Here is a 72089-nt window from a genome sequence, read left to right on the forward strand (position 1 = left end):
AAACGAGAATCGAAGATCTCGTTGTTGGTATCGAAGCGATGAAAAGTTAGGCGAGAACGGACGTCAAACTAAGAAGTTATGAATTTATAACGAAGTTTTTCTATCCTGGCCTACTAAAAATAATTAATAAAAAATAAAGTCAAAATTAGCCGACGGAGGCTTATACAATGACCTTACTCTTTAAGTTTGGAATGGTGGGAGATTCGAAGGTGAAGGTTCCAAAGGCATTCAGAACGAAACTAACACCGTCTCTGGACAAGCCCACTGTTGATATGACACTCTATCGTCAAATGATAGGCTCATTCATGTATCTGGCTGCTATTCGTTCAGATATCATGTTTTCTGTTTGCTATTGTGCTAGATTTCAGGCGAATCCTCGCGAACCCCACATGACTGCTGTATAGAATATCTCCAGGTATCTCTAATGAACATCCTCACCAGGAATATGGTACCCTTGAAGTTCAGGTTTCTCTGTGCAAGTGTTTTTAGATGCTGATCTAGGAGGTTGCGGATTGGATTGAAAGAGTACAACGGGAGGATGTCAATTTCTTGATGGCAAACTTGTAAGTTGGCAATCTAAAAAGCAAGCTTGTGTCTCCCTATAAACTGCTGAAGCAGAGTACATAGCTGCTGCCTCTTGTACATCACAATTAATAAGGATTCAAAGTTAGCTTCGTGACTATGGCATAAATAAGAAGAGAATCCCTTTATATTGCGATTCTGAGAGCGCCATTCACATTTGTCACAACCCAGTGCAACATTCAAAGACCAAACACATCGTATTGAGGTATCACTTCATCAAAGATCATGTGGAAGATGGAAATGTCGAGATACACTTTGTTAGATCCGCTGATCAGCTAGCCGACATCTTAAAGAAAGCCTTTCCTGAGCAAACCTTTAATCACATTCTTCAGGGGTTAGGAATGATAGAGGTTGAATCTGTTCTGAAACCACCTTCACAGTCATAAGGTTTTGATAGCCTGTGAATTGTGCGAACGCTTGCAGTGACTCACAGTCCACTGTTCACACTGCGAATTGGTGCGAACGCTTGCAATAACTTGTAGTCAATTGTTCACGCTGCGAACAAATGCAAATGTTTGTGGTGACTCATAGTCTACTGTTCATTCATGGTTAGGAACTTCATGTATCCTTTTGTACGTTTTCTTTATTTCTTTTTGTTTATTTCTGTTTTAATTTCTTTTTCAGAAAATCGAAAATCCAAAAATATTTTATTTTGTTTCTGTTTCTTTTTCAAAATATTGAATATCCAAAAATATTTCATTTCTTTCTGTATTTTATTTCTTTTTCAGAAAAACAAAAATACAAAAATATTTTCTTTATTTTCATCATTTATTTCCTTTTGTAAAGTAATCAAAAATACCAAAAATATTAGATAATTGAGCAGGTTTGAAAGAAAATATCTTGGTGATCTCAATTATGAATGATGGGGCATGTATAAATTTTCTAATCTATGCACTAGTTAAGTGTCCCTAGAAGCATGTTGTTGCATGTAGTCCGAAGCCTCAAAGACTCTATGTTGAAGCCTTAATGAATCGATAACACCAATTGTTTCTTCCCAATTAGGCTGTTTATTCACATAAGTCATGAGCTACCCTACTCTTCTCACATTGAGTTAAGAGTTAAATGCTTAGTTACTTTTACGTAGAAGAGGTACACTATTTCTTTGGAACCACCTCCTACTACTTCTCCATCACTTTCGCATTTATAAATGTAACTCTTGAGACTCTCAGATATCACCACTGAGGTTTATGGTTACAACAAATTATGTGTTTATGATCTTAAATTCGTTATTACCACGAATTGAGTGAAACCCAAATTCCAACACATTTACGAATTGACGGTGAACAATTTAACCGTTCTATATTTTTCACCATGGAATTAACGAATATCCACCTTCGTGGTCAGTACCATGAAATATTTTTTTTTCTTTTTGTGATCTTAATGAAATGTTCTAGTCCTAAGTCGTTTCTTCCCAACAGATCCAATTTTTATTTTTTTTCTTGAGATTTATATACTTATCCTAGTCACTTAAAATAATTCCAAATCATATTTGTTCTTCTGACTACACTGGTCAAACAAGTACTTCATCCGAACGTTCAAACTTATGTCAAGTTTCGTAGTTTGGTTGAAGATTCAACCACCCTTTAAGCTTAATGAAGAAGAAGCCTTTCACTGTTTTTTCAACAAACAGATGATCGTAATTCAATGGGAAACCACACAGACACTTCAAAATCTCTCTTGACTACGAAGGAATAGATCATTGCCCGGGATCCATCTGCTTTATGTCTTAATAGACGTCACTAGAATCCCTTAGAATAATGTTGATTTATTTCTTTATCTTTGGCACACTCTGGCACGAAGATCCTTGTGATTTTCCAAAGTCTGGTTCGTGGTACTCATGATTACTTTCAGTTTCACAGAACAAGTGATGGTGATTAATTGCAAAAGTTTATATCTGGATTAATTGCAAAAGGGTGTAACTGAAATGTCACTTTAAAAGTATAGGATTTGGGCGGGTGAATTTAAACGGACGTTGATTTGACGTCGCCTGGCACCCGCCATAGCTGTCTATCATGCCTTTTTAGGTGACTTTTCAGTAATCGATGCAACCAACCGCCGGTTTTCTATCGCATACTATACGGTATAAAAGGATTTTGTTGATTCGATAATTACTTACCACTTTCAAAAGAATTCAAAAATCCTCCCGAAGATTATTCCTCTGTTGTTCATCATCATCTTCATCATGATTCCATGGAAACTTCATCAGAGACCCCCTTGGTTGCAGAACATATGACTAAATCTTCGATTCTTAACATTAAGGAAAACCAGAACATCATTATGGACCTTGATCCGACCAAATATGACGGATTTCTTCAGCCAATCGCGGAGTGCCTGAGGTACTCTCCATTGCTCATCGCTTTGACGAAGTCGGAGATAGTTCCCTTGGTTCATCTGTCCAAGGCGTACTCTACAGCTAGTTACCAAAAGGGGTAGGAGATGATTATGTTCTAGATCTTCAAAAAGAAAACCAACATCACAAAATTTCGTTTTTGTAGCCTTCTAGGGCTTCCTCAAGGTTGTGACCTGATTGACCCTAAGACCATCTCCAACTCAGCCATCTTGGAGATGTTTTACCAGATGGGGTACAAGGAATCTCTTACTGTCGTATCGAAGTTCAAGAAACCTAACCTATCGCCGATGTGGAACAGACTATTCACCCTCATCTTCAAGAGTTTTTCTGAGAGGGTAACTGGCCCCGATTGTGCCATCAAACTATTTATAACAATCATCTAAGGGGTCTTCTCCAGCATCAATTTGTACTATGGCTCAGTGCTTTGGGCTCAATTGGTCCAATGTACCCTCTCCACTACATGACACAGTGAGATTTTTGTGCTTGTTTTTGGATGATTGTGGTTCAACGGGTGATTAATAAGCTTAACGTTCCCGTCCTCGATGATTCAGGTATGGCTGCCATTTAGATCTTCCACACCACCAACATTATCATGACGGACACTTCAAAGTTTTCGTTCATCAGATCCATCCCTGAAGCGATGCTTCGCAATATTCCAGCTGCAAGTGAAGTGCTGCGAGCCTATTGTAGTCTTCCGGTTTCTGGTTTTCGCCCAATAACTGATGAAATGAGAAGGGTTCTTGACGAGGAAGACAGACAAAGAAAGGAGGAAATAAAAGAGGTGCGAAATCTGGTCCATCTAAACCTCCTCAAGCACTGAAAAAGAAGAAGGTAAAGGAAGTTGCTCGCAGACCACAGGCTCCAACACCAAGTGACCACGAAGACTCGCATTCAAACACGGTTTTGGAGGTACCTATTCAATAAGAAGTTCAAAACTAACAAGATGATACCGCTACTAATTTGCAGCCCCAGGTCTTGCATGTAGTCTCTTCTACTACTGAGGTAACTTTTGAAATTCCTATCTCTGTTCCAATCACAAATGATTTTTCCCATGATTTTTCTGTTCCTTCACCCACCTCTACTGCCACTACCTCAATTACTATTGCTTCTTGCCCACCTGTATCTACCGGAGTTTCGTAAACCCAAACCTCTCTACAGCCACAACCACAGGTGAACCTCCAATTTCTGTCAACGCATCTGATGCGGAGGCAAGTGCTTTAGGTTTCACTTTTGGTCATTCTACACCAACTATTTCACCTCTTCGCCAGGACGATCCCAATACCATTTTTGGTTAAGATACCGAAGAATTTGGAGGATTCACTTACAGTCCATTCAACATCAGGACAGAAAGTGATGACGACGCTCCTATAACCAAAGGGAAACTCAAGGATATTAATGAGAAGTTGGATTCACTTATTCAATCCTCCAAAACCTCAACCAACTATGATTATTCTTAGGTTACCATCAAATCTTTTCTTGAGACCCTCACAAAAGAACACAATGCAAATCTCGAGAAGACTAATAATGCAGTTGATGCTTCTACTTTGGTATGCAAAGAAACGACCGAAAAATTAGATAAAATAATTACTGATGTTAAATCCTTCATGAGCACTTTTCAGAGCTCATTTGAATCAAATGCTACGAGGAAAATGAAGTTATTTCCAGTCTTGGATCTACCCTTCGCATAGAGAAGGAAAAGCTTGAAGAAGTTCGCATGGGTATTCAAGCTGAAAACTCAGAGCTCAATACCTCCATAAAATTAAAAATAGAAAAGCTTCAAGATGACTTGGCCACAGAGGGAAAATAATGGATGCTCTTGCTGCGAAGACAGAAAAAAGTGAAAGTTTTAACTATCAAGCTGGAGCATACTGAGAAACAGATCAACGAACTCTTGTCTGAAAAGGCTGTAATAAAGAGTTGTACAGACGTGAACGCCTTACTTTCTGACATAATCGAGACTCATGACTCTATGATCGCGATTACTGTCAAGAAGCATTTAGCTGAAAAGCTTAGACCAGTTGCTATGCTGAACCGGCTAAATGGTGTTTCGGATTCAAACTCACTTTCGAAACAAGAGGGAGAAAATGTGAAGCAATCCAAGAAAGAAACCCCTAAATCAACTGTGAAGCCTAATTTAGAAAACAAACTGAAGGGTAATGTAGCTTTGGATTTTAAAGGAAAAGAAAAGCTCAATGATAAAAGAATCATTGATGATAGTGAAGAAGAAGAAACCGATGAACACAAGTTAAAAAGAAGGTAATGCTGATGAAGTTGAAATGGATGAACACAATCGGATTGTGGGAGAAGCTAAACAGAAAGAAAGAACTGAACGTGAAGCTCAAGTAACATTGGAAAGCCAAAAGATTTTATTTCTATTGTGGACTTTGGAGCGAATAATGAGCAAGTCTGTTGATCTTCCAAGCCAGGATTGGTTAGAGCCAGTTGTGTCTTTCGATTTGCAAAACAAACAAGATTCACAAATGGATCTTCGAATCACTTTGAAAGCCTTCAAGGTTTGTAGATTTTCGAAAGTTGCGAACGTCCCTCCAACAGACAGTGGTGCAGACCATTTGCTCTTCTCGTTCTACTTGAAGCACATGAAGCAACAACACGAAACCTGGAGTGTGAAGAAGATAGTTGCTGTGAAGTTTTCAGGTACAATCAAAACCGATAGCTTCTCAAATGCTAACTTTCAGGTTGCTAGAGGTTCTACGAGTCAGGTATGCGAATTTACACTTACTGATCTACCATGACTGAACCCGTACGACTAGATTATGCTATTCAACATGTTGCTCAATGATGAACAGAAATACGAACCCGTTTTTACTCATCTCAAACGAATGTTAATTTCATACATTCAAGAGATTGTTGTAATGGACATTGTGACAACCCAAGTTGTCCCACTACATTTCCCTGTTACCGTTAACGGAATATTCCACTGTATAAAAGTTCCGTTAATTAGAGGGCGTCAGTTTAATAAACATTCCATTTGGTTACATATAACATGCCGTTAAGTCGTGATAAAAGGAAATAAAACACAGGACACACATTTCCATTTAATTTGAAAATGTTAAGTTTTATTATTACGACCACTAAATCGGGTGCGACCAAAAGCCCCGTTTAACGGTAGTATCGGGTAAAATTCCACTGAGCCCCGACTCGGAACCCTATATAAGGGTGAGTGGAGTCCATTTGGAGACTTTTTACACACTCTCTCTATACTCTCTCTCTAGACCCGTTTTCACCCCGAATCCGCAACCAAACGCTTCCAAATTGTAAGTCCGCTTACCCTAGCTTGTTCTAAACATTACTAGCTATAGTTATAGCCCAAAAACCATCCAAGAAGGCATGGGATAAGGAGTTTACGGCCCAGGAACACTCTAGGGCCGTAAACCCCTAAAATGGTGCCAAACATGCCTTTAAACTTGCCCTTAAGCTTGGAAACTAATTGGGGATCTAGCCTAGGAGTGTTTAAACATCAAAACACAATGAATTGGGGCATAAAAGAGAGTTTACGTCCCAAGCACATGCTTAGGCCGTAAACCCCTCTAAACCATGTCAAAATGCCCCAAAAACACTCCCAAACCACCCTTAGGCTTCATACATAATTTAGGGACTTAGTATTTGGGGTTTGGATCAATTAAACACATCAAAATGAAGGATAAAAAGGAGTTTACGGCCCAGGTCTATACCAAGGTCGTAAACACCCCAAATCATGCCCAAAATGTGGTTTAGCTTCCCCAAATGGCCTTAGACATTTACCATAAAATACTATGAAGGATTTAAGGGCTTAAACACATGAAATGGAGGGGTAAAAAGGAGTTTACGACCCAAGTAAGTGTCTAGGCCGTAAACTCCCCAAAACACATCCAAATGTTAGATTTAATCCCCCGAAATAGCATCACACTTCATTAGAAATTGCTAGAAAGGTAATAGGGGCTTGAAACTTCACAAAACTCTAAGGGTGAGAGTTTACGGCCGTAAACTCCCTTAGGAGTGTCCCTAGGCCGTAAACTCCAAGTTAATGCCCTTAGAAGCCCCAAAACCACTCATGCCTTTTGGGAAAAGTACTTAGAATAATTCAATGAGCAAGTAGGAGCCTTAAAACACCCTAGAACCCATCACCATGAGTTTACGGCCGTAAACTCATGGTGAGTAGTCTCTGGGCCGTAAACTAGGTGATAAGGGTTTACTCTCGGATAGCAAGCTCCATTTCTTAGCCACACACACCCTTAAACGCTACCCGGGACACCCAAACACTTAACCAAAGTGTTTTTCCGCTCCTGTGAGCGCGTATATTTGTTTAATTAGTATTAAATGTGCTAATTGTATGTAAACATATGTTATCATATGTTAAATAGGTCATTGTGTGTGTTCAAGTCCTTGCGTGACACCGAACGCCCAAACGACACCTTCGTCGGACCTACTTACACCAGGTGAGTTTATACCCCTGAATGAACCTTTTAAATGTTTAACATGTTTTATAGGGGGGGGGGAATACAAGTTAAATATGCCAGTTATCATATCAATCACATGTGATTGATAACCCGCATGTACAAGATTTTACGATACTGTTCACTGTTTTACTGAGTAGGACACTATAATGGTTTTCTAAAAGATTTTCATTTAGTTCAAAACCCTTACTTGTACTGTTTTATCTAAATTCATTCTAAACTAGTTTATGAAGGATTTCCAAAGGCTTTCAAACATGTTTTTACAAAAGAATACAAATTGTAATTTCTCGAGTATAAAGGTTTTTCATCAAAGATTCCCTTTTCGACGTATAGTTTACTTGTTAAATACTGCTGCATCGCTTATACTTATTTTATACTCCTACTCTATAACACTTTCACTTATACTTGAAGTCACTTATACCTGATGACGCTTATACTTATTCACACTCTTACTTAGTGATACGATTCTACTTCACTTATACTCGATGTCGCCTTTACTTCACTTATACTTGATACGCTCTTACTTCACTTATTGTCGTCTCTACTTCGTGATACGCTTATACTTATTCGACACTCCTACTTCACTTGCGACCTCTCCTACTTCACTTATTAGACACTCCTACTTCACAAGAATCACTTCTACTTGATACTCACTCAGTCGTAGTTAGATGTATGTCTGTGCTTGTATAGATGCATGTAGATAATGATTGAAGGACTTAGGAAGGCTTGTCCGCCCTATTTCCTTTTCTTCGTTGAGATGTGGTCTGGTGGGATCGGATGTCCATCCGAAGGTCGTTTGATTCATTACTTATATATTATGTACACAAGCGTAGACATACGGGTTTACTTCACTCAATTCAGTTAAGAGTCTCTACCTCTAGTTCAGCACTTACATTAGAAACCCACTAGTTGGAAGTCTCTACCCACTATTTGGGATGCATCTTCAGGACACGGCCTTCTCCGTCGTCTAGTTGGTAACCAGAGTCTCCTGTTGGGAGAGCGGACACATATGTGTATAGATCTATACGGGATTGACACCCCCGCACCCTGACTGCTAGCTACAGTCCACGGCTCACCAAGCCAAGGGGTGACAAATGTCACATTATATAGACGCTTGTAGGGCGTCTGGTACTCTAGTGTCGGTTAGTATGGTTACGAGTATCCCAGGTTACCTTATAATTCATGGCCTTAAGGTAACGGTATTTCGCCAGCAATTCACAATGTATGCTGGTAGCTCATTTTCAGAGTCACACTGTTTTGACCTTACAAGATGTATCTTTCATTTGATATTGTCTGGGGTCTGTCTCCTCTGTTTTGACCTTACAAGACGTATCTTTCATTCGATCCACTGTATTCACTGTGTTCACTGTTTTAGACCTCACTAGACGTATCTTTCATTTGATATTGTCTGCGGTCCGTATCCACTGTTTTAGACCTTACTAGCTGTACCTTTCATTTGGTACCTTCTGGGGTATGTGTCTCCACTTGTTAGAATGAACCAGGCGTGTCGTTTGTTTGATACTTTCCTGGAGTCTATGGTTCCTTGCCTTAGTCAGCAGTCCTCACTGCTGAGGCATATGATATTCCCTGATGTCGTTTACTTTCCTTAATAATCAAATTCGGTATTTTGATAATGATAGCAACTTAGGGAAAACTACTTTTTACCACACATCACTGACTAGTCTTGGTAGAAGGCTGCTTTTATTGAAGAAAATATAGGATTTTCTGGAAAGGACTCTAATACACTGAAATCTCTTAAACTATTACTTTATTAAGTTATTTGAATGAAATGTCACTAAATGCTTATGAACTCACCAGCATTTGTAAAAATGCTGATACTCGCTTTTCAAATAACTTGTATTCTCAGGTTAGCATTAGACAGGTACATCTCGGAGCTGTACATGAAGATGGCTTAGTGCCTCACTACACTTATATATATATATATATATATATATATATATATATATATATATATATATATATATATATATATATATCTGTCTGTATTACTTTGATGTAATGTAATGTAAACATGAAAAATTATTACTATTAATGCAATGTATTGTTGTACTTGATTTACTATAATGCATGTGTTGTGATACTTGACATGACATCATCCACCCCAGAACGTTTCCGTCGTTCCGGTTTTGGGGTGTGACAGACGTTGAGATATCATCTGTCTTGCGAAAGAAGCTGTTTGTGCTCCGCAAAGAAGCTCCTGAAGATTTTGATAAAATGAAGCTGGGGAAGATACGAAAGGATGGCTGGTGCTTGGCATTTCAAATGAAAGATCGAAATGATACTGATTTTCACAGAGTTTGCTTTCATCTCACTGATATGCATCTTTTCGCCACTTCATGTCTGCAGTACATCCTGGAGTTTGTGAACAATGCAAAGGGAATAACAAAGCTGATAAGAAGTGCTTCTCTGACATGATTTTGCGGTACATCCAAGTTCGCGAAGCTCTGCTCAGCGTAATTCCGAAACTTTTAAAGTATAAAAGTGAACTCCACAGTGAAGGTCTCATGCCTAAATTGACACAAAGGGGGTGATTGTTGTGTTTTAAAGTGTTGCGTCATTGTGGGCTTTTTGGTTTAATCATTTTGTATCCTGGTTGGGCCTGTCCACCTGTTATTTACTATTAGGGTTTAGCTATTTAAGGTGCATGCATGCACTGTTTTATGTAATCATCAAATCGTCTTTTGTAAACCCTACACACATTTATAGTAGCTGTTCTTAATCGACCTCTTCTAAGGCTGTGATATTTAATCATACGAAAAATTTGATATTCATTGTGTGTTCTTGATTATTTTACCTGTTGAATCCATTTGATCACTCTAGATTAATTCTCAAAACATACTCCGATTCAAACTATGGAGGTCTTCGACTAGATAGAAAAAGCACCTCAGGAGGTTGTCAATTTTTGGGTGGAAGATTGGTTAGCTGGTCATCTAAGAAATAGAACTGTATTGCTCTCTCAACAGCCGAAGCAAAATACATTGTTGTTGCAAGTTGCACTTCACAAGTTCTTTGGATGAAATCTCAACTTTTGAACTATGGTTATCGATTTCAACAAATTCCAACCCATTATGACTCTCAAAGTGCCATTGTGGTTTCTTACAATCCAATTCAACAATCCATGACAAAGCACATCGATATTCGATAGCATTTCATTAAAAATCATGTTGTAAAAGAAAACATCGAACTTATTTTTGTTCCATATTACGATAAATTGTTGATGTATTTACTAAGGCATTAGACGAAGCCAAATTTAATTGGTTTCTAAAAAAAATGGGTATGAGGATGCTTGATTCACAAATCTTCCAAGAGGCTTGTACTCTCTAATGGAAATGTTAGAAAGTGAAACAATTCCAAAGTCAAAATCATTTAACCCCATAATTATTTCCTCAAGGAAAGTATAAGATCATTTTACGTGTCTTTTTGTCCTTACAAAATGTTCCTAAAACCTCCAAACCAGCAACTAAGAATAAATCATCCAAGGGTTCCGCTTCTTCTTCATCAATTGAACCAATTTTCAGCGAAACAACTCAACTCTTCTCACTCGACCCCATGGATTATAACAAATCCATTCACGTCATGATTGAGTTTATTTCTCACCATCCCATTGCTGTTCTACTTACCAAAGCTCGAAACCCTAAACTTACACTAAGCATTCTTCACAAAGCATTTGAGAGGATCGAGATTGAGAACGACATTCTTGAAAGAAAACTAGCCGATGACAGGATCGTCCCCATGCATAAGAAGACTTTTCTGAAGGTGATAGGTATCCCTAAAAACCCCAACGGTTTTCAAGTTCAAGAACCTACTTTTGAAGAATTTCATTCTTTTTTGAATGAAATTGGGTATAGCGGTGAATTCTAAGCCATGAAGTTCAAGAAATTGGTTGTTCCTGGTCTATGGACTGTGGTGATGCATCTAATCATTCGAGGATTATCAGGGAATCGAGGTGGTACTGATAGCATGAGTAAGGATTGGTTGTACGTCATGTGTAACATCTACTCCAGACAATGCAACGCCGTCGATTTGACTGAGGTACTATGGCAAGACTTTCGGAAGTTTGCCATCAAAAGGAAGCCAAATGAGATATCAAGTCCGAGATTTTGGGCTCTAAAACTTCAACAATTGTATGAAGAAATAAGGGAAGCCATCCCCATCAATTCCGATCCTAAAGAGGTATATCTTTATTTTAAGGACATTAGACGATAGCTACAACACATGTTGGCAATTGTTCCATCTGAATCTATCTATCTTAAACACCATCTAGAGACTTCGATTGTGTATAACCCAAAAAAAGTTTCCCCAATCTCGGATGAGCAGCCCTCGGATGTGAACAAACCAATTTCCACTAGTGGTTGAAAGAAAAAGACAGCGAATCGAAAAACACCACCCTCTAAATCTCCAATGAAAAAGAGAAACAAAGTTAGTGGTTCCTCTCAAAAGGAATCACATGTTAACATTCGTTCTGACTCTGGACCTTAGTTAATCCCTCTCGTCCTCTCTTCCGAATTACCCTTCATAGTTTCAAAATCACAATGCACACACACACACACAGGGAGGCTGCACACACCCCATCTTCCCAAAAAGATGGTGCATGTGTTGAAGAGAGTTCCTTGAAGCCCCCTGGAACACACCCATGAGTCTCTTGGAATATCCCACTTTCTACTACACATGCACAATATGGGCCCCCTGTCTCGGATTCCAAGCTTTCGGAAGCTCGAGTGGTCCCTCCTATTTCCAGAGCCCCCACTAGTATGATACCTGGTTCAGGTAAAGGGCGACCAGGTACTACTGATGAACAATGGTATGATTTTGTGGATAGTGCTCGCACAAGATATCTGGAACTAACAAGAGCTCAAGTGGAGTACACTTATATCTCCATGCATTATAGGGCCATCCAAAGCAATCTGACATTCACCGCTACTACAGATGAAGAAACATATCAAGAGTTTATCTCTTCTGAAAAAGCCAGACTGCAGCTATAGAAGACATTCCCGATCCAACAATTGTTTTGGATGATCCTCCTCCAAAATACACAAGTGAAGAAACTCCACTGCCTCTCTCCAATGAAGAACATTCTACTTCATTCATGTTCGATGATGATATCACTTCTGTTGGTGCTCTTCCAATTCTTACATCATTCAAGTCATTGCAGAAACCATCCTCTTCTAAGCTAGTTTACGATTTCGTCCATTCCTTATCCTCCTTGGAACGACAAGAAGAAGAAATACAAACTGATGCCAATGCTCAAGCCACTCATGAAAGTGAAGCTGAAACCAATCTAAACAATAAAGGCAACAAAATTGAGACACATCCCTCTCCTTCTGAACCACTTGATGTAAATGATGGTGATAATAATGACAAGTCTGAGAATTCTACCTCAGACACTGGCTCCTTGGATGAAAACATCACCGATCTGTTTGCCCTGCTGGAACTTCGAGACAATGTGGCTAGTGTTGTCTCCAAAGTCGATTCTCTTGACAAGATTATAGCTCAACTTGACTCAAAGCTTGATCAGAAGGTCACCAGCCTCGACTCCAAAGTTGAACTTATTCTTAAATCTCTTTCTGAGATCAAAGAATTTATCCCATCGGAACCCGAAAGAGCAAATCAACTTGATCAACTTAACTCTCTCTGATTCAAGCATACCTTGGAGGAATTTGAACAAAAGTACAATGATCGCCTTGATTACCACATCTCCGCCACCACTAAATTACTCAAGATTCATGACAATATGATCAATGCCACCAATGAACTAATCAAACAAACCCATATTCGTTATGAAAAACAAATCCATAGTTTGGAGAAGGAGATTCGGAAGAAAGATGAAATGAATCTGATAATGAAATAGGTACTCATAAAGATACTCCGAGCATGTTGGAACATTATCGATGTTCTGAACAATAAATTTGATGAAATTCTCTCGATTTTGGGCTCCCTGTTTGATCACCTCAAAACCCAATCCCCCATTGCTAAAGCCTGCAATGCTCTCTCTAAACAAATAAACATGAGTTTTCAAAGAATGTTTGAACGATTAACCGAGTTTCAAGCCACTGTGAGATTTGCATCGGATGTTGGGCCTTCTGGCACAAGAGGGGGAGAAGGACCTAGTCATAGAGGTAAAACAATCTAATGGAAGGATGCCTCGAAATTCACTCTCCAAGATGAATCCAATGAAGATGACTTAATCCAGGTTTAGTCCATGGAACCTCCTATAAAAGATGATGAAGAAGATGAAAAAGAAGAAGAACAAATTAAAAAATGTTGTTGTTGGACTTCAAGCCTCTAGGGAATATCCAGTGAAGGTTCTCTCGGAAAAAGAAAAGAGGATATGGTCTGTTGTTTCTTGGCCATCATCCATGGAAGATGTGCTCCAAAGAAGTTGCGAAATGGAGAAGATTAACACAAAACTAATTGTTTACGCCTTTCGAGCTGCACAATCCATGCTGCCACTAATCCTAACTTTGAGAATTGTTCTGATCGATGAAGGTTCTCCTACTTGAAAACCAGATGATCTCCCTAAAGACTCCCTGATCACTCTTCCTATAGAATTCATCATCTTCGAAATGGTACAACAAGTCATTATTGACTTAAACGAGCCATCACAATAGAAATTGAATAAAATTGCTTCTAACATAACAACCCAAAAAGGATGTTCAGAAAGTCCGACGGTTGGTCCCAAGAACACATTGATCAAGCATCAGGATTCAAGCCTTGAAAGACAATCTGAATCCGTTGTTGGGCATATCTCCCCTCTTCAGAGAAGGGAACATTCATGACATTGATATTGTTCCTTTCATGTACTTCAATCTTCTCACTCAAGATTCCGACCAAATTGATCTTCCAATCTTTCCACATGGAAAATTCTACATCAAATGCTCTTTTTCATCCGAATGATGATCCACAAACTATCATAAGGACAGAGCGAGAGAGATTAAGACCGTTCTTCTCCATTAACACATGTCCTCAAAAAGAAGTGTGGTCTCGGAAGCGGGTCACCAAGATCGTTGGTTTTAGAAACAAGGTTCAAAGTAAATTTGATCTCAAATGCATGTTGTACAGATACTACATTTCTTAAAACAAGGAAGCAACTATCACTATTACGAATGCTGAATTTCCATATATCAACCCCAATGACATTCTCACAATCGTTGCTCACCTCTGAGATTGCCAATCCAATCATTCGAGCATCGAAGCTTATAGTGCTACCATGAACTTCGTGAAGGGCTATGTTGCTTAATTTTGCAGGTCCGACAGTGAGTTTACATAGTTGATCAAAACAGAAAATGTGTTGGCGAAGATAACTTATGAACTGCCTGAAGCTCAAATCTTGGAAAAAGTTCCCATTGAAGAACCTGAGCCCGGATATGTCTATCTTAAGAAGAAGACCAACCGAAAAGAATTTTTCCAAGTTCTTGATAAACATGTCGTTCCTTTAAACATCTTGCAAAAGTTCATTGCCAATGCTACTAAAAGTGAAGCTCCTGAGCATGTGAAGAAGAAGTTCATTGATCACCTTAAATAGTATTTGGAAGTTCGAAGCTGGCTGCAAAGTGCTTACCTTTTTGTATCTGAAGATACCAACTGAGTTGATTGATTGCTAAGTTCACTTAGGGGGAGATTGGTAATGCATAAGAATTGAATCTCTAGTAATCCGAACCAAAGTAAATCCAAAGTCATTTTGAATATGAGATGAAGATGTTTCTGAAGTTTGAGTCTGTACAGGCATTTAATAGTTTATGTCTTTACTTGGTGTAACAGTTTTTAGGACATATTTAGTAAATCTTTTAAGTGCCATTATTGTCAAACAGTTAGTATTATATATTCCTTAGAATGTTTCCTCGGTTTGTACCATGTCTCTCATTTACCATTTAAGGAGTAGATGTTTCATGTAATTGACACCAAGAATAGAAGTAATCAGTATTCTCTTCACATCAATTTTAAACTCTTTTGCAAGTCAAATTTCTTTCACTTATGTTCTACTTGTTTTAAATTGTCTTCACTTTGATTATACTCGATCTTAATTCATTTTACTTCTTGAATACTTTGTTAAATACTATCTTCAAGTCTCGACTAGTTTACCAGACTTGACTAGACCAATTAATTAGAAGCACACATTGATCTTAAAGGTTAATTCAAGGTTTGAGTTTTCAAACATTGTCCGCGCACTGAATCTTGTTCTCACATTACCATATCAAGTATAGTTAGTACCAACTTGTGTGGCTACCAATAAATTTGGTTGATACATGTTGGTAATGGTATATAAAAACATTAGGATTCAAAGTTCGATACAAAATAATTCTATTAAGTTTTACCATGAGTTTAAAAGTTAAAATAGTGAAAGAAAATGATTTTATTGGTAACTAATATCTTTAGTATCATACTACCATACCATGATTACTCAATTAATATGATACTATGAATCAGACATGTTGGGTAAGAAAGATATTGGTTACCAATATTTTTGATTTGATTGTTAATATGTTGGCTAGTTTCTTTAGTATATATTTGCTAGCCCTAACAAAATATAAATAAAACAATGATGATTCAGTGATCACTTATTACCATTGGAGTAATGAACTTAGTTGTTCTTTTAATAACCACTCAATATATATTGAGTGACCAATATTGCTTTCATGTTTAATACCTTTAGTTCCTCATTCTTTAATCATATTGCAATTTACATGTTATTTATATTTTAGGTTTTAAATATTTATTATATATTTACTAATTAATTATTTCTATTAAATATTTAATGAAAATTCATTTAAAAAATATAAGTTTTATATCAACTAGATGGGGAACCCCCCCATGCGACAATTTTTTGTCGTTGCTTGTTCTTTGAAAATGTTTATAGTTTGAGTTACTCATTTTTTCCCTCTTTAACTGATCTATTAACAAATAAATAAATAAGAAATAAAAAAACATCAATGAATCTATAAGCAAAACTAATAAATTGACAATTAAACGAAAACATAGGAACCTATAATGCCACAAATAACCAACAAAAGTAGAGGGACCAAAAAAAACAAAAAAGAAACAACTTTAAAATGACCCTAATATAGTTGAGGGACCATACCTGCCAAAAAAAATATTAATATGACTAAATACTAATAATATGTAATAAAATGCGAGGGTTATGAAAAATTCAAACGAAAGTGAAAGGGTTGTTTGTGAACAAAAGCATAAAGCCGAAGGATAAATGTTATAACATTAATTGAAAAATAAATGTCAACCTGTTAAAATTTTTTATAACTTTAATATATATATATATATATATATATATATATATATATATATATATATATATATATATATATATATATATATATATATATATATCTTTTTGAATCATTTTTTTATAACTATAACATATTAATTTTTTTTCTTTGTATTTTATGTTTATAAAGTAAAACCTAACATAGATATATTTATATTTTTGTTTGTTTGTGACATTTAATATATAATATATGTTTAAAAACGAGCTAATTAATTGAGAGATTTTATAGAACATTTTAGATAGATAAGGATAAATAAGTTAAATTCTTTTAAAAAATAATTTGAAGAGGTTTACAATTAGAGATGTTATTTATTTAGAGGCTAAAACTAGTTAGATGATGAGTTGAAAATTTTTGAAGTCATAGGATATGTTTACCATTTTAGATGCTCTAAGGGTATCTAACTATATAGTTCGACATTTTCTTAGGCTAAATGGTGCGGTAATGTTTTGCCAATGGTAAAAGTGTGCCACATAGGCGTCGCCTAAGCTTTTACCATTTTTACTACAATTTACCTATGAGTGGGGTGTGGTGATATTTTTACCTACCAATTTTTTTTTTTTTAAATTCAAAAATATAAAAACCACATAAAACAAAAAATAAATATTAATTAAAATAACATAACATTTCATTAAAATTTAAAAACATTACATTTGATTTAATAAACATAAAACATAATTAAAAATTAAATAACTTAATCACGTAGAACCACTAATCCAAAACACATAAAATCTTTCAGTCCGAATATTTTCCGATATCATTTTCAATTGGCTGATTTAAATCAATTTCATTAACTCGATATATATGCTCCGGCAAATCACTGCGAAGCTTATGATGTTTTTGATTGTCACATATCGTCAATCTTTTTCTGCAACATACGTAGGAACCAAGCAGTATTGGCCCACTTGAGGGATCATTTTCAATTTCTTGATGTTGTCAAATTATTTTTCACTCCTCTTCTAAAATCATATTATGTAAAATGATACACACATACATAATATAAGTGAGCTTTTCCATTGTTCGAATACATGCCAAATGTTGTAGTATGCGTCAAAACTTCTTGAGGACTCCAAATACTCGTTCGACATCCTTCTTAGCCTTTTCTTGGAATTTTTTTATAATTTTTACGTTTTGGATAACCTCGTCATGTCCGCGTTTTCACAAACACAACAAATTCAGGGTATATACCATGGGCAAGATAATACTCATAATCATATGTTGTTCCATTTACTTGAAATGAACAGTTAGGTGCAGACCAATCACAACCCATTAAATAAGGGTGACATGTCTAAAACATTAATATCGTTATTTGAACCAGGAGCACCAAAAAATATATGTTAAATCCAAAGATCATGTGACGCAACAACTTCAAGTATGATTATGGGGTGACCTTTATCACCCCGTGTAAACTTCCCATGTCATGCATTAGGACAACTACCCTATGCTCAATGAAGACAATCCAAACTTCCAATCATCCCATGATAGCCATGGACACTAGTATGATGAGCATATAATGGTTAAATTTCAGCAAAAGTGAATTTACGTAAATACTTTGGACCGTAAATAGTGACAATACATCTATAAAACTCATCCAAACTGTCCCTAGCCCCGACTCAGACATTTGAAAATATCCGTCCTATGAATCAGAAATGAAACTGCAAGCTAATTGGTGAACCGCAACAATGCATTTTTGTATTTCCAATAACCCATATGCACCTATTGCATCCCTATGTTGTCTAATATATTCAGAAATGTTAGTAACGTCATCTACTATACGAAGAAATAAATGTTTCGCCATTCGAAATCAACGTCGGATCAAGTGTACCCTGTAAAGTAAATTTCCGTTGAAGTAGTGTGACATCATACAGTGAATGCACATCGTCTCCTTAACAAATATTCGTAACTAGTCCAACATATGTTAAGTGTAAAAAGTCACTATGCTTGTTGTAGTTATAATCACACATTTTTATGTTATATTATAATTATATCTTAAATAACTCCAACTTCATCAAAACTTAAAAGAAAATCTTTCCAATTTGATTTCCACCCCCAATTATACTGTGTTTTCAAAAATTTTATAATTTTGACCACCGGACCGGTCAACCCGATTACTAGCTGATGTGGCATGATGATGTGTTAATTTTGATGATGTGGCATGCAAACATGATATGCTGACGTGTCAAAATTCAATTTTTTTTCCACAAAACACATTAAGCTTTTAGTTTTCTTTCTTTTTGGATTTTGACACTAAGTTTAATTTTTTTTCATCTTTGACAATATTTTTTATTTAACATCGAACATCAATTGTTTCAATTTTGTTCAATGTTGACCATTTTCCATTTGAAACAGTATAAATATATTTTAAACTCTAAATATATTTTTCGTTTAAAACCCACATTTTTATATAAATACAAGGTTTTTATTTATTTAATTTTACATTCAAAGCACAATCTTATGCATAAATATGCATTATATCATGAGAACCAAACTAACCATAAGCTAATAAGATTTAAAATTTAACTGGTTGCAAACCTCACCTCTGTGCCATGATCACTACATGCCTCCAAACCTCCAAACTCATTTTAAAATTATGTATTTAATATAAAATATGGTTTTTATATAACTAACACATATTTATACATAAAATTATGGTTTGAATGTAAGAAAAACCTTGTATTTATATAAAAATATGGTTTTTTAAATAAATTAATGTATCTATACGGTTATACGATTTCAAATGGAAAATGGTCAACTTTGAACAAAATTAAAAAAAAAAAATTATGTTCGATTTGGAACATAAAAAGTGTCAAAATTGAATTTTATGGGAAAAAATTAACAATTTTGACATGTAAAAATCGAAAAAACGTGAAAACTTAATGTTTTTTATTGGAAAATTTCTATTTTAACATGTCAACATATCATTTTAAAGTGTTACGTCATCAAAACTAACACGTCATCATATCATGTCAGCATGTAACCAGATTAGCTGGTCAAGTGGTCAAAATTATAGAAAATTTGGAAAACAATTGTAAAACACAATGTCAAATTAAATTTTTTATATAAACTTAATGTCTTTTATATTATTTACCCAAAAAATAATTTTCTTTTGTAAAATAATATTAAAATATTAAAATAAATAAATTACTCTTGTAAAATAAAAAAATTTCGAAATTATATTTCCAACCACTACTAGTGCTGCAACCTAACCATGGTTAGAAAGTTAGAAACAAACATAAGTATGATGTCCCTATATCCAATTTTGAAAGAGACAAAAAGCTAAATGCACTTTCTCTTTAACAGCTTTAGACAAAAAGGTAATAAAAACTATGGACCATTTTTCATATGATTTTGTCTCCTTACTATTCCGCTTTCTAAACCCACAATAAATTTATTGGGGAAATAGTATGTCATAGCAGATTACTATTATTATTAACAGCAATTTTTTTTCTTATTTTAAGGTATGAATTTTATTTTCATGTCATTTTAAGGGTACGTAACTTCAATGTTGAAGTATCTAAGATTTAAATTTGAATTTAGAGTGTGTCATAAACAGTGATCACCACTAAAGAATACCAAAATATTAAACTTTTAACAAACTTCTTTTCTAAATCAAACTTCATGCTAAATTATTAACATTATATATATATATATATATATATATATATATATATATATATATATATATATATATATATATATATATATATATATATATATATATATATATATATACTAGCCGTCTACCCGCGCAAAGCGGCGGGCAACGAATAGTTTGATCTCTTTAAAGTTAAAACCATTTTGCGTTCACTTCGAGAAATGAATATTAAATGACATCTATTTTCAAGAGCATTACCATACCATATTAAGGGGTGTTTGGCTAAGTTTTTATTAAAACAACTTATTAGGTTCCACACCACTGTAAGTTAAAAAAGTGTTTTGATGAAAATAACTTATTACGGTGGGGAACCTCTAATAAGTCATTTTTTTATAAGTTACCCTACACTTACTTATTAACTTATAAACTAATAAGCTAATAAGCAATAAGTTTTTTTGCCAAACACCCCCTAAATGGTTATTACTTCCATTTATACATACCCAAACCACTTGTACTGTGCCAAAATATACAAACTAATAAGTTTTGGCAATAAGTTTTTTTGCCAGAACCATCACATCCATAAGAAGATCCAAAAAAATCAAGTTTTTTGAAATCAAAGCATGTCTAAGTCAAAAATGTTACCTGAAAGTGGAGCAATGAAAACACTTTGTTGGCATATTTGCAACAACAAAAATCCGAGCTTTCTGTTACCAAAAAATCACATACAAATTGATCATATGTCTAAATAAGGGGAAATGTAAACAAAATCTTGAAGCTCTATCATTTGATGTGTAGCAAATAACAACTCCAAATAATATATGGGTGTTTTGATTTGCGATTCCAACTCAAGATACATACAAATAAGAAGTAATAGGAATGAGTCGCCTGATGCGGTGGTGTCTAATGGTTTTGACAGCTATGATGGTTGATCTTGTGAATACAATGGTGGATGATGTTATTGGTGAAGATAGGTGAGAATATAGGGTTGCAAGATAACCTGAACGATTCAAGATCATCATTGTGTTTAGAGAGAAAAAAACAAGATTCAAGAAGAGGATTCTTACCTACCTATGATAGAAGTTCAGATCTTCAACATCAAAAATATAACATGCTATACTTTGCAAAACCTCCATTAACAATAGATTCACGGTAGGCTTTATAGCAGAGGATGTAACAAAGAGCCATCTGCAGGAGGGATATTTGAATCAACATGTATTTTCTGATGGTTTCAAAATTTGAATTATCCAAAATTCAGGAAAGGAGATAGAATTTGTTGAGAAATATAAGGATTCAAAATGCGGGTTAAAATTTAATATTATTTTATTGATGACTATTTGTACTATTAGCTTAATGATTTGAACGTCTTAAAAAAATAATATTATTATATTCAATCTATTTTAGAAATAGTGAGATTTCTTTTATAAGATAGTAAAGATATAGGGAAAAGTTCAATAGAAAACCGTAACTATTGGTTCTTCAAGGAATCAATTTTTTTTTTTCAATTTCTAGAGCTTATTTTTTATCGAAAAAAAAATCTAAAAATATCTAAATTCATATATTAACATTGTGAATGTGAAAAATATTTTTCGGATTCACCGTGTGAATCTGGATTCACGATGTGAATTTTCAAAGATTCACATTGTGAATTTGACGTTAAAAAAAATCGAATTTTATATCATTGGAAAAAGGATAAAAAATTATGAATTTCTGTATTTTTAGTTTCTTTTTTGTGATAAAAAATAAGTTCTAAAAGTTTAAAAAAAGATTGGTTCCTTGGTTAATTATATTTCTCTATTGAACCTCACCTATATATATATATATATATATATATATATATATATATATATATATATATATATATATATATATATATATATATATATATTCAATTGATAAAATAATTTTTTTTTGAGAATGAAGGAATCATTTTCAACAAATCATTTATTTTTTCCGTAAAGCGCTCTGGCTTATCGAGGTGATGGAGGATGAGTAATATTCATAGATTAATATCAATGTAAGTATATTTATATATAAATCCACCACCGCCCCTCGGCCACCAATCACCAACACCACCTCTGCCACCAACCCCATAGTCACATATGAATAATCGCTTCCTTGTAGTTATTCATATATGAATACACTTATTCATATGTATTCATATATGAATATACATATCCATATACATGTGTGTGTGTATATATATATATATATATATATATATATATATATATATATATATATATATATATATATATATATATATATATATATATATATATATATATATGATCTTTTCCATCGGCTCAGTACGCTGGAACATTTAAGTGGCAGATTTGAAATGAGTGACTCAGATTCATTCCCTCATTCTTAACTTTTTTTTTTCTCAATTGAACCCTCATTTTTCTTTCTTTCTTTCTTTCTTTCTTTCTCTCTCTCTCTCTCTCTCTCTCTATATATATATATATATATATATATATATATATATATATATATATATATTATTGATGCTTGGAAGTGACCCTCGGCAGCTATGAGGTAGGTGTATTGAAGGACCGAAGTCTTGTTTGTTGGTTGCGGTAGTGCTCTAGATATTTTAATCAGTTGCAAAGAGTTGTGATATTTGATACTGAAGACTTGCAATACCAGAGTGAAGGATGTTTAACCGAAGGAGATTACGTTTTTTCTATTGTACTTCGAAGTGTCTGATAAGTAATGTTCACCTTTTCTGACATTGTGTGTTCGATGAATTTTTTTAGTCCAGGCGTGGCAAGCATGGTCGCCTGACTTAGGAGTATTCTATTATTTATCATGTACTCGGTTTTACTATAAATATATGATAATCTTGATTGATCTATTAACCACTTCTCATATTTTCATTGTTTTAGTTCTTATCGAATACAAATCTTCATTATCTTCATCATCTCTTGCTTATGTTGTTCATCAATTACTAACTTGTGTTTAAAGGCAAACCTTGATACAATTCAACTAAGTATTATTACTTGTTTATGTTTGCTGATTAATTTTGTTGTTATACTCTTCCTTATTATTCTGCATATTTCTTTATTGTTGAGCTTACTAAAAGATGCCTTGAGATTAACTTACATTTCCGCAAATCAATATCTGGACTTTTAGTTTTTCTCTCAACAATTGGTATTATTTCCATAGTGGTTACTTTTTAATATTCTTTAAAAACATAACTCCTTTTCAAAAGAAATAATCTGATATAAAATGAATTCTATACCACTTAGCTCATATATTTTCATAATCTACGGAAATATGGAAAAAGTTTACTCTTTAAATGTATCTAACAGTGTTGGAGGTTCGAATAGATCTCCAATACTTGTTGCAAATGAATATCATCATTAGTCACAAAGAATGGAGAGATATTTGAAAAGACTTGAAAAAGTTGCTTGGCGATCTGTAGAACAAGGATCACATATACCTATCCTTACACCTATTGTCACTGATAGTGCTCAAGTTAGACTTGGAAAATGTCAGGTTGATATGAACAGACTCACCAAAGATGATACATAAAATATGGTGAAAGATGCAATTGCTTTCTATGAAATCTCGTGTGGTTTTCCTCCTGACAACTTTGACATAATTATTAACTGCAAATCTGCCAAGAAAATTTGGAAGTACTCAAAAATATTTATGAAGGTGCTGAACAGGCACAAGGCAAGAAGCTCCCCACTGTACTAAATGATTTTGACAACTTTATAGCTTTTCCTGGTGAAAGTCTTGATGTCTCCTTCAAAAGATTCAATCTCATCGTCACCAAGCTATCAAATGTTGGAACTGTTCGAAGAAACCATGAAACCAATCTACAGTTTCTTAATGGTTTGGGCAGACAATGAACTAACGCAAAGATGATAGTCCAATGAGATAGCAAGATCAAAATCTTGTCACTATATAAGCTCTACGGTGAACTTCTAGCTTAGGAGTCTAGGGTGATGAAATATTGCACAGATCTAGGTGCACCACTTTCCTTGGTAGCACACTTACCACTACTTGCCAACAAAACACCTCAGTAGCCTCATATCAGAGAGTCTTCATATCAAGTTCCATATGACAACACTCTATAGTCTTATGAAGCTGATACAAAATTGGAAGACGGGGAAGCATTTCAAAATGCTCTGGCTCTAATCAGTCAACAATTTAATAGACTTCCACCTCCATTCTATCGCAAGAATCAACAGTTTACAAAACCTCCTTTTAACCGCAGCTACAACTCACAAAAAAACACCTCTCACCATCCACCTCAAAGATTCCTTAGATATCCATCATACCAACCGCAACCTCAAAATACACCTCTGATGATAACCAATCCCACTGAAGCATCACAAACAGACAAGTCAACCGACACCTGAGGTAACACTAAAGACAAAAAGGATGGAGTTCTCATCAGTCACAAATGTCACAAAGAATACCTTTTTTCAAGAGATTGTAAAGCCACTAGGGTGAAAGAAAAAGCATTCTATCTGATAATGGCTTAAGAGATGGAGGAGAGGAAAAGAGAAGTTGGGAAAGCCTTCGTGGAATAGGTGCAAAGAGATCATCAAGTATGGTCTTTAGGAGATGAATATGATGAACTTGACAATAAGAGGAAAAGAGGAAAGATCTGTTTGCTTGCAAGAAAAGGCAGCAATAGTGAGGATGGTTGAACTGATATGAAGAAGAACTACTGCTACATGGACAGACAAGGAACACTCAACATCATGGAACAGGTAAAACTTATGATTCAGTCAAATGACTATAACATTCATGACTATAAACCTTGCCTAGAAAAACTTACTAAAACATGTGTTGACATCCTTACAAATTATAACAAAGCCTTTAGAAGTGAAAAACATAGCGACCCAAGAGTTGTGTCACTTGAGAGGAAGACTAGAAGATAAGAGGCTTAAGGTCACTATGCTAGAAGTAGATTTAAAACTAGAAAAGCATGTTGGGTTGCTTAGTGAAACTCGGTTAGACATTGCTTTCAATCAACAAGATTTAGCTTGATCAAAAATTGTATGTCTTAATATTTTAATTGAAAAAGTATTTAATGAAAATGAAGCCATTGAAAATCTTGTAAGCAATGGTTCTATTGAAAACACCTATAAATGGAGATGGTCCAATGACTATTTGCCTGGAGAGAAATCTCCACTGAGATTTAATGTCAATCATCTATATGTCCCACCTTATAGGACATTTCAATCATGTATTGAGAAAACGCAATTTGAGCCAACGGGAAGAGAAAATGAGAGGTCTAAATCTTTAAAAGGAAAAAGTTTTTCTAACTCTGCGGTGGAGAAAATTTTTCAAAACAACTCTACTACAGACAAAGATTTTCAAAACACCTCTTTGCAGAAATTTACTAAGGACCTAAAACTTAAAAGTCCTCACAGATCTCTTAGTCCTTCAAATGCTCCTAGTCCTAAATCTTTGAAGAATAACAACACCGCAATTGTTATTCCTAAGATGACTAATGCTTAAAGGACCAAGAATAAAACTCAAAAGCAAGAGTTTTTCTAGAGAAAAAACACCGCAATTGTTACTCAAAATAAGGTAAAGTCAATCTTAGAACAAGGTGGACCCAAGATCAAGTCTTATATCCCAATAGGAGAGCCGAAATCCATCATTTGGATAAATAAAAAGAAGCTCACTTTCAGCTCTCGTCCACCTGCAAATTCACAACACTTTGTTCCTAAGAAATTTTGGAAAAAGGAACATGCTTCTGACTTCAAAACAAATTCGAAATAAAAATCAAAGCCCTTAGGATATAAAAACAAGCAGATGTGGAGAGAGAAGATAATTCCACAATCCAAAACAGATACACAACATACCACCATTACTACACACTACACTGCATATGAGCATTCCTTTGGTAGGAAATATCTATATCGTGTTGCGGGCCCCAAACAAGTTTGGGTACCCAAATTAACTAAATAGTTGTGTAGGAAATGTTAAAGGAGGAACATGAAGAAGAATGATTAATTGATAGCGGTTGGTCATTGCACATGAATGGAAGGTTAAAATACATTCCTAAATTCAAGCCAATCACCGGTGATGGACATGTTACATTTAGAAATGATGAAAATGGAACAATACTTGGTTATGGTGTTTTAATAACCGAGAGCTTCTCAATTCGGCGAGTAGCTTATGTTGATGGTGTTAGGACCAAGATCCTCAATCCTATCAAGGATACCAGATCTCATAGATATCTAAGGATCCTTAAACCTATCCAGGATACCAGATCTTAAAGGAGTCTCAAGATCCCGAACATCGCCATTATTATTTCCTAACAAGTTTAACGACTATATTTTTTGTTTATTTCTCACATGTGCTAAAATGGTCAACATAAAACTCATTCACAATGAACAATCACTTCAACCAGGCTTAAAACCCGGGAATACCAAGTCAAAGCACGTTGCAAATACCAATTCAACAAGATCCCGAAAATGTAGGACTTTTAGCTACTTAACCTAGACTACATATACACATGTAAAACACACACAACAGGGACAATTCTATGACACTTTACATATTTAGACTCACTCTATCATTTTTAATCATATTACCAAGCTTATCTCAGTAATTCATTCTTCAATAAATAAAATCAAACAAGGAAGGTGATGATTATCACTTCCCAAGGTTTTATGTCGGAGATCCTAACAAGGATCATGGGATTTCCTTGTAAGCCACTCTTGTCATTTTAACTTGAATTCGATCCTTTTATTAGCTGCAAAACCACAAACTCTCTTGCAACTTTCTTGATCTTCCTTTTATCGAATTGACCAAAATAATTTGGATCCCACCATGGGGCCGTGGTGTTCATAGTTTTTGAAAATCATGTCTACACAACAAAATTAATCTTCCTCCTTTATTCTCCCATTTCAAAATCTTTCACCACCTCCAAATGACCTACGAGTAAGAAGAAAACGCCAAATACCTCTAAAAGGAACACCTCTTCGATCATCAACCATGGGAATCTAGGATCCCTGGGATTCCGGGATCCTCCTGTTCTGATCTTTAACAACGAACTCTTCTACATGGTGAAGATGGTAAAGAAAAAACTGAATCAACAATAGGAGGACAAAAAACATTGTTCAAAGAAATGGAAAGAATAAGAACACAAATCCAGAAATCACGTGAAACAACACCTTCGATTTTGCAACCCATGATCCTCGATTTCGACAGCGTAGGATCCCAGAGGAGTCTTCAAGATACTACAACCTCGACACCTAATGCTTCTTTAACTTGGGGGGCAATCACAAATAATCGAACCTATGTGATGTAGGATCCTAACAAAACCTTCACTACCCGTAAAAACCAAGACACTGGTAACTTAATACATAACAATGCATTTAATACTAACTATAAGGATCTTCATGTAGGTATAAGTCTTATCATGCCTACGGAACTTCAACAACTGAGACAGATGATCTCGAGTGTACCATGAATAGTCATACCTATACTAAAAGCATCCCACAAGCCACAAGATCTCGATATTTTCTCCTATATTAGTCGATACTGAAGTTCCAAAACACTTCTAGACTCCTAGCATGAAGCCTTAAAATGGAACTACGGATCCCAAGGAATACGTAGCATAATACAGGGAAAGAAAGGAAATCATTATCATCCCATTACACTTAAAATAAGCTTTTTATGAAAGGGTTGTATGTGACATCCCCATTTTCATGTCCATAAAAGACTGATTTTATTTATGCTTTATAAAAATCAGAGTACCTCTTTAAATAAAAATGTTGAAGAATTTGTTCCCAGTAAAACATGATAAATACGTTATCAAAGCATTTCCGAAGAAAAATATTTTTATTCATTTTAAAACATTTGGGATGTCATCGTCAATACAGAAACATACGCATAAACAAAACTTACATTCATTATCACTACTGATGTATATCTCCTTAATCTCTCAGTGTAAGGTGACTTCATATCAACACCTGTGATATAAATAAACTGAGTGGGTCAGTGTAACGCCCGGGTTTCAGGGCTAAGCATATTTGTCAATGTAATAGTCTAGGTCAACTATTGTAACTCTTTTTGAAGTAATAAAGATGAAATATTTGAGTATTATGTGAATTATGTGTATTTATGTGCTTACAATTTAATTATAAATAAAGAATAAAAATAAGCGTCAAAGTTAAAGTGTGAGATAAGCCCGATATCTCTACATAAAGTTGTAGAATATGTCTCAAGGTTTTCGTACATATAAAGAACGCCGAAATCCGAGTTACAGCGAAGAAGTTATGGCCCGTCGAAGTTTTACGGCAAAACCGGCACGACACCGAGAAGCGTAAATAGTGAATTTACGATAGAGTGAGATTTAGCCTTAGCAATCTAAACGAAAGTTGTAGAATATGTTAAACTAAGAACGTCGATAAAAAGAACGCCCAAATCTGACTTCGTATGAGGAAGTTATGGTTTTTCTAAGATTCGGCTTAGCAGTGCACGACTCGAAACTCGAATTTTTGTTCGAGCGGTTTTTGGCTTATGCGACCTAAATGAGAGTTGAAGATCTCATTAATAGGAACTCAACGGTAAAAAGATGGATGAAAACGGAGTTCGTATGAAGGAGTTACGAATTCTTCGCGGTCATTTAACAGTCTGAACGCCTCTTACTGTTAAATTTGAGATCGGTCGAGAATTAGCCGACGGAGTCTAAATGAAAGTTGTAGATCTTGATTTTACCTATGCGTGGAAAAAAAGAACGTCGAAAACGAAGCTCGTATGCGAAAGTTACGGGGTTTAGAAGTTGGCAGAGTGCTGCTGCAAAAGGGGTGACGTGGCTGAATATGGGCCAAGGCTTTCTCCCCAAGGAAAGCCATCAGATGATGACACGTGGCACTGACTCGCCGAGTCAGTGAACCGACTCGGCGAGTCCGTCAGGATTTCACACTATAAATAGAAGTGCCGGGTTCTCTCATTTCTCACACCTTTCCCCACTTCTTTCTCTCTCTACACTCTCTCTCTAGCCTATCCTAACCCCCCTAAAGCCTAGGTAAACCCCCTAGCACCCGAAGGAAGCCCCGAGGCTCCCGGAGTCCCGAGAAAAGAGCCTTTCGGCTCGGGAACGCTGCTCCAGCGAAGCCCAGTTTTCGAGAAAACCCGCTGTAAGTGAGCTATGCCTAACCTATCTTTAGCTTACGTTTTAATATAGTAATGTTATTAGGACCTTATAATAAGTACTTGGGATATTATTATGGGTTATATAAGTATCGTTTAACGCTTATATAATAATAATAATAGCTAGACTATTAATTAATCGCAGTTATCGTTAGACTAAACCCTAGTGGTATTGGTACTAGGTTTTATCGAAGGAATATCGTTTTGAGAGTATCGAAGCGCTGTCCAAGTGCTGAGTCACCACCTTTCAAGTGAGTGCATAGTTACTTTCAGCTTACACATAGATATGAAGTATTTTATAAATTACGTGCTATGTGTGCATATTATCTGATTACTTGCTATCTATGCTGGATGAACGTTGTTATACATGTTTTCAATGATTTAAACTGTATATGTATTTTAGATCTACGAAAATGTTGGGGTAAAACATGGGTAGATGTAATAGGTGATGTGTGATAAAATGATGAGAGGCCTCGATGTTGATGTTGTTGTTTCTGTCATCTAGCAGAGTATGGATGACGACCACGGACTCTTCTAGACAGTCCAGTGGAACACTAGCAGGCTCGCAACCTATAGGTGTTTGTGAACGATGTGTTCACCGGTGTACTCCATCCCCCACATGGTTGCCTTTAGGACATTTATTGCTGAGGAATCCCCTTAGCGGTAGTGTCCGTCCCGATGATGATCCTTAGGCTAGGTCCCTTATGATAGGTGTTTAGGGACGTAAAGTGAGGATAACGGGAACGGGTAATCGGGTTATTGTTGATTGATGAAATTAATAAACTTATTTATTGTGGGTTGAAAACCCTATGTGCTCACTAGGCTCCCAAGCTTGACCCACTCAGTTTCTTGTATTACAGGTAGTGGCGCATGAGCATAGGTGTGATGTTTTGGACGAGGGATTACGGATATAGGCCTATAGATATGAAATAATGTAGTAAGGCTTATATTGTACTGTTTATGCTTTTGCTCTGTACGAACATGACATCCCAAGTCTTTTAATGAAATACATTTATATGGAAATGCTTTTGATAAATCTTTATCATATATTTGTTTTGGGACAAATTCCGCAACACTTTCATTTAAAATGTAACTCTGATTTTAAACAAAGCATAAACAAACCGGTCTTTTCTGGCCGTGATTTTGGGGATGTCACAGTCAGGATGGGAAACTTGGTGAGTACATAGGGTTTTCAACCCAGAATAATATAATTATTATGTCTAATCATCAAACAGTTAACCCGATTACCCATCCCCATTATCTTCTTTACTCTTAAGGATCTACCCTAAGAATCAACTATTTCTCCTTCATTCATTCCTAAGGTTCATCCTAAGGAATCAGCACGAAATCCATTGTTGCCAGGGTTTTCTCAACGAGCACTAAATCCATAGTTACTAAGGTTTGCTCAATAGGCGCTAACTCCATAGTCGTCGGGGTTTACTCAATAGGTGCTAACTTCATAGTCGTCGAGGTTTATCTTAATTATTGACAGTATCGTTTTTGAGAGTCCACTTGTAATACATGTCAATAGGTTTTTAGAGTACACCGGTGAACACATCGTTCACAACACCTACAGGTTGCGAGCCTGCTAGTGTTCCACTGGACTATCTAGAATAGTCCATGGTTGTCATCCATACTCTGCTAGATGATGGGGCCATTGCTTGGGTCATCGCTTAGGTCATCGTTTGGTTCATCGTTTTGGCTCATCGTTTTGGCTCATCACTTCTCACCATATTTTACCACTTATATATCATTGCTCATCATTCATCTCATCTCTCATCGCTCATCGCTCATCATTTATCGCATCTTTAATCTACCCATGTTCTACCCAACATATTTTGTAGATATAAAATACATATACAGTTTAAATCATTTAAAACATATATAAAATCGTTCATCCAACATAAAAAACAAGTATTTAAGTAATATGCACACATAACACGTAGTTTATATAAAATAATTCTTATCTATGTGTAAGATGAAAGTAACTATGCACTCACGTGATAAGGTGGTGACTCGGTACTCGGACCGCACTTCGTTTACTTTAAACGACTCCTTTGACAGAACCTAGTATAATTACTACTAGAGTTTAGTCTAATGCTCAACGAGACTAATTAATAGTCTAACTATCATTACTATTATATAAGCGTTAACACAATACTTTTCACTCATTATGTACAAACAGGGGCCAGACATGGAACACCGGAGGGCAGGATCATTTTAGCATATAGCACTTCTGAAATCTAACAACCTAAGCGACCCTCCAAACCAGATTCTCCGTACACCGACTGGTTAAAAAGATATTATAACGACACTTATATAACTCATAATAATAGCCCAAATACTTACTATAAGGTCCTAATAACATTCCTATATTGAAATATATGATACATTAATGATAGGGTAGGCGTGGCTCACTTACAGCGGGTTTTTCGCAAAACCGGGCTCCGCCGAAGCAGAGTTTCTGAGCCGAAGACTCTTCTTTTTGGATCCGTCAGGCGCTCCGGGGCTTCCGCCTCGTGCTAGGGGGTTCCCTAGGCTTTTTGGGGGGTTTTAGGGCTTAGAGAGATGTTCTAGAGAGAGAGGAAAAAGTTGGATGGTGTGAGGAATGAAGGGAACCCAACACCTCTATTTATAGGCTGCCTTGAGTGTCACCACGTCGTGGTGCCTTCCACCACATCGTGGTATTGCGTAGGCTCCAAGGTTTCGCCTGGTGCTGACACGTGGCATCGCACACAGGGTGGAAATCATCCGATTTTCAAAAATTCATAACTTTCGCATACAAGCTCAATTTTCGACGTTCTTTACACCCATGAGTAGGTAAAAATAAGATCTACAACTTTCATTTTGACTTCGTCGGCTAATTCATGACCAATCTTAAATTTAACAGTGCAAGGAGATTATACTATTAAATGTCCGCATAAAATTTGTAACTCTTTATACGGACTCCGTTTTTGTCTGTGTTTTTACCATTGAGTTCCTATTAATGAGATATTCAACTCTCATTTAGGTCGCATAGGCCAAAAACCGCTCAAACTAAATTTTGAGTTTCGGGTCATGCACTGTTATGCCAAATCTTAGAAAATTCATAACTTCCTCATACGAAGTCAGATTTGGGCGTTCTTTTTGTGGACGCTCTCGGTTTAAAATATTCTATGAATTTTGTTTAGATTACTAAGGCTAAAAGTCACTCTATCATAAATTCACTATTTACGCTTCCTGGTGTCGTGCCGGTTTTGCCATAAAACTTCGACAGGCCATAACTTCTTCGTTATAACTCGGATTTCGGCGTTCTTTATATGTACGGAACCCTTGATACATATTCTACAACTTGGTTAAGATTAATCCTTCAAAATAATCTTACATCAAAAAGTCATTTTTAACGCTCATTGTCTCTAAATTGACTAGCCCGGATCTACGGGCGTTACATTGTAGTTCAACCCTCACATGATTAGCCCATAAATGGCTTCTTAACGTTCATCGTCGTATAGTTAACCTTTTTAATAATCAGTTCTAATGTAGCAGGACATTCAAAAGGATATTTAGTGATATATATCGAGTAGTCTAGGATCCTAAGGAATCCTTAGAGATTTTGTAAACAGGTTTGGTAGGGAAGTGTTGAACATTCCCAATATTGACATGGAAACTGCCGTAGAAGCCTTCAAAATAGGCCCACTCTCCTTTCTACGAAGACCTTATAATGACTCCATGCAAAAAACTAGATGAAGTCAACAGTAGAGTACCAAGGTTCACCAAGCTAGAAAAAGACTAAGAAATTCAAAATAAGTGCAACCCCCCAAATTCTTAAAATAATGACAATAGGAAGTCCGATTCCGCCCAAAGATCCTATAAATTAAAACCAAGTTTCAAACCTGATCATCATAAGGTTAATGCACTTGGCGATGAAGGAGAGGATGATGACTTCCCCATGATCACTGGCTATTATTTTTCTGAGGATGTTTTATTTTTAATATTTTCCATGTACGATCTTGGCAAAAAAGCAAGGTGGCCAAGTAAAGGAGACAAATTGAGTGGATGCAAATACAAGTCTAAATGGTGTGCATGCTATGATGATTTTGGCCACATCATTGAGGATTGCATAGCCCTTAGAAAGGAGATTAGCTATCTCCTAAGTAAAGGACACTTTAAAGAGATCCTAGGAAGATGAAAAGAAAGGCCGAAGCAAGTGGAGCAGGATCCTACGACGATCCTTGAAAAAACCAGGATCCCCTCCTTCGGATGCCAAGTTAATCAATGTTATTCCCGAAGGACCTGACATTTATGGAACTTCTTACTCTACAGCCAAAAGACATGCCAAGGTGTCTAAAATTGAGAAAGAAGAAAGACCCAGAAAGAATACGTTGATCACGATCGAGAAGGAAATCATAGGGACGATGTTTAGCATCCCCACCATGATGGATTGTTGATCACTCAATACATTGCTAATCACTTTGTCAGACGGATCCTTGTTGATGGAAGATCCTCACTCAACATCATACTATTGGACGCTCTAAAATGGATGACCATTAGAGAATCTGAAATTGTTAAAAGATCCTCAGTATTGATAGGATTTAGTGGTGAAACAAAGCATACTATTGGAGAGATCAAGCTACCCATCTACATTGAAAGGGTAAAATCTATGCAATGCTTTTGTGTCATTGATGCTTTATCTTCCTACAATGTTATATTAGGTTGCCCCTAGATCCATGACTTGAAAGCAGTTCCATCGACGTACGATCAAGGCATCAAGATGCCTACTCCTTGGGGAATAGTAAAGATCACAAGTGATCAACAAGAATCTAAAGAATACTACAAAACCTCAATGAAGCCCTACTCAGTACCAAGGCAAACATAGAAATTAAAGCGGTGGGCACACAACATACTAGAAGTGAATGAGAAAGATATAAAATAAGTTCCCCTTGATTTTGAGGATCCTGATGCCAATGTACTCATAGGATCCTCAATACAAAGAAGACATTGAAAAGGACCAAGTTACGTTCCTGAAAGAAAGAAGGAAAACCTTTGCATTGAAAAGGACAGGTATATATAAGAATATTATTATTCATAAACTTAACATTGATCTTCCTTTTACCCATACATTAATAGAGAAGAAGGTTCGCATCCGGAAGGGACCAAATCATCCAAGAGGAAGTTGAAAAACTTCTTAAGACATGAATGGTTGAAGAAGTTAAGTTCCCAAAATGACTAGCCAACGTGGTGGTAGTAAAAAAAGAAGAATGGGAAATGGCAAGTATGTATGGATTACACAGATTGTAATAAGGCTTACTCTAAGGATCCTTTTTCCTTTGCCACACATCGACTCCATGATAGATGCCACGACATGCCATGGATTACTAACATTTATCGACGCCTCGGCTGGATTCCAACAAATATAAATGGAACCATCCGATGAAGAGGATACTACCTTCATAACCCATACAAGTATATATTTCTATATTGCTATGGTTTTTCGTCTTAAAAATTTAGGGAAAACGTACTAAAGACTAGTAAATCGAATGTTCAAGGACAAACTAGGGGACACCATGGAAGTCTACATTGATGACATGGTGGTCAAACCCAAAAGAGATAAAGATCACTTTAAGGATCTTAAAGAAGTCTTTAATATATTAGATGAATACCACATCATTTTGGAATGAAGGCAGACAAGTTCCTTGATTACATGGTCACTAAGAGGCGAATAGAAGCGAGTCGTGTCCAAGGATCTTCGAATGGGGAACCACTCCCCTTACATATTTCAGTATCTTTAGATGATGTAAGTGATGTTCTGGCCAAGGATCTTGATGATGAACAACAACCTATTCATTATGAAACTAAAAGTCTCTTAGATCATGAAACAGGTACTCTCTCCTTGAAAAACTAATATGTGCAATACTTTTTGCTTATACCAAATTAATATATTATTTATGTCAAAACTTAGTATCTTGTAGAGAATGTCATGAGAAATCTAGAAATTTCAGTCAGAATGACTAAGTGGTTATTGAAGCTCACGACATATGACATCAAATATGAGCCAAGATCCTCAATAAACTCACATGCATTAGCAGCTTTTGGTGGCTGATTTTAGTGATGATCTACAACCTAAGGTATAGTTGGAAGTCCAATGACTTGAAAAATACGAAAACATGGGGTGGTGGATACTCTTTATAAATGGAGCATCCAACTTTAGAGGAGCAGGCCTTGGGATCATAAAAAAATCACCATAGTGGGACATCATACCCTAGACAGATAATTGTAAATTCCATGCAACTCACAATGAAGCAGAGTATGACGCATTGATCATGGGGCTGCAAATGGCCAAGGATTTTCAGATCAAGGATCTTCAGGTTTATGTCGATTCGTTATTAATAACTAACCACTTTAATGGATTCTATGTAGTTAAAGGCGAAATACTAGCACCATACCTTCAAATTCTTAAAAGATTAGCCTCCAAATTTGAAGCTCTTATTTTGAATCAGGTACCAAGAGAAGATAACACCGACACAAAAACATTAACCAACTTAGGTTGTGTTTGTTTTTAAAAAAAAAAAAGCTCTTCTAACCTCTTAGTGTTGCGCCGCGCAGCACACGCGCAACACTCTTAAGTTCACAGCAGTTTGTTTTTTAAAAAGGCTTCGAGCTCAAAAACCTCTTTCCGCCCTCTGCCCTAAAAAACATTGCGCTTACCTCTTCTCACCACTTCTAACCTAATCTAAACAAAAAAAGCGGACAATTGTAGCCGCATTCTCAAGGAGTTCGCTCTCCCGTCTCCATCAGCCAAGAACCCTCTAGCCAATCGCTAGTCGCTTGTTGCCACACACCGATCGTCGCCGCTGCTCGCCGCTCACCTTTTCTACTGCCAATCAACCGCCACTCAACAGGTTAGGGATTTTTTTTTTCTGATTTCTTAGTTCAATACCGATTTGAGTACCGAATTTCTGTTTTGAGTACTTATTTTCTTGCTGAGATGTGAATAATTCTTGCTATAATCTTTGTTGATTGTTGATTTATGATATAATTCTTCTTATAACAAATTTTCTGCAAGAATTTATGTTTTGGTTTATGAATTGTTGTGCTGAATTGGTATGAATGTTTGATAAAATCATAAATATTTGCGGAAATCATATATTTATATGTTGAAATCATAAACTTATATGTAAGTTTATGCTTTGAGTACTTATTTTGTTGCTGAGATGTGAATAATTCTTGCTATAATCTTTGTTGAGTGTTGATTTATTATATAATTGTTCTTATAACAAATTTTCTGCTCAAATTTATGTTTTGGTTTATGAATTTTTGTGCTGAATTGGTATGAATGTTTGATAAAATCATAAATCTTTGCTGGAATCTTATATTTATATGTTGAAATCATAAACTTATATGCAAGTTTATATGCTAAAATCATAAATCTTATATGCTGAAATCATAAATCTTTGTTGAATTAGTTAATGTCTTTGCTGAAATGGGATTTTTTAAACTTATTTGTTGAATTGTTATCACTTGTATTTTTTGAATGGAGATTATGTTTATGCTTATTTGCAAGTTTGTGCTTAGATCGTTGAATATACTAACCTTATTTTTTTGAATTGTTATCACTTGTATTTCTTGAATGAAGATTATGTTTATGCTTATATGCAAGTTTGTGCTTAAATCGTTGAATATGCTAATCTTATTTGTTGAATTGTTATCTCTTTTATTTCTTGAATGGAGATTATGTTTATGCTCATATGCAAGTTTGTGCTTAAATCGTTGAATATGCTTATCATATTTGTTTATTATGTTGAAATATGATTAATCTTTGTTGCTAAAGTATGTATTAGCAATGGGAGATAAACATACATGGACCAATGAGCAAACAAAATGCTTATTACTCACTTGTATTGAAGAACTACAAACCGTGGGTAGAAAGGTTTGAGTTTGCATAAACAATCATGGCACAAGTTAGGAACAACCAATAAGGAAAAGTATAGCATGGATTTGAGTCAACGACAATTAAAAAATGCCTATGACAACCTTAAAGCCAAATACAGGGGATGGTTATATTTGAAAAACAAAACCGGCAACCTTTACAATCCTCAAACAAACACTTTTAACTTAACAAATGAGGAGTGGGAGGACTTTAAAAATTATATATATATATATATATATATATATATATATATATATATATATATATATATATATATATAAAGAGAGAGAGAGACATATTAATATGTATTTTGTTTATATAGTTTCCATTTATTCTTATACTACTTTTGTTACATTGATTGGGTTTAGGGACATCCGAAAGCCGCTTCTTTGAAGACTGACCCATTGTTGTTTCTAGAGCTTTGTGCAGAACTCTTTGATGGAAATAGTGCCTCTGGTAATCTCATCTATGCCACATCCTAAACACCATCGAGACATGGATCATCTTCTTTTCATGTAGCACCACTACAACTTATGGACACCCCTTCTGTTAATATAGATGAGGATGATTTCTTTTCTAATCATACTACTCAACCTTCACCTTTTGATGCTTCACCTTCTAGTAACCCCAACAAAAGAGCTAAAACCTCAACTCCTAGACCTCGAGCTGCTAATGCCTCACTTGAGCCACCTTCTAGTGCCTCCCCTAATGATTCTATTACTGCTGATGATTTAGCATTGGAGATGCAGAAAGCTCTACGACATTTGACTCAAGGGCCAATAATTCCCCAATGTTTAGAGAAGCTAGAGTTGCTCGAGTTAGGCCCATTAGACCCTCTACGATTTGTTGCTTATCTTATTTTTGGAGGGACCATGACTATGAGAGAGATGTGGGTAAATTTGCATAATGATCCACATATATTAAGAGGATGGATCGAGATGACAACTACAAGTTTAGGATTTTTGAAGGATGGAAAGATTGTCCGTTAAGTTTACATATTTGAATTGTTTAGGTTTTAATTGCATGTGTTAGAACTATGTGGTTATGTTTTTTGGTATTTTGGTACTTGAATGTTGTTTGCAGTATGTGGTTGTTTGGTACTTGAATGTTATTTGGTACTTGAACTATGTGGTATTGTATTTTGGTTATTTGGTACTTAAGTTTTGTGTTTTTTTATTTGGTATTTATTTTAATTAATAGGTTCCTAATGGATCATGACAAAAAGATACTACTCATAATTCTAATGTACTTGTACATCCGCTACTTTTGGAAGAGGGGTGTCAAACGAGTGCGGGACAACGATTCGGAAAAGACGGGACATGAATTTACATTAGAGTTAATTCACCGTAATCCTCTACAATGTCTTGAAGTGCTACACATGTCTCGTGAATCATTTGTCCGACTATGTGCTCATTTTAGATTAAACTACGCATCAAAGGATAACAAACATGTGTCAGTTGAGGAGAAGATGGCTATGTTTTTGATGATGATTGGTCATAACCAACGTTATGTTATTATCAAGCGGAGATTTCAACACTCAAAGCAAACAATTCATAAGTTTTTTCATGAAGTGTTGGACAAAATGTTGCTTTTCGCACATGACATTTTAGTACCAACTTCTTTTAATCCAAATCCAAACATTCCGGGACATAATAGGAGGCTACGACGGGTGTTCAAGGGAGCAGTTGGTGCACTTGATGACACTTTGATACTTGCTGTTGTCCCTGCAAAGAAACGAGATTTATATAGAAGTAGGGGAAAAGGCGATTCTTACCAAAACGTATTGGCAATATGTGACTTCAACATGATTTTTACGTTTGTTGTGGCCGGTTGGGAAGGGATAGCACACGATTCTAGAATTTTATCAGAAGCATTAGCAAATCCACATGCACCATTCCCGCTTCCACCATTAGGTAAATTTATGGTTATTTAAATAGTTTTATCTTAGTTTGAAAAATAAATGACTTTTTTTTTGTTTTTTAACAGATAAATATTATCTTTGTGATGCCGCCTATGCAAACATTCGAGGTTTTATGGCACCGTACCGTAATGTGAGGAATTGGCTTGGAGATTTCCGTCGAAGACGTGCATTAACGAGTAAAGAAAAATTTAACCATGCACACAGAAAACTTCGGAATGTCATTGAGCATGCTTTTTGGTGTATTCAAAGAACGATTCCCTATATTGAAGAGGATGGCACCATTCTCGTTAGTTACACAACGAAACATTAACCTGGCATGTTTTCCGCTTCATAATTTTATAAGAAGAGAGGGACTACGTGATGAGTATTTTGCACGATATGATGAACCAAATGTCCCAGTTCGGAATAACAATGAAGTCGTTGATAATGATGAAGATGAGATTCCAATACATGGTACTACAGCGGACAATGAATATATGACCGAATTACAGGATGAAATTGCCGAACAATTGATGCAAAATGTTGAATGAAAATTTTTAAAGTTTGGTTGTATGAATTTTATTCAAAAATGTTATTGTAAGACTAATTTGGGTGTTTGAATTTTATTTCAATGTTTTAAGACTACAATTATTAAATTTTTGGTATTAAAAAACTATTTTCGGTTTATTAAAATACTTTATTTTAAATTTTTTAATATTTACAGCAGCCTGCAGACGTTAAAAAAACAAACATGCTTCTCATTACAGTCTGCAACACTTTGGTCCACCTCTTCTGCTGCAGAGGGCTGCAGAAGTGGTCCGTAGACTTCAGACAGTTTCACTTCGGAAAAACAAACATCACCTTAGAGTCTTCCCTTAGGATCCCGCCAAAGACTAGGATCCTAATAACCCACATAATGATCTTGACGACAGAAGATCCCACCTGGAGACCAGATGACCCCAACGACCATGATCAGAGGGCTTACATAGAAGCAATCAGAGGCCCAATTCCTCGAAAGATCTCAAGACCAGATGTTCAAATGTGTCCAGAAGACCAGACAAGCCCGACGATCATGATCAGACGACCAACATCCCAAAGTCATGCAAAGATCCAAGTAGTCAGGATCCTCAGAGACATTTGAAGTCTTGGATACAACCCATCATAGAGTATCTCTAGAATGGTACAATCCTAAAAGAAGAAAAAACGATAAAGCGTTCAAGATGAGAATCTCACGTTTTGTGATGATCCATGGAGTATTATACAAGAAATCCATAACAGGTCCATATCTAAGATCAAGAAGACATGGAAGTTCTAAAAGACATACATAAATAGAATTGTGACAACCATACTGGGGGCAGATCCTTGTGTTTTAAAGTGTTAAGAACAGGATACTATTGACCAACCATGAAGAAAGATTCCTTCATACATGCTTAGAAGTGTAATGCCTATCTCATTGATTCATTAGCAGGAATAGAGGCATATTGGCTAGCTACCCTAGAAGGAAGCATCTTGCCAAGATCCTGAAATGCTATACACCTTGAAGCGTACTTTATGCAAGTTAATTTAGTCACATTTCATCACAACGAGTCAAGGTCCATACGTACTCCTTACCCTCATTTCTTTTGTTTGTTTATTTTTATTCTAAGAACATTACTGACTTAAGCATCATAGGGATGTTAGCCACGCTAACACCCACCCCAAGCTAATGTTTGCAACATGCAGAAACTCAAGGATCCTAGACACTACGAATAGATACTGATCATCTCTACTACGATTAAGGGTACTTAATCACCTCTAAGGTTTAAAGAGTTAATAATGTCTTTCATCTGTGTTTAGATTTCTACACCCCACTTGCATGCATGATATCTTACTATGGGATGTGAGTAAGGGGATCATTTCATGCTTTAGTGACTTGGCAACCCTCTTATTTCTGAACAAATGTTACGATCCTAAGGTTTAAAGAGTTAGTGACATCTTTCTCAAGAATTTAGGTTTCTACACCTCGCTTGGACGCATGATATCTAACTATAGGATGTGAATATGGGGATCATTTCATGCTTTAGTGACTTGGCAACCCTCTTATTTTCGAACATATGATAAGATCCTAAAGTAAATTTATAAGGTTTATAACATTATCATGTTATCTTATGAAATGGGATTTTCCCCAGTTGTTATCTAAAGTTGGGATTTTCCCCAATTATTTGGGATCTTCCCCATTATAATCTAAGTTGGGATCTTCCCCATTATTTTCGCCTGTATTTCTTAAGTTGGGATCTTCTCCAGTGTTTGTTAAGTTAGGATCTTCTCCAATATTTCTTAAGTTGGGATTTTCCCCAACAAAACTCTAATTTGGGATCTTCCTTAGTGAATTACTATATGGGATCTTTCCCAATATTACATGAGTTGGAACTTTTCCCACTAAATTCTAAAGTTGGGATCATCTCCCAAAAACATTCAGAAGAACTCTCTTCAATATGATAAAACCTACCAAAGTAATGCTCAGAGAGATAACCTAAAGATCAATTGGATTTTAAGCTGAGATCAGTTCTATTTATCCTGACACCTATGATTGTCATTTACAATTATTTTTCTTCAAAAAAGTTTTGCAACAACTTTCAAGATTTTTTAAATAAAATTGAAAGATCCCAGATATTACAGGATTCCAATCAGATAGTTATTATATTCATATTATTAAGATCCTAATAGTTTGTATAAGCTCTAAACTTCTTATGATCTTAATTATTTGAAAAGCTTTTGAAATATTCATTATCCTATTTCTACAACCAAAGTAACCATGCAAGAAAAGAGAAAAACCAAAGCATCAAATTTAAAAAGGGTTTCCCTCCAACCCAACAAAAGAAAATATTGTATTACATAACAAATTATCTTAAAAATTAATCAACCCTAATTCAACGTTTGATCACGCCCAGCCGAGGTATCCTCTGTTTCCTTTTTCTCTTCCTCACTTCACATTCTTCTTCTATGAAGGATCCTGAATGGCGTTAACATGCCTACCAGTTAACTTGGCCAAAGCTTCACGCCAACCAGCCACATTCCATGATCCTGCGTTTGCTACATCCTTCGCCAACTTAATTTTCGTCTCACAGATGGCTTTAACGGTATTGCTCTTAACCTGAACAATCACCTCCTTGATCTCCAAGGTGTGCTCAAGTATGTTGTCTTCTACTTCTTGGCCATGAGCTGACCGCTAGACATGGCTTCGTGAAGTTCCGAGAAGGAGAAGCGAGCCCTAGAATCTGTAGCATTGGATCCTGAAAATTGCAAAGAACCCTCATCGGCCCGAAATCCCCAAAATGAAACAAGTAAACAGAAGGATCCATACAAGTAGACAACATAGCAGTGGTGAAAGAACCTTCTTGGAAGCTGGAATGGCCAAACTTTAAAAGACCTTTCCACCTCTAGCAAAGCGAGAAAGCTTTCAATCTTCTCCTAAATATATGTAACAACTGGAAAAAAACTTCCTCGAACTTGAAAGTTGTGTCAAAACAGGAAAAATAAGGAAGTGTGATTTTAGGGATCCTTATCATAATTAAATAAAATCCTATCCTTTCTAACCCAATTTATTGGTAGGAGATTGTCGTTGGGGATAGAGTTATGTTTCACAAAGAAAAACCTTTCTTTCTAGGAACCATCTTTTTGTTTTTAAAATTAAATGTAATTTGTTGATTTTGAATTTGAGCAGGGAATTAAAAGATCCAAAAGTTTGAACATCATAAACATTGGCTAATTTAGCTAACCGCATGTCAATGTTTTTAGACTGGTTCATTCGATCGATCAAAAAAAGGATCCTTCAGACCATAGGCATAGTTTGAAAATAAGCAAATTTTTTTAAACTTCGAAGAACTCAAAGACGATGACAAAAAAAAGGGTATTTCAAACCCAAGGAGAAAGTATATTTAGGAAAATAAAACCAAGTAAAAGAGACGAAGTCAAGTTTGGCCTTAACATCAAAAGAGTTGAAAATGATGCTGGCAGGAAAAGTTCCAATTGTTTTCAAGGACTCGGTGCCGTTATCATCAAAAGAGAAAGTCCCCTCGTAAGACGTGATCGTTTGATCGAGGAAGTCCTTATCGGGAAAAGTAAGGATGCTCGAGCAAGAACAAAGTGCCTTTATACATATGATCATCAAACAAGATAAATAAGAAGAAATGAACATGAAATTTATCATCAAGATAACCGATAACGCTTGAAAGAGAGCTAAAAGAAGTAATAAAAGATCGATAATCATTAAACCCTATTTATGTGGATAATATAGGATTGAGAAGAGATTTGACACATAATCATATCTTTTGAACATATACAATTCTATCTATTAGAGTTTTAATTTTAAATCCTTTATTTCTAAGTAATTTAATTATACACTTAAAATACTTGAAATTAATTCAAATATTTTACAATCATAATTTGGGAGAGATTGTTAGGACCAAGACACCAATCCTATCAAGGATCTCGGATCTCAAAGATATCTAAGGATATTTAAACCTATCCAAGATCCGGGATCTTAAAGGAGTCTCAGGATCCTAAACATACATCAAGATCCTAAACATCGCCATTATTATTTCATAACAAGTTTAACGTCTGTATTTTTTGTTTATTTCTCACATATGTAGAAACGGTCAACATAAGAATCATTCACAACGAAGAATCACTTCAACCGGGCTTAAAACCCAGGAATACCAAATCAAATCACGTTGCAAATACATGTTCAACATGATCTCGAAAATATAAGACCTTTAGTGCTTAGCCTTGAATATATATACACTTGTAAAACACACATAACGGGGATAATTCTCTGACAAGTTACCCATTTAGACCCAATATATTATTCGTATTTGTATTACCAATCTTATCTATGTACTTCATTCTTCCATCTATAAAATCAAACAAGACAGGTGATGATTATCACCTCCTAAGGAAGTCATCCGTTCATTATTGATTCCTTAATTTTTGAACCACTAGAGTTACTTTACATCGACCTCTACGGTCCATCCACTATAGCGAGTCTTCATCATAAGTAATACATCCTAGTCATTGCAGATGAATACAATTGCTTCACTTGGGTCTTTTTCTTAAGACTAAATTCTGATACAACGCAAACCTTCATAAACGTTATAAAGGAAGTTAAACTTCAGATGAAGCTTCCTGTCCGGAAGATACGAACTGAAAATGGGACTAAGTTCACGAATTGACTCATGAATGAATTCTTGGTGTCCAAGGGTATCAATTATAACTTTTCTGCACCAAACACATTGATTAGAATATCATGGTAGAAAGAAGGAACATAACTCTTGTGGAAGTTGCTAGATCGATGCTCAACTTCGAAAATCTGCCTCTTTATCTTTATGCAGAAGCAATGGCAACATATTTCTTTGTTCAAAATCGAAGCATCATCAACAAACACCTCAACGAGACTCCATCTGAAGGATTGAACAACTGAAAACCCAATGTACGTTTCTTTCATATTTTTGGTTGTAGGTGCTTTGTGGTCAATAATAAGGATCATCTAAACAAGTTTATACTTAAGTTAGACAAAGGAATATTCGTGGATACTCTACAAACAAGGTTGCCTACATGGTTCTGATCCGATAAAAAAGAGTAATATAAGAAAGCTTTGAAATGAAGTTTGATGATTTTGATGTCTGAAAATCGCCTTCTTCAATGGAAATGAAATTCATCATGGAGAATGACATTCCAATTCAGTTCAGAACCCTCAACACTATAGAAGTGGATTATGGCACTTTTTTTGACCCACCAGATACTACTAGATTTGCCGAGATTCTAGTCTCCACTGATGCTCAAATATAACATACTGAAGTCTCCAGGCCTGCAGCATCTGAAGACTCTTCACACTTCCATTCTACCTCGTTGGTTGAGGGGGAAAGAAATTCATCCAATCCTTTTAATGTTACAACTATCAGTTTACAATAGATCTCGTGCCTCCTGTGAGTCAGAAGAGTCGGAAGAGGACGTTGAGGAAATAGAAACAGGTGAAGAAGTTCCCATCATTCCTACTGCATCTATCTAGGGGGACCATCAACACTCTAGGGGAAACCGTCAACAATAGTTGTACAACCAAATTCCGATGTCCAAGATCTCTCTATAGTATGTTCACATAATGAGGTGGAACCTGATCCTGATGATCAAAGTAAAACGCCTCCTGAGGTAGAAGCTTCTCCAAAAATTGAAGACATTCCATCAAATGCACATGTGGAACATCATTGTTCATGTCTACACATTTGGACTAGAGATCATCCACCCAGCCAAATAATAGGAAGTCCCTCTGCAGCTATACAAACTCGTTCCTCTGATGATTTAACTAAACATTGTCACTTTGCAACTTTCATGTCATAAACTGACCCCATATCCATCAAAGAAGCTCTTCTAGAGCATAACTGGATCGTTGCAATGCAATAATAATTGGCAGAATTTGAAAGGAACAAGGTTTGGAAACTTGTCTCAATACCAAAGGGACATACCGTAATGGGAACCCGCTAGGTTTTCAAAAACAAACTGGATGAATCTGGTGTGATAATTTGAATCAAAGCCCGACTGGTAATGAAGGGATATAATTAATTATAACGAGTTGGCTATGATGAAACATATGCTCCAGTTGCTAGGCTAGAGGCCATACGCATCTTCCTGGAGTATGCAGCACATAAGAATCTCGAAGTACATAATATGGATGTAAAAACGGTTTCCTTAACGGTGAAATGAAAGAAGAGTTATACCTTCAACAGATTCCAGGTTTTGAGAGTCTCGATCTTCCGCATCACTGTAACAAATTGGAGAAAGTTGTATATGGATTGAAGCAGGTACCCAAAGCTTGGTATGAAACCCTTTCAACGTTTCTTATAAAATCTGGATACAAGCGTGGGGTCATTGACCTTACCCTCTTTCGACGTTCAAATGAAAAGCATCTAATGCTTGTCTAAATCTATGTGGATTACAATATCTTTTGCTCTACTGATAAAGCAATGGTAGACGACTTCGCAAAGCTCATGACAAGCAATTTCAAATGAGCATGAATAGAGAGATTAATTTCTTTCTTGGTCTTCAAATCAAGAAATTCCCTCAAGGACTTTTCAATCATCAAGAAAAATACACAACAAACTTTTGAAGAAATATTCCATAGACAGTTTTTCTTCACAATCCAATTCATCACTCTAAGACGAAGTACATTGAACTACAGTATCACTTTCTGAAATATCACATTATTAAAAGTAACATTGAACTCATCTAACAAATAGATATGCTTTATTCATATTGTTCCCTCAATATCTTTGAAGCATGTATATTTTTCCATGTTTTAAAATCTATCTTTTACAAGTTTAACTATCGAGCATATATTTCTTAATTGACTCCTCGATATTCTTTGGTTACCGAAGAATGTTTATGATTTATGTAATCTTGTGTTCATCTTATTATTTTTGTTTCTAACCTCGTGATCAAGTTGGTCTGCAATGCTTATCTTTTCCCAGTCTCTATCAGCAGACATACCGCAGTTCCTCCTTCACGGACACGAAGACCAGTTTCTCTGCTTGGCAAAAAGTAAAGTTTTTAAAAGGTGTGATATTTAATGAATAGTATAAATATTTTCCTTTCGAATGTTTTTATTCCTTTTTCATTAAACTTGTTTAAACCTTAAAAGGTATCTTTTAAAAAACCGTACCGTTTTCCTTTTAATATAAGATGAAGATTTGTCTTTTCATTAAAAGTACATTACAAAACATTTTGAGAAGTGAATGTTCTAAACTTAACAATCGGACGAAAAGTAATCCCTCTAACCCATGATTTCTGACAGTTAATACAACCATCACCCCACATTTACCCATTTCATCATACTATTCATTTAATGCGTCCCTTAACTGCATTTTATGCCGGTGATTTCTAGAAAAATATTTTTCCTTAAAAGACTTTTCTCGTTTGGATTCCATTTACAAATCCAGAGGTATAAAAACCCCCATTTCCCTCCAAGAAAGCTTTACACTTTCTGAACCCTAATTGGCGATCATCATCTTCCTCATCTTGCTAAAATGAATTTTTCAGGTTCTTTAGAAACCTTTTTCGAATAAATCATTGTGAAATACAAAGTCTTTAAGAAGTAACCTAATCCAATTGGAACATCCTCAACTACCAAAAACACAAGCCCCACAATTGCAGTAAGAAACTATTTAGCAATCTTCAATGACCATGATCTCTATGACGCTGCAATCAAACTGATGATGTATTTCTTGACCAAACACCCATTGTTTGGACCCTTTGACCCTTTCACTAAGTTTGTTCCTCAATCAATGCATACCAAATGTGCTTTCTTTGCATTCCGACCAGCAGACAAACTCGATGAACTCCATCTCAAGCTTGCCGATGAATCAATGGTGGTTCTCACCAAACCCAAGTTTCTTGAAGCCAATAACCTCAAAACCTTTCCTTCAACCAACTTCAAGAACTCTAGAAATTCTAAAATCTTCACATCTATCTACAAGATGGGTCTAACACCGAAATTTTCAAAACAATTTTTTCATTTAAAATCGTTTATCTCTTTAACACTTTTCATAAAAATCTCCTTTTTTGTTTAAATTACAATACATGACTCTTTTGTTCAATTAATTAATAAACCAGGATCCTCAAAACAAACGCTTCCTCAGGTGTGTATAATCGAGCCGATGCCGTCCCGTGATCCTGAGAAAACCTGAAACACATAACACAAAACACTGTAAGCACGAAGCTTAGCGAGTTCCCCAAAATACCACTCTAACACATATTAGCCACTCAAGGCTATAACTTGTTTGACCCTCTGGTCAGCATGTCTCAGTGGGACCCTCCAGTCCCAACTCTCTATGGACCCTCTAGCCCTAACTCTATGGACCCAAAGGTACTAACTCTGATAACTCTGAATCATGCATATCACATATCATAATAAATCTCAACACATAAATAGCATACAAATACATTGGCACATAATTCTAAAAATATCACATATAACACGTATTAGCCACTTGAGGCTATAACTCTATGTGTCACACCCCAAAACCAAGAGCGGCGGAAACGTTCTGGGGCGGAGGACGTCATGTACAGTATCACAACAATGAAAAGTAGTAAACAAGCAACAACATCATCCATTGCATTAATAATATAATTATTATACAAGTGTTCTGTCAAATTTTGATAAACACTAAAGCATAAATCAAAATGAAAGATGAGTCTTGAACGAGCTCCATCTTCCTTTCTCCTTGCATCGGTACCTGTCTATGATGACCTGAGGATACAAGTAATTTTGAAAGCGAGTATCAACTTTGAAGCTGGTGAGATCATAAGTATTTTAGTGTCTTAATTTGTATGTAAGAATTTGTAAGTTTATGAACTGTAAGTATGGAAAATGTAAATGAACTGTAAGTATAAAAATGTTTGTAAAACAACTATAAACGTTTGAAAAACTCTAGAAATCCATATGATTCCTACTATTATATAAGGGTGTCTTCTACCAAGACCTAACTTTTCTCAATGTATTCTTCTACCAAGACTTAACTGTTCTAAATGTTCGTTTCTTGTAAAAGTGTGTAATTTTCGAAGTGTAACTGTCATTAACAAAATATAGTTTTTACATTTAAAGTTCAAGTGAAAAGATCACTAAATATATGTACAGGGAAAATTAATGTAGTACTAAAATGTACCACTATAAGAACTACTGCTGTACTAACTACCTTAAACCGGATTTATATTAAGGCATCATGTGATTAATTGTACCATACTATCGACTGGATAAACAACGACAAATGTAGGTCGTAAAAAGAAATGACGTTTGGCACCCGCAGACCTACAGGTCCGGCTGTAGCTAGCAGTAAGGTGTAGGATAGTCAATCCAGTATAGATCTATATGCAAACTCACGCTCTCCCTTCAAGAGACTCTGGCTATAACTCGGGCCATGACATTTAAGTCATGCTACGATTCATATCACAATAATTAACGTATTCATGTATATGTAATGTAATGAACTGTTCTAGTATAGTTGTATATGTTCTCTTTCTAGTATAGTTGTATATGTTCTCCTTCTAGTATAGTTGTATATGTTCTTCCTCTAGTATAGCTGTATATGTTCTTCTCATAGTATAGTTGTATATGTACTCATAGTAATGTATGTTCTCTCTATCTAGCAAGTATTGACTCATGAATGAACTGACTCATTGTATGATATCGCATTCTAGTAATAGTTCTAGTATCTTCCTAAACTACCCATATGGTAGTTTACTAGTAATCTAACTGGTACGTATGGACATGGATGTATACCCTTGCTACCCAAGGGCATGGGATGAACTGGAAGGGCCTTTATGACTATATATGTACATATGTAATATAACTAATATTTAAACGACCTTCGGACGAGTACCCGATATCCCACCAAATCACATCTCAAGCGCGAAAAGGAAATAGGGTGGATAGCCTTCCTAAGTCTTTTAAACATTTTTTATATAACTATACATATAGAGGCATGCAATTTATAATATAAAAACATAAATAAGTTTTGTAAAACCTTTGAACATAATTATTATCTTAAGAGAAGATCAACTTGATGTCAATCTATAAAACAGTTTGAAGGCATGGGTTTGATAAAACAGTTTAGTATAAAGAAACATTTGTTTGAAACACAATTGTAAATATGTTTGAAATGAAACATACAGAGTAAAAGGTATAGTGTAATAAGGAGTTTTAAACACATAAAGTGTTTATGAAAAACATTTGAAGGAAACAATTTGGTAAAACGGCTAATGAGTAGGCAATCATTTCAATGCTGTTTATTAATCACAAATGATTGATATAATAACTAGCATGTTTCTACTTGTATCCCCCCCATAAAAAATTTAAAAACAATTAAAACATTGACTAAGGGGGTATGAACTCACCTGTTGTGGGTGATACGGATTAACTGAAGAGGTAGGACTGCTAGGTGTCAAGTGAAGTCTTGAACACACTCTATGATCCTAGTTAACATATAATTTCACATATATATATAACAAATTAGTCTATAAACAACTAATAAACAAGTCAAGACACCCTAGGACATACTAAACACCTTTATCAAGTGTTATTAGTCACTAGGATTGCATCTAAGTGTGTGTAGGGGAAGCTATTGTGTGTAGGGCTCAAGGAAAACTCCATAAGGGAGTTCACGACCCTAATGACACTACTAAATGAGTTTACGGTCGTAAACTCATGAGTTTATGGCCGTGAAGTCATACTTATGTGTCCGTTTGATGTTTGATGCTCTATAAGGCCCTAATAAGCATTTCTACTTAATAGCTTGGTCTATGGAAGAGTTTAGGGCATAATTTAACTCCTTTTAGGAGTTTACGGCCCTGGGACCATATTCCCTTGGAGATTACAGCCGTAATCTCCCTTGGGAGGGTGTTTATGGTGTTTTCAAGTCTCTAAATTAACTAGGAACTAAACTAGGCTTTTGTACTTGGCTTTAGAAGAGTTTATGGCACCATTTGGCACCATTTTATGGAGTTCACGGCCCTAGAACCTTTTGGGCCGTGAACACCTTACTCTTGGTGTTCCAAGTGTGTTAGCTAGTCCTAAACTCATTAGGGTACATGTCTAAATTCAAGCCTAAGCCTTAGGAAGTGTTTGTGGCATCAAAACACCCCTAACTAGAGTTTTTGGCCCATGAACCATTTGGCCATGTGTTTGCGGCTGTGAACACCCCTAGGTGTTGGTATTTTGATTGTTTTGGGTCTTAGACACATTAAGGTAATGTGCTATGCTAGTCTCTTGGTTAGATGAAGGCATTTAGGGCATTTTGGCACTTAAACATGGAGTTCACGGCCCATGAACCTCCTTGGCCGTGAACTCTCTTTCATCCTTGTTTCTAATTGATTTTGGTGTCCTAAACATGTAATGGAGGCTTCTAGTTTGAGTTCCAAGGCTTTGAGGGGCATTGGGACACTTTTGGCCCTTAAAATGGAGTTTACTCCCCAGGTGTTCTTGGGCGGTAAACTTCCAAATCTTGGGGTTTTGGTCCGATTTTGATGTTTCTAAACACAATATAAGCTATATAATATAACTAGATCGAAGTACTCACAATTTGGGATAAAAACCCGAAGATCCGTGAGAGAGAATTTGGCTTTTATCTAATTGGAAATGTAACTAATGAACTATTTTGGTTCAGATTTCTATATATAGTCCTAAGATTTTTGGCAGAAAATATTTTTATTCTCGGAATGAACTTTAATATCCTAGAGTATTGGAATAACAGTGTTGCACAAAACCCTAGTGCATCCATTCTCCTGATATCTCCTTAAGTGTAAATCGTGAAAAACTGCCAAACTTATACCCAAAGTCTGAATTTTCACTGTAACTGTTCTGCTTCCCTTGGCTTCAAATGGTTTGTACAGAATGGAAATTTCGGGTTGTCACGCTATGGGCCCTTGGGCCCTACTCTGTGGACCCTCTGGCGCTAGCTCTGTTATACTCACAACATAAATCACATAGAAATAATGTAGTGCCACACATCACATAGATAGCATACAATAACTCTGTTATCACTCTAGGTAAAGTATAGTTAGAAGACTCACCTGGCAAGCAGAAAGCAGATATCCTCACACTTGAATCTCGAACTCGCCACCGCCTAACACATAAGGCAAATATCTCTAATTAACACTTGAAGTCTCAAATCTAATTAAACCGGCGGTTACTCTTTCCCTCTCTAATCAGATAGTGGGTAAAAGACCATTTTACCCCTCCATGGTCTCTATTACCTATGTTGACCAAACCCCAAAGTCAACAAAAGTCAACTCTCAACCGTAACCAGACTCGTCGAGTGCACCAACGTGACTCGGTGAGTCCATGCGTGTCCCTCACACTCCTGGTCCTCACTTGACTCACTGAGTCAAGTCTCCACTCATCAAATCAACACTGATCGCGAATCGCGGGACAACTCGTCCCAACTCGTCGAGTCCGACTCTTGACTCGGCGAGTCCAGATGTGGACCAAGTCCTCTAGTTCCCTTCTGACTCACTGAGTCGTTCCTCAACTCAGCGAGTCACCAACTATGTGATTATCGGGAAAACCCTAGCCCTACTCGTCGAGTCTGCCCTTGGACTCGTCAAGTTCATGCCATGCTCAAACTGAAATGACCTCCTGAGGTCAGATCCGTTCCTCCAATCTATAAATCTAGCCTTCCCAAGCATGATAATCACAAAAAGTTCCGATCTTGGTGCACATGCAAGGGCTCAAGAACTCTATTCGAAGAAATGACCACTAATATGACATCCTAGTCTCATTCCTTCCATTAATACACATAAAGCTCAGAGGGTTAAGGTCTCTGGACCTTTTTGGATCCAGATCCAAAGCCTTAACACAAGAAGGGGCCAAATGTTCACCAAATCTAGTCTCTAATGGGTCTAGAAAACCCTAACTCCAAAAATAATCACCAAAACTGAAGAAGGGTCGAATCAATACCTCAAGAATGATGTCTATGGCTCTGAACTTCACAGAATAGCACCCTCTTTAGCCCCCTTTGCCCTGGTCACCTTCTTCATGCAATAACACTAACACAAGGATCAAAAATGGACTCTTCTCCCTCATAAATGCTCTAGCTCTCTTAGGGTTTCTCTCTGGGGTTTGGTAGCCGCAATTGACAGCCATATGGGCCTTTAAATAGCGCGGACTCGCCGAGTCCGATGATTAACCCGGATAAGAATTCGCGACCCTACTCGGCGAGTCTAAGCACCAACTTGCCGAGTCCCTCCACAAACCCCAAAATAAATGAATAAAAATAATATACCTTGGAACCCGGATGTTACAATTCTCCCCCACTAGAATCAGACTTCGTCCTCGAAGTCTTACTCTGTAAACAACTCTGGATGCTGCTCGCGCATCCTCGCTCGGCTCCCAAGTCAACTCTGACCCTTTCCGATGCTGCCACTAGACCTGCACCACAGGCACTTCCTTGTTCCTCAGAACCTTGATCTTTCGATCCCTAATCGCCACCGGTCTCTCAACATAGATCATGCTCGCATCCTCCGGAATATCTTCTAATGGTACCACTGCCGACTCGTCGGCTATACACTTCCTCCTCATGACCATTATCCCAATTCCCTCCTGATGCGACAATCACAACTCAAAACAAATATAATGATCCCCGACAGAGACGGAGACCCCTGTCTCACCCCTGGTTAAACCACCAGGCTCCAAAAACTCAATACTAGGGCTACTCAAGCCTAGAACTCTTCTGCATCATACACTGATCGGAGAACACTCCATCATCACACTCTCTTGCCGTCTAGTGAGTACTATGGCTCCCCGCAACATCACGACAATCTCTGACTAGTGAATACTACGACTCCCCGTAGCTTCACCCCATACTCTCATTCTCATCACAATGCCACACTACGTCCACTAACTCATGCTCCGTAGACTATCATAGATAGCTACACACACTAGTCCCAAATATGCATCACAGACCCTGGCGGCAACCGCTATAACAAAGTACCTACCTCTGCGGAGATCCACTTCCTTAATTAATCCCTCTTGATGTCAATACCCGAAGGGCTCCTATTGGAACCGTAGATACATGATCCACAACTAGTCGTCTCAAACTCAAGATTCTAAATAACTCCGAAATCGGGACATTATACCCGGGTACCACGGAACACCATTACAGAATATCACAATGTCTTGCCTCTACCACTGATCTCTTACTCCCAGCACCATACATATACAACAATACATTTCCTCTGAACCCCATAAATAATCCTTCATTTTACCCAATGCGCAACTTCAGTGTATCCAAACACTCAATTGGAATACAAAGAAAGCGCTAACGCTTCAGAACACACCAATGATCCTCCAAAACCCTTTCCTCTACTGCTCAAAATCCAAGCAAGAATACACATACCAGCCCGGGAGTTGGCTACTCGATAAACTTCTATCCAGAAGTTCTCAACTGCCCATGCCATCATTACGAGCCTTCCACTTGGAACGGCCTTGACCACCACCAGATTCCTGCCCATTAGCCACCTGCCGTGGAGACACCCATCCCTTTCCCAGACATATACCACATGCATTATCTCGCTCTGCACCTTTCCTTGATCACCAATGACTCTGGTCTCATGAATTCGGGCCGCAAGTTTCTGTATCCAACCCCTAACCGCTCTTGCACAAATCTCTGGTTCCCTTAATAAAATACCCGGTTCTCCCCCACTTAGGGTTCGGACCATCACCAATTGACGCATCAACAATCTACCCCACAAACGGTTTACACCATAAACTTCGCACCTACGCTTGGAAGGTGCCACACAACGCCCAATGATATCCCCACGTAGAGATCAAGAAACCTCATTACCCAAAAATTTCCAATGAAATCCTCAAGAACTCCTCATTACGACTGCCTCTAGCCATTCGAAGTCTCATACCATCTTAATACCGAACATCTCAACAGTCCAGTACTATCACTGACTCTTAGTCTGAAACAATAAATCATCATACTCCCCATCCTCGACTTCTCAACCCTCGTTCCAACACATGAATCATCACAAGAATAGGGACTCCACTACCATACTCAATACTCATCATAGACAGAAGAGCCACCGCTCTGATATACTCGACTGGATCACCAGCTGATACCGCTACCACACGCCCTATTATACTCAATTAGGGTGTAATGTGGTCCTTGACCATCTCAGTCCCCCCTGACTACCTGCTCATGGTAGATCATTTTCTTGCGGCAGACATGCTGCCTGATACTCTTGTGGAAAAATCGTCATCAATGTCAACCCGTAGGGTTTACTCCTAAACCCAAAACTAAAATCTCAAGCCTCTCCTACTTCCCATAGGAAACACAAATAGCACCCATCAGGCCACGGAAGGTGACATCTCCTCCATCGGCTGATTGCTCACTCAGACCGCAATCCCCCATAAATGCTTTCTCTACTAATGCCTGAGTCTTGCGACTACATCTGACATCTTACTAAAATACTTTGAAATACTCTTGACCTCCCTCTCAAGGGATGCCTCTTTGGACTCAATCATGTGATGGGTTTTAACCATATGAACATTCTTATGTGCACATGCAACGCTAATGCTTGGATCTAGGTTTCTCTAATTGAACATACATTGAATCGAAGACTTCTAATGGCTAATATGCTACAATAATAATATGAAATCAAAGATTAGAAGTTTACCTTGAAACACTTGCTTGATCTTCTTGTCCTTGAGGCTTTAGAGTCACAATTGTCACCCCTCTAATGGCTTACAAACACCAACTAGCAAGGAGGATGATTTGAGAGAGATGAGGGAAGAGAAATTCGGCCAGGGTTTCTTCTCTAAGCTTAAGTAACGAATTCCCTTAGCCTTAGGGGTCTATTTATACTTGTAAGGCTCCTAGGGTTTCACCCTTAAACCCTAATTGGATAACTTAAGCCCTAAGCAATCCAAATCCTTTCCATGATAAGCCTTGGACGATTTTATGGCTATCCTTAGCCCTAGAAATCGTCCACCTCTTATCCTTAAAGGATTTATAACCCAAAGTGCAACTATCAAACAATTGACAGTTTATACCCCTTTATTTAATTAATCTCTTTAAGTCACCAAATTAATTCCTAATTAATTTATGACTTATATTAATCAAATAATAATATTATTATTCTTTATATTATTCTCATAATATATTAATAATATCCTTTCTCTCATAATAAATCATCCTGTCAAGTTGCTATGGTGAAGGCAACCTAAAAGGACCATGCACAACCGGGCTAAATACTTGCCTAATATAGTTGCAGCCTTAGACACTATTCCAACATCCTGGCCCTCGGGCCTAAAACCCCATCGCGACCAATTTCCAGCAATCAATCCTGACCAGACAATTGGAGAATCACAAGCATCATTTGCTAAGAACCATGGTACTCAGCCCATGACATCTCTTCTCCATCTGATACAATATATGGTACCCGAACCATAACATCACTCCTCAATCCGCTCCGATGTATAGTACTCGAACCATAACATCACTCCTCAATCTGCTCCAAAGTATGGTACTCGAACCATAACACCACTCCTCAATCTGCTCCAATGTATGGTACTCGAACCATAACATCACTCCTCAATCTGCTCCTTAGAACCTTCAGAATACTCCCTGTATCGAGTATGGGTCCTCTGCTTTCGGTAGTACGGTCCCATACTACCTGCCACATCTACCCATACTTTCCACACGGACCATTCCAGAGCTCCTAAGTAGCTGCTCAACCTTCTCGTTCACTAATTCCACCACGCGTGCTTGCTCCTCAACGAAATGCTCTACTCTGCCAGCGTACTCATCTGGCTAAGGTTACTCCCTAGGCTCTTCCTTGGTCATCCCACTTCTCTACCATCAGCTACTGAAGAGCTCCTAATGATGCCAACCATCTACCTCCTGAATATCGTCATACTCACTTGGTAGCTGACTCCCATCATCGAGAGTTCCACAAAGCACGAAGCAAGCAACATTCGGGCATCGAAGAATACATAGAACTCACTCTAGGTAATAACTCCGCTTGCTCTGCTCATCCTCGAAAGTACCACCGAACTCTGCAACTCTACCCCTCGCGGGTACTAACTATTCCTTCGATAAGCACCACAATACTCATCTAGGAATCTCTCTTAGATTACTCCTCTACTCAAATCTCCTAAAAGGATTCCAACTGAATACTCTCACTCATCACATGCACAAAAAGACATCACACATTGATGAGTTTTAGGCATAAGAACAATCCTATGTGCTCATACAAACACTAATGCTTGGATCTAGGTTTCTCTATTGTACATGCTTTGAATCCAAGACTAATATAAACTTAGATCTAATAAACTACAAACTGAATTAGGGTTTATATAATTACCTTTGATTGTTATATAGCAATAACAATCAATTCCTTGCTTGGATTGGCTTCAAAAGCTTAGTGCCTCAAGTGCTGCCCCTCTAATGGAGTCACAAACACCACTAAGCAACTTGGATGAAGAGGGAAGAGAGGGGAGGCACCAAAAACGGCTGGAAACCCTAATGGAAGTGCTGTCCACGTTTTTGGGGCTTAAGGGTCCTTTATATACATGTAGGCTATTAGGGTTTACAACTAGGAAACCCTAATTTGACTGCTTAGGCCCTAAGCAGCCCATGGACTCCTTAAACATATCCCTTGAACGATTTCTAATGGGCTTCCCATACAATTCGTCCAACCTATATATTATTAGGTGATCCATAGCCCAATTATAATTACCTTATAATTACAACTTCAGTCCCCTAAGTTTAATTAATCTCTTTTAGCCACAAAATTAATTATCAATTAATTCTTGACTAATATTAATTAAACAATATGATTTCTCCTTTAATATATTATTCTCATAATATATTAATAAATCATATTTAAACCTCTCTCTCCTTAATTCATCCTACATATTGCTATGGTGAAGGCAACCCAAAAGGACCATGCTCATAATCGGGTCAAGTACATACCAAAATAGTTATGGACTTAGACACTAATCCAACACACATAACAACAACTCCTAGGCTAAGGCATCACAAATCAGGCCGCTGTAGTCCTAAAATGTATCATAAATATCTCATAACACAAAATTAAGGGTATTTTGGGATATCACCGTTCGGGCTCTGGCTGATTGTACACACTGCTCTTTCTCACTTTCTCACTTTCTCTTTGAACTCTTATTCGCTTTAGAAAATCATTTCTTTGAAAACTTTTCTTACTTCCTCAGTTTGAGTCCAGATTTACCCGAAGGTGCATCCAAATCCTTCAAACCAAGGCTCTGATACCAACTTGTAACACCGAAATTTTCAAAAAAAAATGCATTTAAAATCGATTATCTCTTTAACACTTTTCATAAAAACCTCCCTTTTGTTTAAATTACAATACATGACTCTTTTGTTCAATCAATTAATAAACCAAGATCCTCAAAACAAACGCTTCCTCTGGTGTGTACAATCGAGCCGGTGCCGTCCCGTGATCCTGAGAAAACTTGAAACACATAACACAAAACACTGTAAGCACAAAGCTTAGTGAGTTCCTTAAAATACCACTCTAACACATATTAGCCACTCAAGGCTATAACTCGTTTGACCCTCTGGTCAATATGTCTCAGTGGGACCCTCCAGTCCTAGCTCTCTATAGACCCTCTAGCCCTAACTCTATGGACCCAAAGGTACTAACTATGATAACTCTAAATCATGCATATCACATATCACAATAAATGTCAACACATAAATAACATACAAATACACTGGCACATAACTCTAAAAATATCACATATAACACATATTAGCCACTCGAGGCTATAACTCTGAGGGCCCTTGGGCCCTACTCTATGGAACCTCTGGTCCTAGCTCTGTTATACTGTTGAATCATAAAAGTGACCCTCTTGAATTCAACTACCGCAACCGTCTCTTTACTACCGCAACGGTTCGACTCCCACAACCAATCCAACATCCGAAGTCACTTTTACAAACCGCAACCATTCTCCATCAGCAATCATCTCAGCATCCGGAGTCATCAAGTCTTCAGCATCCACAGTCTTAGTTATTTCCTTTACTTATCTTATGTAACGTACTCTATTGTCTAGCATGCCTTGCACGGCTGCTTATAGAGTAGTTTGTTTCAGAGTCTTTATAAATAGACTCATTCTTTTGTATCAAAATCACTTCTTACTATGCTTCTTAATTTCTTAATACATAAGATTTCTCCTTCAATCATCTCTCTTATCTTCTTCATTTCTCTATCTTATTACTCTTCACACTCAAACTGCTACTGGAACATAACCTCTCTTCAGAGCAAGTCTTCTAGACTTAATCACTAAACTTCACCTCACTTACTAACTCGGAGTGAATGCATTCCTTGTTATGAATCAATTTAAGTGTATTCTTGATATAACAACTGTTGTCATTTACATTTCTTTAGTTTCCGCAACTAATTACCTAACTATCTAACTATATTATTGTTGAGCTTTTGATCCTTTGAGATTAACTCTATTCCGCAATATACTTGTACTAACGTTTGTTCAAGTGTGTCTCCAAGTTTTTCTCTCAACAATTGGTATCAGAGCCAAAGTGGTTGCTTTTTGGATATCGGAACTCTGATTTTCTCAATAAGCCTTCTATACCACTAAAGCTCATTTCTGAAAAAAAAAAACAAAAACAAAATGGCACAGTCGTTATCTCTGAATGTCTCCAATAGTGTTGGTGATTCCAACCGAGCTCCAATACTGGTAGCAAATGAATATCATCATTGGTCACAAAGAATGGAGAGGTACTTAAGAAGACTGGGTAGAGATGTATGGCGATTCGTGGAAGAAGGACCACATGTTCCAGTCGATAAACCAGTTCAAACTGACGGCGCAGCAACCAGGCTAGGTGGAGGTCAACCAACCATGAGCCGTCCCACCAAGGATGATCTCTATAAAATGGAAAATGATGCTATTGCTTTTAATGTAATTTCTTGTGGTGTTGCTCCTGACAACTTTGGTATAATCATAAACTGCAAGTCAGTAAAAGAGATCTGGGATGTACTCAAAAACCTGTACGAAGGCTCATAACAAGCACAAGATAAGAAGCTCACCACCCCACTCAATGAATTCAACAACTTCAAAGCCCATGCTGGTGAAAGTTTGGAAGACTCCTTCAAGAGATTCAACCTGATAGTGACAAAGTTGTCAAATGCTGGAACCATCCGGAGCAACCATGAAACCAATCTCCAGTTCCTTAATGGATTAGGTCGACATTGGAATACGGCTAAAATGATAGTCCAAGGTGACAGGAAGATTCACTCTTTATCACTCTACAAACTCTATGGAGAACTTCAAGCACAAGAATCCACCGTACTGAAAGACTATGCTGACTTCGAAGGACAACTTGCTCTCATAGCACAAGCTCCACCGCAGTCACCTTACTCTTCATCATATGACACCCCACCACAGTCATACGAAGCACATTCTGAGTATGATGATGAAGAAGAATTTCAGAAGGCTATTGCTCTAGTTAGCCAACATTTCAACCGCATACCACCTGCTTCTTTCCGCAAGAATCAACAATTCAACAAACCTCCATTCAAATGTAACTTTGGTCCTCAGAACAACCACTCTCGGTACCCTAAAGGCTCTCAGAACACTCAACCCAAGGAGGTACCGTAGTCTCCTCAGAACAACGACTCCGGTACTCAATCAGAAGACAAGACTGATGTTGTGATTTGTCAAAAATGCAATAAATAAAATCACTTCGCAAAAGATTGCAAGGCCAATTTAGTCAAGGACAGAGCATTCTATCTTAGAATGGCTCAAGAGTTGGAAGAAAAAGAAAAAGCAAGGGCATATGTGGCTCAAGTTAAAAGAGACCATCAAGTTTGGTCATCAGGGGATGAAGAAGAGACCATCAACAGTGTTAAGGGAAAAGGGAATATTTGCATGCTGGCCACTACGGATGTTGATGGATCAACAATGTTAAACAAAAACTACTGCTACATGGTGAAAGATGGGACTCTAAGCCTCGTTGAATAGGTAAAACTCATGATCCAAACTTTAAATTATAGCATGCATGACTATCAACCCTACATAAATGATCTTAATGACACTTGTGCTGCCGTCCTTACAGACTATAACAAAGCCCTAGATGAGAAGAACATTGCGTCCCAAGAGATGTTCCATGTGAGAGGAAGACTGGATAACAAGTGACTTAAGATGGCAATGTTAGAAAGGGATCTAGAGTTAGAGAAAGATGCTAGAATGTTAAGTGAAACCCAATTAGAAATAGCTTTGAATCAAAGAGATTTAGCTCAGAGAGAAATTGTATGTTTAAATCTCTTAATTGAAAAACTGTTTAATGAAAGTGAGGCTATTGAAAATTTGGTAAATAATGGAACCGTGGACAATACATATAATTGGGGTTGGTCAAATGGGTATCCTACTGCAATGGATTCCTCACCCCGGTTCAACAAAGACAGAGTGTATGTCCTTCCTGATAGAGAATTTCATTTCCCTGTCAATGACAAGACTTTTCCCGAAGATATCAAAACTCACTTCGGTAGATTACACAATTTGAGCAATAATTGTGTCATTGAGGAAATTGTGCCCAAGGATTGTAGTCACACATGTGATCAAACTCCCATCAGTGGCACGACTCACTCAAATTCTCAAACTTCATCCGAAGTTGATGAAGAAATTATTGTTGAAAACCCCGAAGCCTCAAAGGAGTTTCCATCTTTGTCCTCAGACCGTAGTGTTCCACACTATAGTCAAATGTCCCAGAAGTGTCCCACCACGGTCTCATCGAAAACCTACTCTGCTGTAGTCAAATCATCTTCACCGCAGTTGAATAACAATGAATGCAACTCTTCAGTTCAAGGAACTACAACTCTTCAACCGATTTTTCACGAATTACCTATAGAAAATTTTGAAGTAGGTCAATGTTCTCAAAATCTAGAATCCTCAAGTTCTGATGATTCCAGTCCGCATTTTCAAAAGTGTTTAAAAAATCTTAGGAAACCGCAGTTGAATAACGTACAATGACTGCGGTTCACCAAAATTTTTGGCAAAAAGAGCTTTGAAAGAAGAAATTAGATCTCGAAACGAAAGCAGACAAAATTTTTCAAAAAATAGGAAACATGTGAGAATTCCAAAATCCAGGAGTTCAGAAAAATTTGTTTTCACAAATTACATTTCAAAAAATTCTTCTTTCATGAAAACAAACAAAAAGGAAAGTTCAGTTTCAAAAGCCATCCCTGCTACTTCTGACACAACCCAAAAAGGTGTCAAATTTGTAAGAAACTACGTTTTTAAGGTCTATTCCCAAAATGATCCTAAATGGCAAGTAATTTTACATACTCCAACAATTTAGAAATCACATCAAAGCAAGTGGAAAGGAATTTTGCCAAATCCACCTGAAAAGACTCAAAGATTTCCACGTACGAAACCTCGTTGAAAACAAACTTTTTAGAAATCAAATATCAAATCTTTCAGAAGTTACCCACCTCGGACCAATTTCAAGTCCAATTCAATCCATAAACCGCTGACCAAGCACAATGTCAGATTCAATGACAAACCCTCTTTTTGTAAATGTCAGTGCAGCTGCCAAAAGTTTTTATCTCATGATAAGTCAAACAAAAGTCAGAAATCTCGTACTTTTCAGAAACATCGTAATAATCCCAATCTGAACAAACACCCACGATTAGGTCTAAAAGTTGACAAAAGACCTGTCCATGCAACCTCGGACCATGCATCATTTAAGAATACATCAATCGTCCCTGGCTCCAAACTTGTTTGGATGCCTAAACTAACCATGTAATTCTCAGGTTTTGTGCAAGGAGGAACAAGAAGAAGAATGGTTAATTGACAGTTCCTGCTCCTTTCACATGACCGGAAGGTTAGAGTACCTTCGGGATTTCAAGCCTATATGCAATGATGGAAATGCCATGTTTGGCAACAATGGAAACGGTGTCATCCGAGGATACGGTGTTCTCACTACGGGGAACTTTTCCATTCAGAAGGTTTCTTATGTAGAAGGTCTTAAACACAATCTCATCAGTGTTGGCCAACTATGTAAAGCAGGACATTATGTTGAATTTGACAATCAATTTTGTTACATAATAACGAGTGATCGCAGCACTTGCTAAATTAAATCTCGCTCCGAAGGCACGATGTACCCTCTTGATGTTTCTCTCATCATTGATGAACCGCAGCTGTGTTTTCTGTCCAAAGCTGTATCCGAAGTCTACTGGCTATGGCACCGCAAGCTAGCTCATCTCAACTTTCGCTACATCAACAATCTCATCACAGGAGAACTTGTCTGTGGTCTCCATATTCTCAAATTCAGCAACGATACTCTTTGTCCAGCGTGTGAATGCGGAAAACAAGCAAAAGCAAGCCATTCTCTGATAAAGGATTCTTCTATCTCTGAACCACTGGAGCTGTTACACATTGATCTCTGCGGTACCTCAACCGTAGCCAGTCTTCACCACAAGAAATATATACTGGTTGTTGTTGATGACTACACACGCTTCACATGGGTCTTCTTTCTTAGACTCAAATCAGAGACACCGCAGATCTTCATTAACCTCATCAAAGAAATCGAACTTCAAATCAAGCTTCCAGTCAGACGCATCCGCAGTGACAATGGAACTGAATTCACTAATCATCTTCTGAATAGTTTCCTAGTTTCCAAAGGCATCTCTCACAACTTTTTAGCACCCTATACACTGCAACAAAATGGTGTAGTAGAAAGAAGGAACCACACTCTTGTTGAAGCAGCCAAATCCATGCTTAACTTCGCCCAACTTCCTCTCTACTTCTGGGCCGAAGCAGTAGCAACAACATGCTTTGTTCAAAACCAAAGTATTATTTGGAAGCGTGTCAATAAAAACACCATATGAAGGTCTCAACAATCGCAAACCCATTGTTCGTTTCTTTCATATCTTTGGATGTAGATGCTTCGTGATCAACAATAGAAACCAACTCAACAAGTTTGCACCAAAGTCAGACGAAGGTATCTTCCTTGGTTATTCTACTAACAAGGTTGCATATCGAGTACTCATCAGAAGAACAAGGTTGATCATCGACAGCTTCGATGTGAAATTTGATGACTCTCACATCCGTAGTACACCTCCATCCACCGAAACAACTGCAATCATGGAAAGTGACATTCAGCCACTTCCGGACCTCTAAATATAGTTGAACTCAACTATGATGATCTGTTTGATCCTGTTGAAATGGCGAAACTATTCGAAGTTCTAGTGTCACCCGCAGCTCAACAACAACATACCGACGTATCTGGACCATCTCTATCTGAAGTAGTGTCGCTCAATACTTCCACCTCTCAGGTTGAGGGGGAAAGCTCTACTCCGGATCTTATAGAAACCATTGAGGTTCCAGTACCTGATGCTGCTTACATTCCTGCTTGAAGTGAAGACTCACCATCAAACGAACCTTCGAACGACTCAGATGACGAACTCATAGAGAATATTGACACTAGATCCGATCCTCGAATTGTCACTCTCCCATCCGCATTCCAGGAGGAACCTTCTCAGGTTCCAAAGGAACTCCCATCCGGAATCCAGGGGGAACCTCAATCTCTATCGATTCCTCAAGTAAATTATGCTTCAATAGATCAAGATGATTCAGCAGGATGTTCTCAAGTCTAGGGGGAACTGCCTTCCCCAACCGCAGATTCCTCTGACATCCAAGATATTCCTTCTACCGCAGCTGTTGATCATCTGATGCCACGTCTTCATGTATGGACAAGAGATCACCCACCAGGTCAAATTATTGGCAACCCATCCGCAGGTATCCAGACTTAGTCTTCCAAGGACTTATCTGACCACTGCCATTATGCAGCATTTATGTCTTCGGTTGAACCTAAAACGATCAAAGAAGCATTGCTTGAACTAGACTGGATAGCCGCAATGCAAGAAGAATTAGAAGAATTTGAAAGAAACAAAGTATGGCAACTTGTTCCTCTCCCACAAGGTCATACTATTATTGGTACAAGATGGGTTTTCAAGAACAAGCTAGACGAATCAGGCTCAGTCATCAGAAACAAGGCAAGACTTGTTGCCAAGGGCTACAGTCAACTAGAAGGCATTGACTATGATGAAACGTATGCTCCAGTAGCACGCATGGAAGCTATCCAGATCTTTCTAGCATACGCAGCGCACAAAAATGTCAAGGTACACCAAATGGACGTTAAGAGTGCCTTCCTCAATGGTGAACTAAAAGAAGAGGTTTATCTTCAGCAACCTCCAGGCTTTGAAAATGTTGAATTCCCTGACCACTTCTATAAGCTTTAAAAAGCATTCTATGGTCTGAAACAAGCCCCAAGATCTTGGTATGAGACACTCTCTGAATTTCTTGTCTCTCCGGGTACAAAAGAGGAGTGATTGATCCCACATTATTCAGAAAAGCAAATGGTGACCATCTTATGTTGGTACAAATATATGTGGATGATATCATCTTCGGATCAACTGATCACGGAATGGTGGATGAATTTGCTAAGCTCATAACCAACAAATTCAAAATGAGCATGAATAGAGAGATTAATTTCTTTCTAGGTCTTCAAGTCAAACAAATTCAGCAAGGAATTTTTATTCATCAAGAAAAATACACCACCTAACTTCTGAAAAAATATTCAATGGATAACTGCTCTTCTGCTAAGGTCCCTATGGCCTTCGGTTATAAGATCTCTGCTGATCCCTCTAGTGAATCTGTGGATCACAAGACTTATAGAGGTATCATTGGTTCGCTGATGTACCTCACCGCAAGCAGACCTGACATTGTCTTCGCAACTGGTGTATGTGCAAGATATCAGGCTGATCCAAAAGTGTCTCACATAACCGCAGCCAAACAAATTCTTCGGTATCTTAATGGAAGCAAATCTATGGGCTTATGGTATCCCGCAGGCAACGACTTCAGTCTTCAAGCCTTCACTGATGCAGATCATGCAGGTTGTAAGCTCGATAGAAAAAGTACATCTGGTGGATGCCAATTCCTAGGAGGAAGACTTGTAAGCTGGACCTCAAAAAAACAAACGTGTGTATCTCTATCTACTGCAGAAGCAGAATATGTGGCCGCAGCCAACTGCTGTTCCCAAGTACTTTGGATGAAGACACAATTGTTAGACTACGGGTACAGAATGCTGCGGATACCAATTTACTGTGACTCTGAAAGTGCTATAACGATCTCTCATAATCCTATTCAGCACTCCAAGACAATACATATTGAGTTACGGTATCATTTCATCAAATATCATATTCTGAAAGGTAATATTGAACTCATCTTTGTTCCTACGCATGAAGAGATTGCTGATGTTTTTACCAAAGCTCTTGACTCTACAAAACTCAATGCATTCTTACAAATGTTGGGAATGATGAATCCGGGCCCACAATTCTTTAAGAAGTGTTAGCTACCGCAGACCATCATTGGTCTCCATTGCGGTTCTAACTGAGAATTACATATGATAGATGGTTTTGGTACCGCAATCTAGGTACCGCAACCATATGTCATACGTATCTCTCATTGGTTTTAATGATCTTTTATTTCTAACTCCTTGTACAAGTGTTTTCTCACAGATTCTCTCTGAAATATTTCTTTGCTCATCCGTGATGGAGTTTCTCAACCGCAATGATGAATTCATCCGCAATCGTCTTAAATAAATTCCAATAGATCATTAACTATCGAATCCTTGTATGCTATTTAATGATCCTTCATTAAATAAAATACAAACATTCCCTTTAGAAACTATCACATTCTCTTTCTAAATAACCCAAGATCAGACCAATTTTAGGGATGATAACAAAAAGAGCGATTCCCAAATCAATCCATTCTCAACTTGTCATTTCCTCTCCCAACCATGTCCCGTCAATTACAACATTCTCTCTCATCAACCCACGTTTACCTGACGTCTTACCATGCGTCTAATCCGCTATTAAATGCAAACTCCTTTTAAGATTTCTCAAAATCTCTCCAACAAAAAAAACCGTTTCATGTTCGTGTGGCTGAGATTCAATCCCAGAATCATTGATTCCCCCCAAAAACCCCATTCAACTTCTTACCCCCTTCTATCTTTTATCTAGGGTTAAAATCCTTTTACCCCCTTTATAAACCCATCTTCCTCACTAGAATCGTTTACGTTCTCTGTTAATCGATTATTCTCTATTCTCTTAAAACTCCCAAAAGCTCTCAAGAACTCCAATCTCACATCTCTCAATGGTGAAATCAGGTGCATCAATGAAGCAATCCAAGGCTTCAGGCTCCATGACTCAAACTGGTTCCACATCACCAACAATCGCCTCAAGCAACTTCCGAGTAGTATTTGAAGATCATCAATCGTATAATGCTCCAACAAAACTGATGATCAAGCATCTCAAGAACCACATCCTATTTGGCCCATTCGACGCATTCACTGATGTTGTTCCCGTTTCAACACTCTTCAAGTGTGCTTTTTCTGCATACAGACCAATGAAAAACCTTCAAGAAGTGCATCTCAACCTCATCAATGATTCCTTGGTCATCTTGAACAAAGAGAAGTTCTTGAATGCCGTAAACCTTTTGATTCACCCTTCCATCAAGTTCTTCACCCCATCATTATCTGACATCACCACCACACTCTACCAAATGGGTTACCAGAAACCGATCCGAGGGATTGGTGAATTCAAGAAGAACCAACTGCCTACGATTTGGCAGTTCGTATGCCACTTTGTCATCCGTTGTCTGTCTAGCAGGATCGGAGGCATCAACAACATGGGTTTAAAGCTGCTAGAATTGGTATGGAGCATCTTCTCAGGCCACGATGTCAATTACGGCCAGATTCTTTGGGATGACTTCCTCCAATACATTCCTAAAGAGCACTCCAGAGAGAACCCAAACGAGCTCACCTTTGCTCGATTTTGGTCTCTATGTATTTCTGATCTACATGCAGATGCTGGTCTGTACTTGGGCAGTGATATCAACTTTTTTGTCACCAAGGATCTCAAAAGGTACACTCCTTCCTCTGATCAAACTCTATTTGGACCTAACCGCAGGCTTCCTATTCACATTCTTATCTTGCTTGGTCTCGAGACTGCTGATGTCTCAGATCATATAGAGGCCATGGAGGGTATTATCCCATACCCTTCTACCCCGCCTCTTCCTTCTACAACCATTCTCCCTGAGGGTACTGTAGCCCCCTCAACCACTACACTTTCTAACATTTCTCAACGGAGAAAATCTATGGCTTCTAAAAAGAAAGCTACCACACCCAAGAAGAAAGCCCCAAAACCAACCGCACCTTCTAAGAAATGAAAAGCCAAAAACCCCACTATATCGAGCAGTGATTCTGATGAAGATAGACAACCTATATCTATCCTCAAGAAAAGAAAGATAACCAGAACCACTGGCTAAATGCGTGACCGGACTGATATTGCAGCCTCTCAACAGGCTCCGATAGTCCTTGGGATGGCCGCACATCCTTTCAATACCACCCTCGAATACCACTCAACCTCATCATGTGAGATTGTTTCATCATCATCTTCATCCGAACGTGAAGACAGCCCCCCAGTTTTATCTCAAGTAGATAAATCTGGAAAACACCCTAAGGTGTCCAGGGCTTCCAGACTGCATATCTTTTGTTCTGAGGAGTTAGACTCCATCCTCTTGCAAGTATCCCAAACACTTCAAACACCATTCCATCCGCAGGGCATCTCTTTCACCCATGGCAGAACTGGGCCGAGGCCAGACTTGACCACGGGTCAAGGGGACCAAGGAAGCCAAGGAAATCCTACTCTGCTTACATCTTTATCAGGTGGCTTAGGCACGGTGAGCACTAATGTGCAAGGATCGGTGAACCCAAGGGACACCTTGTTGCGAACACAAGGAATTGACGGCGAAGATTCTAGTGACTCTTGGAGTCGGTATCAGCCAACTACTGATGCTAAAATCAAGAAATATTATGCTTTCAAAAGAGCGTTCCAAGCCTGCAAGGAGCAACAGGTCAAACAACAACAGCAGAAGGAACAAGAAATCCTGTCTGTGGCCAAGTACTGGGCAAATGCCATCAGCAATGCCCATACTGCTGCCACAATCCAAAAGGTTCAAACCTGGATGGATCAAATGGCGGAAACTGTGTTGAAAGCTCAAGCCTCTACCACAGCCACAGGTACATCTACTGTTCCTCCTACTTCAACTCCTGTTCCACCTACCACAGTCAACCCATCTCAAGATGAAGAGCCAACTATTGAACTCAGCTCGGCCCCAACCTTCAGTTTTGATGATGAAGACATCCAAGAGGTCAACAAACCAAATCCTTCCGATGATGACCAAATGATGTTCGGAGAAGAAGAAGAGTCCAGCGGTTCACAACACTCAACTTCTAAGCCCAAGGAAAAGAAAAAGAAAAATAAGAAAGCTGCTGTCACAAGAAAAGAGTTCCTCAATCTCCAAGCTAAAGTTGATCAGATTTTAGCTGCGGTCAAGCCTACTCAACCTCCACCTGAAGATACTTCGGGACCGCAGTCCCTCATTGAACGACTTGAGACAAGAGAGCGTATGGTTGCTGAGCGCATCTCTCTCAAAGTCGAAATGGGGATTTGATCGCTTGACAACAACCGCAGGGCAGATCATCAAGACTTTATGGCCGCAGCGGAACGCCTCATTGCTGAGGTGACCGCAATCAAACAAGGCTTACAAACAACCATTGCGGACCAATCTGCTTTATCTCAAAGGGTGATAGATGAGACTCACATTGCCTATGAGTCCACTATCTCTGTTCTTCATGCTACGATCAACCGGATGCAGAAATCTCTTACCACCAATTTCCATGGCCCTGAGATCCTTCAACTCACAAAGGGTATTCACAAATTGCTCTTCAACTCTTCCATTCTAGACAACTCCCAACTGGGCGAAACTATGAAAACTCACTTTGCAGAAGTCTGTGCCAAAGTGGATGGCCACAAACAATGGCTTGAGGAATCATCAGGGTTGTATTCCTCAAGAGGGAGAAGTGATGAAGAAGGCCATCGCTCAAATACAACCATTCGTTAGAGCCCTCCAATCACCACAACTAAAATTCCCACTCCGCAGCCTTCACCTCCACCATCTCAAAATATTCCATCTCCCCACTCATCACCAAAAAACAACCTCAACAGACCTAAGACTCCTCCTCATTTCAAAAACCTTGAGGAACATATGTCTTTAGAAAGCTCCATAGACTCCCCATCTCACTTATGCTGAACCACCATCAGATGGTTACTGGGATATTCCAATCTCTCCCAATGCCAAGTTTTTTGCTGTTTTTGAATCCTTCGACCGCAGTCTTCCTGATCACAAGCGTCTGCCGATGGAATTTGAAAGACTCACTCGCTTCTATGCGAAGCATGGCTCTTCAGTGGAAAACATATGGTCTAACGATAGACCATCCGAAGTAAAAATTACAAGATGCGGAAGTTTATGAAAGCTGACTTTGCTCAATTCACTCTTACCAGACGAGAGCATGACTACATCCGCACCCAGGCAGACTTCCCCTGCATGAACCCTGACTACATCCCACCATCATCAAGAAATTTGACCTTCCACCACTTAAACCAGTGCCAATGCTTACAGAAGGCTATGAAGAAAGATCTCTACACGCAACCAACTTTCCAGAACTTGGCATCATATTCAAACGGAAGATAGACAATGTCAAATACTTCATTCCGATGAACGCCATGCACCGCCTGCCCAAGAAGCAACTTGACATCTGCAAGACCGCAGTAGAAAGATCAAAGCACACTACTACTGAAGTCAAGTTTGAGATCACAAGAAGATTCACTTGGCTAGAAAATATTAGAAAATTTTGGTGGATTTTGATCAAGTTACTCAAACTTGATAACTGAACCGGAGTTAAAGAGGTCACTTAGGGGGAAATTGTTGAATAAAAAAAGTGACCCTCTTGAACTCAACTACCGCAACCGTCTCTTTACTACCGCAACGGTTCAGCTCCCACAACCAATCCAGCATCTGAAGTCACTTCTACAAACCGCAACCATTCTCCATCAGCAATCATCTCAGCATCCGGAGTCATCAAGTCTTCAGCATCCTCAGTCTTAGTTATTTCCTTTACTTATCTTATGTAATGTACTCTATTGTCCAGCATGCCTTGCACGACTGCTTATAGAGTAGTTTGTTTCAGAGTCTTTATAAATAGACTCATTCTCTTGTATCAAAATCACTTCTTACTACGCTTCTTAACTTATTAATACACAAGATTTCTCCTTCAATCATCTCTCTTATCTTCTTCATTTCTCTATCTTCTTACTCTTCACACTCAAACTGCTACTGGAACATAACCTCTCTTCAAAGCAAGTCTGCTAGACTTAATCACTAAACTTGATCTCACTTACTAACTCGAAGTGAATGCATTCCTTGTTATGAATCAGTTTAAGTGTATTCTTGATATAACAACTATTGTCATTTACATTTCTTTACTTCTGCACCTAACTATCTAACTATCTAACTATATTATTGTTGAGTTTTTGATCCTTTGAGATTAACTCTATTCCGCAATATAATTGTACTAACGTTTGTTCAAGTGTCTCCAAGTTTTTCTCTCAACATATACTCACAACATAAATCACATAGAATAATGCAGTGCCACACATCACATAGATAGCATACAATAACTCGGTTACCACTCTAGGTAAAGTATAGTGAGAAGACTCACCTGGTAAGCAGAAAGCAGATATCCTCACACTTGAATCTCGAACTTGCCACCGCCTAACACATAAGGCAAATATCTCTAATTAACACTTGAAGTCTAAACTCTAATTAAACCGACGATTAATCTTTCCCTCGCTAATAAGATAGTGGGTAAAAGACCATTTTACCCCTCCATGGTCTCTATTACCTATGTTGACCAAACCCCAAAGTCAACAAAAGTCAACTCTCAACCTTGACCAGACTCGTCGAGTGCACCAATGTGACTCGGCGAGTCCATGCGTGTCCTTCACACTCCTGGTCCTCACTTGATTCACTGAGTCAACCCTCCACTCATCAAATCAACACTGCTCGCGAATCACGGGACAAATTGTCCCAACTCGTCGAGTCCGACTCTTGACTCAGCGAGTCCAGGCATGAACCAAGTCCTCTAGTTCCCTTCCAACTCACTGAGACGTTCCTCAACTCAGCGAATCACCAATTGTGTGATTATCGGGAAAACCCTAGCCCTACTCGTCGAGTCTGCCCTTGGACTCGACGAGTTCATGCCATGCTCAAACTAAAATGACCTCCTAAGGTCAGATCCGTTCCTCCAATCTATAAATCTGGCCTTCCCAAGTATGATAATCACGAAAAGTTCCGATCTTGGTGCACATGCAAGGGCTCAAGAG

The sequence above is a fragment of the Lactuca sativa genome, chromosome 5 (assembly GCF_002870075.4).
Source record: "Lactuca sativa cultivar Salinas chromosome 5, Lsat_Salinas_v11, whole genome shotgun sequence".
Lineage (NCBI taxonomy): Eukaryota > Viridiplantae > Streptophyta > Magnoliopsida > Asterales > Asteraceae > Lactuca > Lactuca sativa.